The 52,562-nt window shown below is 33.4% G+C and overlaps 4 protein-coding genes and 1 non-coding gene across 5 annotated transcripts; 4 read left to right on the forward strand and 1 right to left on the reverse strand.

The window, feature by feature from the left end:
• Positions 1–416: 416 nt before the first annotated feature.
• LOC131848926 (uncharacterized) lies at positions 417–4,226 on the reverse strand. The gene is made up of 3 exons (XM_059198885.1): positions 4,108–4,226; positions 1,651–1,856; positions 417–1,304 (listed from the first exon to the last, which is right to left on the reverse strand). The coding sequence occupies exons 1-3, from the start codon at positions 4,160–4,162 to the stop codon at positions 1,167–1,169; spliced, it is 399 nt and encodes a 132-aa protein (XP_059054868.1). The 5' UTR covers positions 4,163–4,226; the 3' UTR covers positions 417–1,166.
• Positions 4,227–7,003: 2,777 nt separating this feature from the next.
• On the forward strand, positions 7,004–13,142 carry LOC131848931 (uncharacterized). The gene is made up of 5 exons (XM_059198891.1): positions 7,004–7,065; positions 7,560–7,729; positions 9,179–9,236; positions 11,225–11,406; positions 12,913–13,142. Exons 1-5 carry the CDS (start codon positions 7,004–7,006, stop codon positions 13,140–13,142), a joined length of 702 nt encoding a protein of 233 aa, XP_059054874.1.
• A 2,347-nt stretch (positions 13,143–15,489) lies between these two features.
• Positions 15,490–17,755, forward strand: LOC131848927 (uncharacterized). Its single transcript, XM_059198886.1, has 4 exons — positions 15,490–15,676; positions 16,002–16,022; positions 16,085–16,234; positions 17,537–17,755. Exons 1-4 carry the CDS (start codon positions 15,628–15,630, stop codon positions 17,740–17,742), a joined length of 426 nt encoding a protein of 141 aa, XP_059054869.1. The 5' UTR covers positions 15,490–15,627; the 3' UTR covers positions 17,743–17,755.
• Positions 17,756–19,194: 1,439 nt separating this feature from the next.
• On the forward strand, positions 19,195–19,278 carry Trnal-uaa (transfer RNA leucine (anticodon UAA)). The gene has a single exon. It is a non-coding gene; the product is annotated as a tRNA-Leu (tRNA).
• A 12,861-nt stretch (positions 19,279–32,139) lies between these two features.
• LOC131848937 (uncharacterized) lies at positions 32,140–38,480 on the forward strand. The gene is made up of 4 exons (XM_059198900.1): positions 32,140–32,719; positions 33,142–33,346; positions 34,757–34,910; positions 38,207–38,480. The coding sequence occupies exons 1-4, from the start codon at positions 32,350–32,352 to the stop codon at positions 38,378–38,380; spliced, it is 903 nt and encodes a 300-aa protein (XP_059054883.1). The 5' UTR covers positions 32,140–32,349; the 3' UTR covers positions 38,381–38,480.
• Positions 38,481–52,562: the final 14,082 nt, after the last annotated feature.

Consider the following 52,562-nt stretch of genomic DNA (forward strand, 5'->3'; position numbering starts at 1 on the left):
TCATTGTGTAGGCGTGTATACGTAGGAATATGTAGCGAGGTAACATATAATTGAAATTGAGAGAAGGTTATTAGAGCTAGTATAAAATGATTTAAATGTACTACTAAAGTTTTACAGCAAATGCCTACATGCATGAAGATTTTATTAGCATTTGTCATAACTCCTATATATTCGTAATAATGGTCTCCGAGAATGAGTATTAGAAACTGCATATCGCTTTGGATATCAGCAATTGTTGACTTAATAATAATAAGCATAAAATGTGACAAATAATGGGTATTGTATTGAATTTGTTTGAAGTTAATTGTATTATTTTAATCCAATAGGTATACGAACAAAAAAAAAAATATCGTCAAAATAAATGAAAGTCAAATTATTGGAAAACTTTTTAATAAATACATTCACAAATTGCAAACATAACAAGAAGCATAAAATCTTGGCATTACAGTGACACAAAATATACATATACATGTCATATAGACAACAAAAGTTATAATATCTTTTTTATCTTTGGCACGATAATAATTTTCTATATTAAAACAAAAAAATGATGTTATTTCACAAAAAATACTTGTTTCAGCTGACTATTTGGGTCATCTGAGCACAGTGATGACTGATATGTTAGCAGGTACAGATTTCAACAGCCTAATACTAATAACCGGGTGATTATATCTATTTACACACGACACTAACTACTTTACGTATTGTCACTAATGCGCTACACGTCACATAAAATTAACGAACACATTATATCATCCAAACAAGTTATACGTACAACTAACTATAATTCTATTCGCGAGAATCTTTATTTGGACTAAAATTTGCAATTGCTCAATGATTTACAACCCAAAGTACCATTGTTTCCTCCTTTTTCTTAAATTATTGAATGGAGACAGTATGCGAAAGCTCTACCGGGAGAAAACCGATAACTGATTATAATCATAAACATTGCTGTGGATGTCAAAGAACATTATTTATAGTCTATAATACACTTCAGGCATGCCACATCTGAGGACGAAGGTGTTATACTTGTATCAGAGGTAATCGGTTTTATGGGTGTTAAAAATGCTACTAGAATTTGATCAGGTGATTTTTGTAACACTATGGCAGCGCTACCAGGAGTTGGTGAGCGAACCATTTCAACATCTTATGATGAGGATTTACATTTAGAACCTGAGTAGTGCAAATGTGATGAGCATTAAGACAGTAGCGGCAACAGGGACCGACGCTGAGTTACACCCATCTTCCAGACATGAACATACTTCTTGTCTGCCTCCAAATCCTGATCTCTGGTAGCAACGACCCTGTGAAAAAGATTTAATACGTAACGAAATGTAATAAATAATTATCGATTGTATTCTAGTTAGATATTACTTAACTGTTTTACTAAATCTCTTATATGTAGCATCACAAAAGTAAGCTACTGCATATTATAATAACTTTGAGTTGAGAGAAAACATTCCCAATCACCACCGCAATGGACTGCCTGTATCCAACTGACTACGATGCAGTCCATTCTGGAATGTTCCTGTGCAGCCAAAAACCATACTTGATGAAGACAAATTGCGGGGAGCTCTATCATTAAAGAGGACAAATAAAAGCATTAGTTTTGTCTTTATATCATTAGTTAAAGCAATTTTTTAGACTTACCTTGTAGCTGCTTTCGTCCCATCCACATCCTCTGATCACTCTGCTGTCTGGTGGCATACCGTTCATCTCGAATTCCACCACCTGGGATATCTTCCTGCACATGGTGTCCTTGGGTCCACACGGTAACCGTAGCGAGTCGGGGAGTTTGTCCAAGAGGCATCTGGAGTCATTGTGGCTATTGCACTGATAGCAGGTGATTGCTAATCCTGAAGAAACAAAAATCGTTTAAGAGAAATTGAAGTTGTACATACAGGAATCTATATAGTAGTACATTTTATCCACACATGGAAAGCCGAAGGTACAATACCATATAGCCAAATACTATGACATATATAGGACCTCAATTAAATAAGTATACATTTCAAAAGGTTATTAAATGTGTGAATTAAAACAAACCTTAAGTGGACAAAAAACCAATCAAACTTAACATAGCCGTTTAGGACGGCCTTTTGTCTTTCGTAAAATGAAAATGAAAAGGTGATCTAAGATGTCATGTTTCAGTATTCCATAATATGACTGTGGTATCACAGCCATCAATTTTATTGGAAATTATTACTTTATTTACTTCACCAACTTAATGTTTAATATTTTGACTCTTATTTATTCGAGGTTTCGTACAATTTTACAGTGTTTGTACACTCATATTAAATTGTAAAGTTATAACATTTTTTTGGCAGAGCAAGTGATTTTCTTGTAAATCTATAAAATAAAACTATTATTTTGCTCAGCTATATAGCTTTCCAAATAAATGATTTTCCCATTTATTTGGAAAGCTGAAAGCTAGCTAAGCAAAATGAACTAAAATATGGCTATTAAAAGGTGGTTACATTTAACTTTATTTGAATAAAGAGTTTTTTATTGTATTCAGCAGCCGCGTAGGAATTTTCAACAGCAGCTTGATAGCTGGCAAATTTGTATGAAAATCACTGCTCAATTTTTTCTATTTCTATAATTATCCGCTTTTTGGTATTTTGTATTTAACAAAATAATAAACATCTCTTGTCTTCATATTATTTCTATTTTATTTTAATCAGGACAGATTACATATATTCTACTAAGCTGCGTCAAAAGTATAATAGATTATAAAAACAATATTTGAACCGCATAATATTATAGAACCAACATATATATAATCTTAACAAATACATATTTAAAAAGAGTGATTTGTTTAAATTTTGGTAATGGATTTTAAACATTCTTTGACCTACAGAGTAATCTGTGCTAAATGTGATAATGTAGCTGACATTATCACAGATTACTCTGTAAATTATACCTATTTGTTGACATAATAAAAATAGACACATCAACGTTAATAGTAACTCTTTGAAGCCATATATAAATAGCACTGTGTAAATATTTTCGAATACCGCGAAAGTAACTACAGATACGCGGGAGGATGTCTATAATAAAGGTTTTTTTTATGGGTGATAATGGAATGATGCACTCGCCTGCGCTAACGGTTTAAATATTTGTAGGCGTAGTAAATTGCCATTTTCGAGATCGAAAGTAACTACAGTTTCATCTTATCATCCTCCGCTGATGTCTTGTCAGGATGTCTATAATAAAATGATGCACTCGCCTTTTTTATGGATGATAAGATCATGGAATGATGCGGGATGTCTATAATAAAGGTTTTTTTATGGATGATAATGGAATGATGCACTCGCCTGCGCTAACGGTTTACGCTGGCGGAGCACCTGTGGAGGATGATAAGATAAGCATGAGGTCAAGTAAGTTGGCACATCATAACAAATTCACCAAGAATTTATCACGATGCTTTATAGGGGGATCCGCGTGGAGGTAAAACTGACATGGTACATTGCTACCAATAAGATTATCAGTTCACATTACAAACAATGCCTTTTCCGCCCCTATTATAAAGGTATTAGTTGTCGTTGTATAATAAAATCTTTGATTTCCCACACCTATTTTGCCGCCTATATGTTTCTGTGTGAAGGGTATGAAATTACTGAATACGGAGCCTCATGCCTAATATGACTAAGATATCATCACCATACTCAACAGAAACGGGAACAGAAAAGGTACCACGGGCGTCAAAAAGAATTTTGTGATGACTTTTATCATGCTATCCTATATAATGCTATTTATGTACATAGGCGATATTAAGCATCTATACCTGAGGTGTGCTATCTATTTTTTTTTTATTTATTTCGAAAACTTCTGGATAATATTATAAACGAAGTTTGTCAGTGGAAGTGTGTTTTTTACACTTTCACGTAAAAACTACTGAGTGAATTTTAATGAAACTTTACAATAATATAGTTTATACATCAGAATAACAGACTACAAATTTCGCGCAAGTGAAACGCCGTCATAGCTAGTATTACATAAAAAAACTGATCACGAATAAACCCTTCGATTATAATACCTATTCGACTCTCCAGAACCAGCATGTCAATGAAAACAAGCCCATCATTTTGTACAATAATCACAAACCTTCATGTAGTACACTGCATATTACCGCCAAAAACCAAATAAACGCAAGCGCCATTTTGAATATTTTGACAGGTAATCGCTGGATTTAACCGCCGAGCACCGCGCCCTGCCACACTCAACACAGCACTGAATGGGTGTGGGATTGAGGGATAGTCGTTAGGTACATATTCTTGTGATCTAATTCTAAGCCAGCACCGCCGTTTATTCAATTGTCGTAATTCTATGATAAATTGTCTGTGATACAGCACGTGAGTATCGGTTATGGGCAATTGGCGATTCGGTTATTTCAGTCTTACAATGCTACAAAGGTTTTCAGTTGTCGGAGTGTCAATTTATATTTCTGAATGAATCCGCTGAATGAAACAGTGATAAACCAAATTAATCCGAAAAAGGTAGCTATTTCTGATTCATTTATATTTAATGGTTGATAATGGAATGATGCACCCGTCTGCGCTAACGGTTTACTCTGACAAGACATCAGCGGAGGATGATAAGATGAAACTTGAGGTCAGGTTACTTAGGCCATCTCGCAAAATGGCAATTTACTGCGATAGTTTCCAGAAATGAGGTTATTAGTCCACATTCAAATTCACGTCCGAATTCACTACGAATGTATCATGAATACACTGGAAAACATTGGGTAACTGATCTGACCTCGTGTTCATCTTATCATCCTCCACTGATGCCCCGCCAGCGTAAACCGTTAGCGCAGACTTTCCATTATCATCCATTACAAATAAAGACTTATGAGGACCTACTGCACTATGCTAGCTGACATACCGAGATTTAATATTTAAGTTGCTATTATGTTGTTGATGAAAATTTACTGTAATGTTACAATTATGATATCCTACACAATTTGTATTGTTTTAAATTAAAAAAAAATATTTCAGCTGCCAAGCAGTTTGCTTTGTTCCGCTTGTAGAGTAAGATAAGACAGCAAAATTACAAGATTTAATAATGTCATTTAAATATCCTTGGACAATTCACGCAGCGCCGTCATATTCCAAGATAAGCAGAGCTTGTGTGGGTACTAGACAACTGCTATATATACTTAGATACACCCAGACTAATACAAACAATCATACTCACGAATACAAATGTTAGAAACATGTACATGTGCGAGGAAACGAACCCACGCCCATCAGACGTAAAATGGTGTGCTAAACCGCTAGACTACTGAGGCTGTCTACTGAAAATATACAGCATCTTAGTTCCCGGAATGGCAAAGCATGATCTGTATCACGGACGAAACATGATAACGTGACGTTCTTCTTTTTCGGACTACTCTAATACTGTTGGCCGCAGCTGGACTTTCAGCTTCACCGGACGATAGGGGGCGAGTGCAGGAGACACTCTAAACCTGGGGAAGGACTTATGGAGAGGCTGAAGGCCAACTCCCGCCTGACAGAAACGACTTTACTCTGAAGGTACCGTAGAAGAAGGTATTAAATTAGGTCTGCAATTACAACGGCCTACGTAATTTCGAACCCTATTTGGATTGAACGGCGATCGGAGAGTCCGTGTATGTTTAAGTGCTATCGACGGTTACCACTTACCATCAAATGGGTCGTCAGCTGATTTAATATATATAAAGTTATATAAATAAATATAAAATTATATTTAATATTTTTATAAATTACTAGCTGTGCCCTCGGTTTCACCCGCGTTAAATTTCAATAAAAAGTATAGCCTATGTGTTATTCTGATATCTTTTGATTGTCTTAGACCGTTTAAAGAGGAATAATTCTTTCATACAATTTTTTTGGGTTACTAGAACTGTTTTAGCAACGGAAGCCCTTAAATATGAATAATTTTCCCCGTTTCTCATTTTTTGACAACATTTTTCAATAATGCTCCGCTTCTATTGGTTTGAAGCGTATTTATCTTAAAGCCTTTCTCGACAAGTGAACTATCCAACACAAAAAGAATTTTCAATTCGAACTCAAACGTTCAAACAAACAAACTCTTTAGCTTTATAATATTATAAGTGTAGATTAAGATTAAGATATACAGTTTATAAATTATATACGTTTAATTTGTATAAATTATATAGAGTCTGTGTGTACAGTGAGTGAATGAGAGTTGTGTAAGTCGGTTGCCAGGTTGCGTGGTCGAGTTCCACCGCCCTCGCCTCAGCTGACGGTGATTTCCATTGAATATATCCTGCGTACACGCACACGACCTAATGCTGTTAGGACACATGTACACGCAGTCCAAAATATAGTTATAAATTAGTTGTAAAGTGAATAAATATTTTTATGGAGTTTTTTAAGAAACCCTTCTTAAAAATCCCCATTACATATTAAGATTTCTTAAAGGTTGGTAATAGATGATTCAGTTTATAGTCCAAGAACATTTTAATTTAAATCATCATGTGACCAGTTTTGGCGCAATATATAAGAATAAGTCAAGCAAATACGTGAATAATAATATTCATAAACAAATTTTAATTTAATTTGAAGGGAAAGAGAGGAAAATTTTAAAAATATGGCTGAAAAACCCTTTTCAAATAAAAGTTAACTGGAAATAAATGGACTGTTAGTGAAATAAAATAATTTAATCTAGTACCTAGTAGGATATATCAGAGACTGACCTTGTTGTATTGCTTGGATACCTATAATTCTTCTACAATAGATCGCATTTAGTCTTTTATCGCGTTTATTCAGCTATCCACTGTGTTTTGACCTCGTGTTCCAAAGAATATAACAATCTAGAGTTGGTTTTGTGATAGAATAAATTAAACACACATACTTACTTATTAAGTAAATTGTTATTGGTATTAATATTAATTTTTAATTTATATTTATTATTAATTTAAGTTTTATGTTTTCTATTTCAAATGAAGGCAATAAGATTTTTAGAAAAGGCATTTTTTTTAACGAATTATATTGGAATGTTGCACCCGTCTCCGTCCCCCACAAAAGAACAAGTAGATTCAATAGCTAAAAAGAACAGGTATATTCAATAGCTAATAATAATTTATATCCCTTCCGATCGAACCCCAGTCGTCTCCTCCGATAGATCCCCCGTCCAATTTCAACGGGGATATAAATTATGACGGCTTAAGCCGAGATTCGAACCCCTAGCTCTACCTTCAGACTAAAGTCGTATACGTCAGACACGAGTTAGCCTTCAGCCGCTCTATAAATGCCATCTGCACTACTGCTATCGTTCGCTAAAGGCCAGCTGCGGCCAACAGCTTTAGAAAAGTTCGAATAAAACTCTTTATATCATATTGCATTGTTTACAAACTAAATACTGTAAGGAAAATTGTAAATGTTTGGATAGACCAATTTAAAGGAATAATGATTCTACTGTGACATACCACGTAAAATAATAAAAAGAAATATAAACTTTAATAATTACAAAATGATAAATGTCCTTAACCTGATATCACCACTACCTTGCGGCTAAAATATAAATTAAAAAAATAATATAATCTGTGAAAGGCAAATTAATAAAACATTATCTGTATTGTCGCGGCCGTGTATGTCGTTCGTGTGTACAGTACGATTACAGCGACAATTGGTAGAATTGTCGGGCTGTAATCAACTCGGCACTTCCGGCCAATCTGCCGCACATACTGACAAACATGCACGTTTCCTGCACCGATCCCGCTGTGAGTAGATATCCTGCCGAAATCTACTCATCAAGGTTCATCACCTTTGATATACAAACATTGACATACTAGCGACCCGCCACGTATTCGCACGAGAGGTATTGTTCTATGCTAGCTATCTCTATAGTTCTGAAAATAAAATATACAGATTGATGATCTGATATATTATATCATATTTATTAACAAAAACCTATTTCTCGGGGAGAAGGGGATTAGTAATGTGGACTCGTGACCCCATTAGCAGCAATGTACCATGTCAGATTGACCTCCACGCGGTGCCCCCTGGAAACCATCGTGATAAATTCCTGGTGAATTTGTCATGTCTAACTCACCTGACCTCATGTTCATCTTATCATTCTCCACTGATGACCCGACAGCCTATACCGTTAGCGCAGGCGGGTGCACCATTCCATTATCATCCGTTAAAAAAGGCCTACTACTCACTACGCGATTACTTAAATGAGAAACGGGCATGGCAATAATTGTTCATGCAAGTGTTAATTTAATGTTAGACATATAAGTATACAATGAAAATAAACTGGCTCTTAAAAAGAAATTTAGTTACGTTTCTTGTCCGTTCTTCTCTATTGAATGTGTATATTAACAATGATCTTTACCCCCGCATTAAGTGGTCGGTACATTGTTAGCATTACTAACAGTCCCCCCCTACGGGGTAAGAATGTGTAAATTCACAAAATATATGTCTATACATATATCTAATAATTAATATACATATATATAAAATTCTTGAGTCACAATGTTAGCATTACCATACTAATCCGAAACAGCATGACAAAATTTTATATACATATTCAGTAGGTCTGAGAGTCATACTAATAATATTATTAGCTACTATCTATTTTTCATACCCCCAAGTGATAAGAGTTGTCCATCCCTAACAGTTTTTGTTATTTTTTGGACAAATTTTATTTTTTTATAACGTGGCATTAAAAATCCACTCAATCCTAAATTTTACCAACCCCTATTTTTTAATAGGGATTTTAATTTATATAGCAAAACGAAGTTTACGGGGTCAGCTAGTAATAGAATAAATATGTATATATAGGCGTGACGTCGACCCCTCCAGGGCAGCACATAGAAAAAAATATACTTTTACCGTGTCAAATCGCGGTCGAAGTATAAAACAATATACAACAATACAATGTGTTGTATTGTTGTATATTGTATAAGAAACACAACACACTAAATAAGATAATAATATAAAAAGAGCCACAAGGTCATGCACGCTCCCAACAATTAATCTAAAAAATAACGCACTCACTTCCTGTAAAGTTTATAATGACAAAGGCCAATAGTATAAAATGAGATAAAAGTAAGCCTTCTTGGGCTTACCCTTGCGGTAGATATGTTATTTGTAATGCAAACATTTCACCAATAACAACACAGGCGTTTACTTGTCAAATATTTGTCTCAAATAACCTCATCAAGATAGTGTAAGCACAGTCTTTGTATTTGCTATAGGTTTATGGATATATTCTACCTTTCTGTAAGTTATTATTATTTAATGTTATTATAAATAATATCCACTGTTACCAAGGAAAGGAAGAAAGATAATATTCATTATAAATGAGCAAACTTTGATAAAATAACAAAACAATTGTATTACTCTGAGTGTTTTTATGTACATTATGTATGTTTACCAAAAAACTTATTTATTAAATTCAATAATTTTATCAGTATAGTACCCATAACAGGAGCTCCACTTAGCTTAGGACTAGATGGCGCTGTGTGAGTTGTCAGGAGTAATCTTTATTTTTAACTATATTAGTAGTCATATTACTTTGAAAAGAGAAGTCAATAATGATTTACCTAGATTTAATATCGATATCGGTTCATTCAGGAATTTAGCACTACAAACTACTTATACCTCCTTGACATTTATTACGTATTATAACGGAGCAGGTATACATAAGTAAAAGAAATTAAACGATATTTATTTGCTTAAAGTTGTAAGCAGGTATATGTTACCTTTCATTATCAGCAATAAAGTAAAATCAATGCAAATGAAAGAAAAAAAAATTAAAATTGGACTGGCAACCAGACGCTCAGAAACAATGCATATCACATAAAAAAGAAAGAAAAAAAATATTTTTAAAATTCGAATGGCAAAATGGCAGACGGCTGACATGGTGGTAAATGATAACCGCCTATTTACACGAAGTTCACGTCGTCATGTATCCACGTACGTACGTCAAGGACTGAATTGTAATGGTTCCAGACTGTAATAACAGACGCTGTAATTTTATATCCTTCAACCAAAACATATTTACAAAGCAGGCTGAAACCATCGAAACCGAGGTCTACGAATACAACTTTATATGAATATACACTTTGTACAAAGTCGTTTGGTCAAAAACAAGGTAGAAATAAAAGTTTAATGTTAGGTAAAACTGAAAAAAAAATATATATATATTCGTAGTTATAAGATATGCCGTAATGATCAGTGAATAAATTTTGGTGTTTGTATTTTCCTTTTGTTGTTATAAATTATCTTGTATTGTATATTTGTTTTGTTCCTTAATTGTAACAACAACTGATTAAAAAATCTTTCATTCTACACCTACTTCTTTTATGGGAGAAAAGCTATGCCCAACAGTGGAATGTGATTATTCTATGTAGTGTAGTAAATAGCTTATATACTGTCAATTTAAATATTAATAATTTAAGATATCATATACTTACCTTTTTCTAGAGATTAAAACCGAATCTAACCAGATGCCACATGCTGTGTCGCAACGGGAACGGATGAACTTGTTAAATAACCAAGCAACATCGACAAACAGACAGTTTATAACTGACTTTAGATGAAGTGAAACGAATCCCTAAGCTTAGGTTGAAATTTAATTAAGTACTTGAGTTTTAGTTTAACTCATAAATTATTATATTAATTCAGCATGAACTCTACTATCTAACTCCTGTAATTAATTCGTTAGCAAAGTTTCAAATAAGAAATATTGCCAGACAATTTGTCGGGCGTTGAATTTATTTTTATCAATATTTCAATATAACTCGATGGCGGTTACAAATAAAATAATTTCATATATTTTAATATCAATACTCATTTCAAATAGTAAGTTTTAATATAAATTAATGTATTTTTTAATACTAAAATAAGTTACTACCTTAATTGTTCTTTTAGTGGGTAGAATCTATATAAAATCGTCTGATTGAGTACCTTTGTAATACCCATTTTCGCCGCCAAGCAGTTTCCTTTATAAGTTGTGATTATAACAGTGAAATTTCACGGTGAGAAGGCATTTTAGTCCTGAGGAATGACAACTAAACAATAGTCATCACATGGTAACGTGATCTCCATCCTTCATTACTATAGGCGATGTTTGTAATTTCTTGTGTGGATACTTTGCTTGCGGCTTGTTTGCCATTCCATATACTGACTTAACATTTTAAGTAACAAAATGTTAAATCTGTATATTCTATTTCAGTTTTAAGATAGTCTATCTCTTCCTTTTTTAGATGGATATATTGTGTTCTAGGTGAAGCAATCAAATGTTTCGATTGCAACAGCGCAAACAACTCCGCGTGTTTAGACATACATCTGCATAAGATGAAAGAGGTCATACCGATAGTGGACTGCGCGAAGTCACTCCCACACTTCATCAGCAAACAATTTTTCTGTAGAAAAATGACACAAACTCGTAAGTTTTTATACCATTTTTACAGCATGAATGCAAACGAAATTGCGGCTCACCTGATGGCAAGTGATTACCGTCGCCCATGAGTATGCATAACACCAGGGGAATAGTAAGTGCGGTGCTCGCCTTTTATGTAGGAACATGATCTTTTCTTGAGAGATTCAATATCGTATCGGTCTGGAAATACCATAGCTGAGTGATGTAATGTGGTTAATCCATGACAAGTTTCTGAAAAAATATATAATATGCTGAAAGTATTCCAGGTCAGTATAATTTAAATCTTAAGGCAGAGGCCAAACGTTCGCTATCTCTCGATTAATTTTAGTGTTTCCATCACTGAAAGTTCAGTGAAAAATATACATAATAAAAATTAGACATATGAAGTTTTTTTTTATGTTGGATAGATTTATCCAATTTTTTATTTTATAAATAAGATCATTTGTAATGTGTAGGTATTTTTTTTATTGGGGGGGTTTGGGCTATTGTCATTTGCTAAGACCTGTAACACTGCGACCTGTATATATCTATTGTGCCCGCCCTTATTCAAAGTTCGCTACCTAAACCCGTTACAGACAAGAATTGAAGGATATTCTTATTGGTGTGATGTGATGATTGGGATATTTTTGTTGATATTATTATTCTTATAGTGATTGGTATTTATCCTAATGATAGAAGGTATACTTTCCAAAGGATATATTTCATTTATGCATGAGAGGGCTACAACCACATAGGATGTGTTGGTAACTCGTTAATACCAGCACGAACTACTATACACCGGTGTACACAATACATGGGAGTGATTGTAGTCAGAGGATGTCATGATAGTACGTCGACAGTACAATAGCTCAATAATGCAGCATAATGCCAGAAAAAAGTAGTAACGCCAAAATTACCGGTGCGTGCACACTCTGATTCTGATTGGATCTGTTTTTTTTTAATAGAATTATTCATTCAAGTTTAATTTATTTTAAAATTATTGAATATTCTTTTATTATTTTGCCGCTACATTAAACAGAAAAGAATAGGCAACTAATATTGTACTCAATAAAATATCGAATATCGGACAGATCAAGTAGGGAATTATATTTGCCATAGTTATAATTTTATAATAATTAAATTTTCTCTTATTAGAGTTATCTTAATTATGATAATTTCTAAAGTGAAGTTTTGTTAGTCTTTAACAATTAAAAAAAATATATCCAATTGTCATGAAAGCCAATCTAATGATGCCAGATTAGGCAGGCTAATCTCCAGTGCAAGATAAAATGAGGATGAGATCACATGACTTTGCTGCAATGGTCTACGTCATGGGGATTTTCAGGAAGGGTATTTAAGGTTTCTTAAGCGTAGGCGTCACCTTTGGTGTTTCAAGCTTCCATAGGCTATGGTAACCGTTTCCCATGAGATGGTCCGTATGATTATTTGCCACTATCGTAGGATAAATAAATATATAACTTTCTCTTACTTATATAGTACAGGATAGGTAGTTCAATCAAGTTTCTTTTTCAGTTCTTCATCCAGATAAAACTCCCGAAGTCAGGGTGTACCGCAGCTGTGGATGGGTAAAGCATAAAAGAGAATGTTACACCAACGACAATAAAGACCATCTAGAAACAGTTTGTCAATGTTTCGGAGACATGTGCAATGCGGCAGCAACGTTACAAGTAAATAAAATGACAACTCTAATTGTGTCTGCCGCCATTTTGTATTTATTGCATAGTTGGCGGGAAAAAGTTTAAACATGTTAGTTTAAATAGATATTATGTAATATTTATTTGTTAAGGAACGAATAGCCAAAATATAAAATATTATAAATGCGAAAGTAACTCTTCTGTCTGTCTGTCTGTCTGTCTGTCTGTCTCGCTTTCACGCCAAAACTACTAACCGATTTAAATGAAATTTGGTACGCAGATAGCCTATACGCCGAGGAAGGACATAGGCTACTTTTTAATGCGAAAAAAGGGTTGTAAGGGGTTGAAAATGGAAATACAAGGTTATCTTTATGCGGTTTAATACACACATAGTATAATACTGGCTTAACTAAAAAATTAGAAATTTTGGAAAGTCTACTTTATAACTGTGGTATTAAGTCTAACTTTAAAAAAAATAAATTTCTGAATTACACCAATATTGTACTAGATATGCGACATAAATAAACATAAATGTCATTTGTATAAGCAGCGCGCATGCGAAGTTGCGCGAGCAACTGATTATTGTCAATCCGTTGTCTCCTTATAAATTTAAATGTATAATCGTTTGCTCCGCAATATTATTTTATAAATACATAAATATAATCCTGGTACGGGCTATAACTGATGACCCTGCTCTTGGACAAGATCGTAATCACATATTATTAATATTTTTGAAGATTAAAACAATATATAATATTAAGAATGAAGTTGTCTATACATATGAACAACATTTCCTTGGAAGAAACAACATCTACGTTCCATCCAGCTATTCAGGGTCGGAATGTTTCTCCCTTCTGCCAGTAGAGTCAAAGTATAGTTTGCGCAAGTAGAGGGATGTTTGCAATTCAGAATATCACATCTATTATTTTGATTTAACAAATTTTTATTATGTTATTGGCCAACTGGACCACCAATTTACAAAAGAAGTTAAAGAAATTTTTACACTATACATTAAATATAAATAAATATGACATTTAAATTTGTAAAAATGTCACCATTCAAGGGGTAAAGTAAAATAGCAGATAATAGTTTTTATGGAAATTCGTCATATTTGAAGCTAGAGCCATGAAACTTTTTTCATTCGCTTTTTTGTCAGTTGGTCAGTTTAATAAATACCTTACTAATATTACGACTCTCACTTAAATGCCAAAATTACTGTACTGATTTAAATTAAGTTTAAAATCTAGATCCTGAGAAAGGACATAGGTTACTTTTTAATCCGAAAAAGGGTTATAAGAGATTGAAAGAGGAGGTTATATAGAAGTATCGTCATTTTTAAAGGTTGAAGCTTGAATCTTATTTTTTGCGTATTGATTAAATATAATTAACGAAAATGGGTTGTAAGGGTCAAAAGGTGAAATATGGTATGCAAGTATTGACATTTTTAAAGCTAGAAGCTTGAAACTTATTTTTTAGGCTGTTGAGAAAATATTAGTACCTTCACAGGACTCAGCCATAAGTGAAAATTTCATTTTTGGAGCTAGAACGATGAAACTTTTTTATTGGGTTATATTATTAATACATATATTTTATTATTTGGTTAAGGTCACTATTTTACGCGGACGAAGTCGCGGGTACAGCTAGTATAAAATATTTTGTTCTAAACGGAATGGACTAACCATTTGTTTTATTTTCTTATTCCTATATTATATTAAAGTTTTGTATATAATCAGTTTTGATAAATTAGAGGTCAATCGTCGAATCCAACTCGGATGGGCAGCGTTTGGGAAGCTCCGATATATCTTTTCGTCCAAATCTCTGCAGTGTCTCAAGACGAGGGTTTACGACCAATGTGTGTTGCCAGTGATGACTTACGGCACAGAATGGTCGCTAACTATGGGCCTCATGAACAAACTCTGAGTCACTCAGAGGGCAATGGAGAGGGCTACGCTCGGAGTTTCTCTGCGTGATCGAATCAGAAATGTGCAGATCCGCAGAAGAACCAGGGTGACCGATCGTCGTGGAGATCTTTGGGGGAGGCCTATGTCCAGCAATGGACGTCTTCCGGGCTAAGATGATGATGATGATGATTAATAGAATGGGTGTAATATTTAAAAAATGGCGACACTCAGAGAAATAATAAAATAATAACTGTTCTCAAGGAGTACCAGAACACCACCTATTAGAATAACATGATCATTTATACTAAAGTCTCAAATATTGAAATTGAAATTTCACTTAATTGCCCTAATTATTGTGATTTTCGGAAAAGTTGTTCAATTTCATTCAATTATATCTACGGTTTCAGTTTATTAAAGCAATTTCATTTAATTCTCTCTTAAAAATGTCTTTATTACAAAGTTTAATTTTAGTATTAAACTAATTTATTCCAGAATAATACCACAAAATGTAGAACAGACAATGATGTATAGAATTAACTTAACCATCGCAGTGTCTCTACGTCAGTCGTGGTTACAACTCGTAAAGTGATTAAATAAATATCTATTCATTTATACTCGTAATTTACACAGTCCAACACAGAATTGTATAAATAACCTTTAACGATAATAAAACGTAATTAATAACAAAGATAATGAAATTAATAGGATCCGCAATTATATTTACGATCTGTTTGCGAATTGGTAAGTATAGTTTTAAATTTACTTTTAAAATTTTTAACGGCGCCGGCAGACAGCGATTTTGCACACTACCTCCGATGGTTTCATTCCTCGTACGGTACATACATTTGTGTTCACAAGTTTGTATCGGTCTGGTGTATCCCCCCCCCCCCCCTCTCTCCTTTCGAGCTCGGACGTCGACTACGATGGACTTCAGCATACAGATGTTTGCACGTTGCGAGGAATCGAACCCGCGACCATCGAAAGTAAGACGGTGTGCTAATCCGCTACACCATCAAGGCTGTCAAATTTATGGCGTGCTTGATATATTTTAAACTGCATGTTTCAGCGGCCAGCATCCGTTGCTATGTCATTTTTACAAAACACTTCCACCAACAATTCTAGATAGTGTCAGCTATAATACTGTTCGTTAATGCACCAGCTCTAACAATTCCATGTGCTTGGACCCTACGATATACGATAAGGAGACAGTCAAAAACTTCCTGAGGTCCACGGACTGCGAGCAAGGTGTCTTCTCAGCACGGCATAAGGATTTCTTTTGCAGGAAAATTGTACAGACCAGTGAGTACGATGTTTTGTGTAAAGTCGACGAAAGCGCACTTGAAATTGGGTGTTTATGGCCGGTGGTAATCGCTTACAATCTGGTGAGCCGCAAGCTCATTTGTCGCCTATGCCGTACATATTTATACAGTAATACCCAAAAGTTATTGTATCCAAATATTTATTCAAAACATTTCACACTCAACACTGATATTTTATTTGATGATTCATCTCTTTCTCTAAATACTCTCTTTAAAAATGAATCCCCATTTCCCTTGATCACGCCATAACTTAACCGATTTTATTAATCTTTTTAACAAAACAATAAAATTATTGACTTAAAATATTTTGTAAATGTTCTAAAAACAATAAATAGATAAAAATGGAGTACCCATAACACAAGCTTAGCTTAGATATGGCGTTATGTGCATTCTCTAGGGTTACTATCTAAGTTACGGCGGACAATACCGCGTGGCACAGCTAGTAGATAATAAGCTGTTCACTTTATTAAGAATATGCATTCATTGGACATCGTTTGTAAATATAATGTATGTTAGACGAGATAAGAAGTTCAAAGAGTCAATGTCGGTAGAAATAGCTTCTCCAGTTTGTAAACAATAGGCTATGCACTTTATAATAGTTATATATTTATAGTAACAGTCTCAATTGCAACTTAATTTTGATTAGTAAACATTTTTTTAAAAGAAGTAAAGATATAGCACACGTTAAAAACACTCGTTTTGAGACGAATAAATTGTTTATTCATTAAAAACATTGTAAATAACAATTTCTTTCTATTTCTAAATTAATTCTAAACTATTTTTATATTTTATTATTATTTATATAAAATTATATTTTATTTTAATATGTAAACTTAAAAAGTTAGGATTTTGCAATGGTACAGACCTTATTACTTGCAGGTATCTGCATTATATTTTCAAAAAATGAGATATTCCTACAATAAATGCGCTGGTGCGATTACGGGACGGATGTCTAGTAATCAGAATTAATAACAATATTAAAATAGGAAAATAAAAAAAGTGTAAAATAAGTTGTAAAAAGTGAGAATTAAAAAAAATTTATTTACATATAATATATAGTCTGCGTTAGACACCATTAGCAGCCAGTATGTAAGCGACTCCACTTTTTTAAAAAAAAACTAATTATAAATTCAAACTCATTACAGACTTTTATGATATGTCAAATCTACCGCCAGTTCGGAATGCTTTCGAGATGAGATGAACCGACAAGAAATTCAGCTCGTATTCGTTTCAAATAAATCTATTAAATGTTTACAATAAATAAATTCGTTCATTATTACAGTTCTACATAAAAACCACGACTCTGAGGTACGCGTAACCAGGGGCTGCGGTTGGGTGCGTCATCACCGCGACTGTTATAAAGCGGACAACGAGGACCACCTCGAGACCGTCTGCCAGTGCTTCAACGATGACTGCAACCGCGGCGGCACCCTCGACAGCCTATCACCCATGCTTATACCGTTCAGCATCCTAGTTTTGAGATTTTAATTAATAAATATTTATGCATTATGTTGTTGTTTCCTTTGTTAGTAATGTGGAGGCAAGATCACATTGCTAGCGATGTACCATGTCAAGTTGACCTCCATGCGGTTTTCCCTGGAATCCCTTACGATAAATACGTGGTGAATTTGTCACAATGGGCTAACTAACCTGACCTCATGTTCATCTTATCCTTCACTTTTGCCCCGCCAGCGTAAACTGTTAGCGCAGGCGGATGCAGTATTCCATTATTATCCGCTAAAAAAATATATTCGCGTGTTATAATTTCTCGGTCATTTTTACAAAACACTTCCACCAACAATTCTAGATAGTGTCAGCTATAATCGACCACTGTTCGTTACAATGAAATATTGTTTGCCATACGGACGCTGATTCAGCATTTTATATTTTCACCATGAGACCAAGGATTAAGCTAAAAAGAAGTGGCACACTTCGGTACCAACACCGACCGGAGAGAGTATCACGGTTATTTGTCCTTTGCCCAATTTGGATTTGTCTTAGAAAATAAAATCGTTTAATTTACGTGCATATTTATTGTTCTTAATAAATGAAACTATATAAAATTCTAAATTAAACTTGTACAAGAAACATGCTTTGTTACATTATTCCGTTTACGCCGACACCAATCATTGATCACATTCTTGTAATAATATAAGACTTACACATTTTAAAATATCTAAGCTAACAGACGAAAATCGGATTTTTTTTGTAAATAGCAATTAAATTCAAATATCTCGAAAACGGTTAGATTTAGGATAGGGTGTCTCTGTAGTGTGAAATGATGTAAAATATACGCCCTTAACGAGAATAGGGCGACTTAACCAGTAATCCGTATAATATTTTAAATTACAAGAGTGCAATAAAAATGGTTGGTCTCTGTTCAAGATAAATTAAGCGAGATTCATACTTGTATGTAGTATTGAAATTTAACAATTATATATTCTGTATTTTATTGTAATCGTACATGAATTATTCGTAAATTTGGTTTCGTACTTTCGTTTCCAACGCCATCTGTTGACACCGTTAGGAACTAATGATCACATGAAACTACAACAACTTATGACAGATGGCAGCACTGTGCTTGTATCTGCGCTATAGTATTGCAACTTTGTTGTTTTCTGCAATTCAACATAAGTAATAAATATAGTTATGATTATCTTGACGAATTATAATTAACAGTCGATATTATAAAGACAATTGAAATTGAACCATGAAAATACATAAAATAAATGTCTTCTGTCTACTTCTACTATATTTGAGAAAACTAGTAAATCTTTGTTTTATATGTTATTATTCAACTATTATGTAGTTAGTATATATAATACTATTATTATGTTCATTAAAATTGACTGTACAGTCTCATAGTATTAATTAATTGTCATATTTAGCAGTTCAACAATCAATGTAGATTACACTGTTAATTTCAACGACAACTGTCAAGTCAGGTTGGCCGAGTGGTCTAAGGCGCCAGATTTAAGCTCTGGTTCCCGAGAGGGAGCGTGGGTTCGAACCCCACACCTGACAGACAGTCGATAATTTTTTTGTTGCGTAATTTATTTTGTTATTAAGATATAAGAACTATATAATGATTAAAAGATAATCTAAATATGACTATCCCATTTCGTCAAAATAATTAAACACGGATTTTTTTTAAGATATGACGAAGAATCCGAGATGTAAATTTGATTTAAATACCTATTATCAATTATTCAAATAATTGATAATATTCAAATAATTCCAAATACTAAACACAATACGTACCTTGAGTTTTTTAACCCTCAAGGTCTGCGTGTAATGCTGTATTTCTCGTTGAATTATGTGTGAAATACATACTAATAGCAAAAACATCAGATTCAACAGTCATCACCAACAAATTACCGTGGATTACCCAACAATTAATAGGTATATAGGTTCTTTGCCATTTCATTTTAAAATTTCCTTCTGGCGCAGTCAGCTCTGTATAAATTTAATTAATAATTAAATTTAAAACAAAGCGAAACAAAATATATTTTGACTTATTGACAACCAAATTGATACTTATTACCGGCAAGCAAGGTTTATATTCGTTTGGATGACAGCGTACCCGGTATTCACTCCCCCAGTCTAGACTTCTGGGGTAGGTAATATCCTGGGACCCTAACTTTGTTAATGTAGGTGCTTAATATGCAAACTAAAGTCTTGCGGTTTCATTAGTAGAGCCAGACTACTTTTATCTTCTTATATATGAAATTCTCGTGTCACAATGTTAGTCCCATACTCCTCCGAAATGGCTTGACCGAGTGTTATGATATTTTATATGCATAGGTCTGAGAACCAGTTAATATATATTTTTAATGTCCCTAAGTGATAAGGGTTGTCCACACGTAACATTTATTTTTACCTTTTGGACATTTTTTTTATAGTGAGGTATAAAAAATGCATACAATCCAAACCCTACAATCTTTATTTCAGACTAGCTGTACCCGCTACTTCGTCCGCGTGGAATTGAACTTTATTTTTCTTAAATAAAGTATTTTTTCTAAAATAAAAGTAGCCTAAGTTACTCTTTGTTACATATGCTACTAAGTGCCACTCACTCTTTGCGAGTGAATGGCACAAAGACTGAATAGCAACGGAAAAGCGCTGTTTTTAGACCTATTCTAATGTTATTTCCCGCAGCTGTCGTTTACAGCTTCACCGTACGATAGGGGGCGAGTGTAGATGGCACTCCAAATCTGCGGAAGGACTTATGGAGTGGTTGAAGCCCAACTCCCGCCAGTCGGATACGACTTTACTCTGAAAGCGGTTTGGTTTGCCAATAGATACAAGCTAAAATCGATATTCTTGGGTTTTTGTATGAATCAAACGGTGTATTGGTCCAATGACCTAAAATCACATGCATATAGCTAGTCGATGACATATGATAGAATAACATTGTGTTTATTTCTAAAATATAAATGTTGTAACTGGCTAATGAAGAAATGTTTTATATTCTAAATTTGTATTTAAAATTTATAGTTCCTTATGTAGATTCTTGTTTTGTTACTTCAAATTTCTTCTTTCTATTCTGTTATGTCAGTAGTCTATATTAATTTATATTTTTCTCCCTTTACCTAGTCTTTTTTATTATTACATGAATAAACTACAACAATAAAACCGTTATTTGTGTTCCTTTATGATTTCCGGAAATGTTTAGTTTCCTTTATCAACTGTAATTATTTCCGATGTATCGCATCATATATATTAATTTTCCACCGACGTTGTCAATATTAATTATCTATAATAATATACAGTTTACAAGGTTGTCTGTTTAAACGCTCTAACCTCTAGGACTGGGAGGAAAGTGATTGCTAGTAACGTGAACTAATTACTCCATAGCAATACACCGAGTCAGGTTGACCTATACGCGGTTCCTCTTAAAAACATCGTGAATTCCAGGTGAATTTGTCACAATGAGCCAACTAACCTGACCTCATTCTCATCTTATCGTCCTCCACTGGTGCCCCACACAGTTAACGCAGGTGGGTGCATCATTCCATAATCAACAATAATTGGGGTGAAAGGGGATTGTTTGTAATGGGAATTGATTATCTTATTGCTAACAATGTACCTTGTCAGATTGACTTCCACGCGGTTCCTCCTGGAAACCATCGTGATAAATTATTGATGATAAATCATTGTCACGATGGGCTAACTGACCTGGCCTCATGCTCATTTTATCATCCTCCACTAGTGTCTCGTCAGCGTAAACCATTAGCGCAGGCGGGTGCACCATTTCATTATCATCCATAAAAAAATCATCAATATTTTTTTTACTGATTACTGGAACTATGAAGATTTAAAATGACCTTTTTTCATTTGATGATGAAAATTATGTCTAAAAATAATGATAAATTACCCTATGGTCCTCGTAGTTTTTTACTAAACCTCTCAGCGTGTAGTAAAAAGAAAAAAAAAGTGGAAGTTGGCACTTAGTTAATAATAGCAATAGTGGGTAATGCAATATTTACCTCTAAAGATGAAGTTGTATGCGATATTCTTTAAAAAACGGGACGTAAACCCGCGGCTCGCACTTAGTATGGCCATGGCCACTAACTCAAAACACACTCACACACGAGCCGGCGTCCTTTAGGTGTGAATGTGTTATACAACTATTGTATAATGTAATTTAAACTCTATTCCTTTCTGTTACGGTTGATAATAAAGAATACCTCGTAATCGGACACCCCGAGATAAGTCCGCAGAATCACAGACACCGTAGTAATTTTCCTTGCTTTGTTTACACGGCAACGCATTATAGTTATTGCGCAGTTGATATTTTCAGTTTGGTATTGAATGTTTTTCTCACAAATACACAAATAAGCCAATGTTGATCTTGATTGATGATCATATTGATCATTCATACTTAGTTACCTTGAGATAACATCGGAAATGGTCTACATTGTAGTCTCATTTCTTGATTATGATGAAATGCATATATATTATGACATTTTTCTATATCTCTATCTATATCTATACATCTATACATATAAATAAAGATATAGTGTCTGTTTGTAATATTGAAATAACCGTTTTTTATTACATGCATATGAATATTTATATTCATATGCAACATATACGAAAATAACATTTTTTACAATTTTTGTCTGTATGTCTGTCTGTTTGTTCCGGCTAATCTCTGAAATGGCTAGACCAATTTTGACAGGACTTTTATTGGCAGGTAGCTCATGTAATAACTTATTAACTTGGCTACTTTTAGAAATATTCTCTAATTAACTTTTTTGTTAAATTCCACCTAGACGAAGTCGCAGGTACAGCTAGTTAGAAATATAGCTGAATCGACATATTTTTAGACCAATATTTATTTATACAAGATAAAAAATATTGTTATTCTATGTATGACCAAGTTAAGAAGAATAAGTGAAATTTCATAAAACAAAAAAACAGTATAACCAACTATTAATCAACCTGAAACTGTTTACCCTACATCGTATACAGTCTTTACCAACAGATTAAAAATTTGCACAGACAATGTTTTATAAATTAATTAATTAATTCTATTACATATTATATGTAATATACATATATTTACATACTACGTATTCAAGATTGGTTATTAAACGACTTCACTAGATAAAAAAATGTACTAAATAGGTACAAATGTTTTCATATTATGCAATATTATGGAGTTATTAACACCTGCGATTTCCAGTTATGTAAATATTGCTCATATGAGGAGGAAATACTCATGACTCATCCTCCATCTATGTACCTACTTAACACCAGTGTCAGATCAGACTAGTAGAAAGAATAATAAATGTTAGGAACCCCGCGTAATAAGGTTCTCTCACTGTTGTAGGATTACAACAACATCATCATTACATAGTATAAAATAAAGTCGCTGTCACTGTCTGTCCCTATGTATGCTAAAATCTTTAGAACTACGCAACGGATTTGAAGTGATTTTTTAAATAGATAGAGTGATTCTAGAGGAAGGTTTATATATATAATACATCTACACCCGTGCGAAGCCGGGGCTAGTAGCTAGTATTACATTAAAAAAAGACTTTTTTATTTAATTACTTTTTATTTGTTAGAAGCCCTACAGAATCACTCTACTCCTAAGCATATTAAAACAAAAAAAGTTTAGCATTTTTTTAATCATAATGCTTTTTTTTCTCGTGTGTAACAAAGTCTAAACAGAGATATAATATATTTTTTTTAATAACCCAAGACAGTTTACATAACATCAAGCTAAGCAAAACTTGTGTTATAGGTAGTAAACAACTGATATAAAAACTTTTTTGTCAATACATATATACATAACTGCACCAATGTTCTACTGTGTGAGGCAATCGAACCCGCAACCATCAGAATCAAGACGGTATGATAAACTTTTAAGCCACCGAGAGTGACAGAGACCATCAGCAGTTTCTTATTTTTAAGTGTTATTTTTAAAACCAATTTTATGGTCGAAACCAAACAATGGGCCTCTTGTAAAAATTAGCTACAAACTTCTCGCTGCCTGAATCCGGCACTGTTTGGAACCTCTTTGATCTACATACCATTACATCATGATGACGACATGTTGACGACGAATACTAACGGCAAAATGACGTTTCGCACGGAACGTATTTTTTGTACCCACTAGTCATAACGCATATTGTTGTTCGGGTTGTCAGACCAGAATATTATGAACTTGACTAATATGGGGAATTCATGTAAACGTTAATTATTTAATTACCTGCATGTGCTTAGGAACTATGTAGTTAGTAACAAATCTAATAAGCAATACGTATCTAACGTGGCAGGGGCGAGCCTACCGCCGTTTCTCGGCTTATTTTTGTTTGACATAGGTGTGTCCATCACCATGTAGAATATAAGACTGAGACACAAAATTATTTCTTTGGTGCCGACCAGATTCGTACTCACCATTTATTCTGCATAATCATGGTTTCGTAGCAAATCCCTAGATCATGATGCTCCAATCCAGGGATCTTTAAACAAACCTTAGGTGTTATAATGATTTTACCAGTATGTTCCAAGAGCCAACATAGAATAGAATAGAAAATCATTTATTCAAATAAACTTACATTGAAGCACTTTTGAATAGTCATAACATTTTTTTTTTTTTAATCTACCGCTCATTCGGAATGCTGTCTCATCACAAGAAGAACAAGCAAGAAACTTGTGTGTTGCTCTTTTAAATAATTTATTCTTACTTACAATTTAAGTTTAAGTGTGTGAATACAAACCACCGATTAGCACTAATTCAATTAAATACTCAAAAAGAAAAAAAAATATTGAATACATAACCAACTGGTTAAACAATTAATAAGAGGAAATCAGTCATAGTGATTAGAGCAGACCAGTCCCTACAAGCAGCACCCGTTCACGAGTATGACGGATGAGCCAGCCATCACTGCGCTCGACCATATTTTGGTCCATGGACCAATTGGACATTTTGACATGACTAGTTTGACATAGTTTGAATATCTGCCCTTAATTATATTCCTGGAGAGCCCTTAATTATAATCACAAAGTGCGCAACCTAAGCTGAGTCTAGTTTTATGGCTGGATTGATGTCACTGGTGAGCTGGTTTTGGTCCATGGACCAATTATGACGAATATCGTATAATTTTTATACTTTCCAGATGAAATTCTCGAAATATTGGTAAAACCGTATTAAAATGCGGTGCTGGGTTTGGTTAGACTACTATCCAAACAAAAAAAAGAGCTGCTACGCCTTACACTATTTAGATTTTTATCTTATTAGCTATTATATATATCACTATTAACAGATATATAGAAGTCCATTTACTAACTCTAATCTAGGAATAGGAAGGAAGGGTAAGTATTAGTTAGCCTACATTTCCAAATTTTATATTCCTCATTGTTATTACAGATTTTATTGGGAAACAAAATAAGAGTTGATTTGTATTATCAATTATATTTTCGGATGCCCCATTTGTTTTTTTGTTATCGATGACCTACTCTGTGGCAGCACTACTCTGCAAAATTATTGATCGGTGCCTATTTTTAGGTTTACGAGGTGACTAGCCCACTATTTGCCTAGTCATTTGTTAAAAAGAGCTACGACTATAGGTACGCTTTACCTACGAAATAGTTCACTAAAAGAAATTGGTATGTACCACGGCATCTGATCGTGTATCATATTTATTACTAGCAATTTTTTTATTTGCATTGTATAGTACAAGATAAGATTAATATAACATACGATGGGACTGGCAGTAGCATATTATGATAAAGGTCCCTAAATAAATCTCAGATTAAAAAAACACACTTCTTGGATGGTCCCTAAATTGAAGTCATGCTTGAGTTTGCACAAAATCCTTAGCATGGGTACCATTGTTTCACCTATTTCAGCCACCAAGCTAGATGTTGAGATAAGGCAGTGAAATTACAGAGTAAGAAGGCATCTTAGACCACTGGAGTGGTTGCGGACGTCACATGATAATGTGTCAGTGGTGTATATGTAAATATATATGCGACGGTTACCACTTACCATCAAGGTAGGCAGTCAGTCAGCTTGATTGATATTTCATTTGTATAAATTCGGATATACTGTCTTTACATTTGATGTATGTTTGATCAAAATATACTTCACATCGACTTTAAATATGATTGACTTTAAATGGCGGAAAGAAACTCTTAAAACAAATTTGAATTTGCTCTTTCAACTGCCTTAAAAAGGAGGAGATCCTCAGAATTTTTTACTGCGTAAAGTAATTAGATCAATTAATAAAGTAAATAAATCAGATCAAGATCTGGCTAGTATTTATTGAGTTATCCTTAAAATGGCATTGATGTAGCTTTTTTCGAGAACACGTATCATTTTCTTTTTCAGAAATGTTCGTTTTTACAGTAGAGTAGTCCCCTCCGATCGATCCCCCGTGCAATTCAAAAAGGCATCGAAATTACAACGCCCCGAGCCGAGGTTCTGAGGGCGCCTCTAGTGGTGCCGTCAGACTAAAGTCGTATCCATCAGGCGGGAGTTGGATTTCAGCCGCTCCATAAGTTCTTTCGCAGGTTTGGAGTGCGATCTGCTCTATCGTCCGGTGAAACTGTAAAGGCCAACAGCATTAGATGTCCCTGGCGGAAAACAGTAAAAGTATCATTATTATTACTTATTATTATATAATTAACATAACTATTGTCTAATTATAATAGCTGCAAATTAAAATAATTATGTGACATCTCATTATCATTACAGCTTTGCGTGTAATAGTAATATGGATACCTTCATACATCTGTGTACCTACTATAAATTTATGATAAACATTTATATTAAAAATTATACGCAAATACTATACTAAAATAACTTATTAATGTAGCTAACAACACTGTAGCACAGATGGTAGTGCTTCAAGTTTTATAAATCCTATTTTAAACGCGAAAGTTCGTGAGGAAAGATGAATGGATGTTTGTTTCTTTCACGCAAAAAGTACAAAATTTCAATATGTGAAATAAATTTCATAATGCGTAAAATTCAGTAATTGAATTAAAACACGAGGTACATAAATATATAGATTTAATTGTACCATTACTGTTTTATACTATAAACTAGTTTTGTGACAAATATAGACTTTACGAAAGATTTTAGATGCATTTTGGAGTACAATTTATGATTCGTGGTGTAGATTAAAAAAAAACAGCCATAGATTATAACTAAGGTAATTTTAACACAGAATCGACCAAGTTCTAAAGAAATTAAAAGTAACATTTTCCATTGCATATAAGAAAAACAGAAAATGTTATTTTTCCAGTTCAAATATTATTGTAAGAAGAAATGGATATGATTTTACTGATATTAATAAGCCCTATCCATTAGCATACCTACATATTTAAACGCTATTAAAAAATACAATGTCCCTTATTTTCATTCGAACCAGTGTGGCGTAAATTCGAATAATTTAATAGGCACCCCGTTTGCACGCCGTACATTATCAGTTATTTATTTTCAATCACATATTCCCAATTATATCAGAACACTAGTTGCTAAAATAAACTATAAGACGGACAATTCTGTCTCAAAAACTAGCATTTATTCACGTATGATACTCTAGACTTAATCTATAAACTGTATCACACGTTGAAGAGGGTGGGGGTTGAGAAAATGTGACGTTGTGTGTCAAGATGGAATGGGACCTAATGTGACATTAAATTTCAATATCTACTATGGTGTCACTGTATTAAGACACGAATATTGAACTAATAAAATATTTTAACTTCATCTGTATTAAAAGAGTTTTAATGGATTTCAAGTATATTGCATAATATGACTCACACTAGGGAGGGAGGATCCTAAATGTGACCAAATGTTATCACATTGGCTGCCCTTTTATGCACGTTACTTTATATACTCTTTTAGTGTCCAATTAAGATGAAAAAATGGCAAAATACATAAAATATTTATTAATTAAGTAACTATCACGTTTATGTATTAAGTTAAATAAATACTCATATTATACCTACTTGTACTGACAAATCATTAATTAGGTAATTTGTAACTATATACCTTACTAGCTTTTACCCGCTACTTTGTTAGCTGTTTATACCAACTTTTACCTGTCCCTACTTTCAGATATTTTCATGTAAAATTACATTAAATTTCACCGTTTAGTTAAAAAGCAACAAACACGCAGTCAGACAGACCGACTTTCACATTTATAATATTAGTATAAAGTAATTGATTATCTCTTTCTGTCACGTGACATAGCACGTGCTCTATTGCTAGTTATTGATCCCTTGAACAATGACCTTCGGTTCACGTGGTTACTCTATAATGTTTCTATCGTCCTACATTGTTTATCTGTATACACAAAAATACAGACATTCCACACATATATAGACATATAAATACTCGGAAGTGTATCAATGTGTGCGTGATGTTTTGACGCATTACTCACACACAAACACCAGTGTACAATGCAGTATGACGCAGCAAAAACACGCACACACACGCAGCACACTTTTAAACATTGAGGAAGTGGGGGGATGGGAGGACATCACGGAATGGACGTATTATATAGGACGCGCGGACGCAGATCAAACCAGTTACGTTCTAGAAGTAAACAAAGAAGCAACTCCTTAGAGTACAGAGTAATATCAGCTCCGGCTAAGGCCAAAAAATGGGTACGTTAACCTTTTATTAACTAAATAATCCATTAAAATTTACAACTTTTTTTGGCGGTATAAACTATTTTCTTGAGCCGCTTTTTATTTTTTAAATATTTTTTTTATTGTTTATAATATCACGTTCAAGTCAATTGGTCTCGTGCAAACAACATAATCTCATGACCTATAAACTCATTCGTTATTTACTTTATGGTCATTGTCGAGTATACCGACGTTGTGTTAATTAATGATAATTAATTATAACCAATAATTAAGAATAACTAAATTATTTTCTGAAGGTTTCTCTCATATTTTGTGTCATTTGTACGAAATCTATGTGGCTTCATGTTTTCAGAGATCTTTGGAATTATCGACAACTGATTTTCGCCGTGCATTCTATCATAAATTATAATTAAATATAAAAATATACTTCTTCAAATTGTGTATCATTTGTGTGGATGTAAACTGACCTAACACAATGAATAAATACATAATATTAACTTTGTATATACTTATTGGTCACATAGATTATGCAAATTGCATTACGAAGTACTAATAGAAATATTTTTGACTCAAATCTGATCCAAATCGGAACAGAGTCAAAATTGGGTAGAGTATATCTCTTTTATTCGATATTTTCGGGGTTATGTACATTTCAGTATTTATCGTTAGAATTTCGATTTCATTTTGATTCGTTGCAATATCAAACTTCTAAAGGTAACAAAATGTAGAGCAATTAAAAAGGGGAATAAATTAGACAACTTCTAAAACGTTTAAAAATTATTGCATTACACTGGAAATCGAAATTCCGACTAAGACCAACGCTCAAACCCCTAGCGATGCCCTTAGACTAAAGTCGTATCGATGCAGGAGTTGCTCTCTCCATAAGTCCTTCCGCGGGTTTGGAGTGCCATCTGCACTCACCCTCAATCGTTTGGTGAAGCTGCTTTACAGCTTACCTTTACAGCTTTAATAGTTAAAAAAAAAACAGTTTAGAAGGCACACAGTTTATTGCCAACAAGCTTTTGCACGGTTTAGCATTTTTAATAAACATTATCTTATTTGCTATCAGTTTATGAACAGTTGTTGACACACTTTTAATATCAGTGAACAAAATGAATATTACATCCACTTAACACTTAAAAATCAAGTAATAATAATCATAGGCATTTCGTTCTATCATATTTAGTTTGACATCGAAAGATCTATATTGCGATTTCGTGATCCGATTGGTATAATATGTAGGTTACCACTTAACATCAGGTGGGCCCCTCATCTTGTTTTCAGTTATAAAAAATCAATGATATACCATACCTTGGCAATGATATTGACGTTGATTCTCCAGTCATTTGGAGGACAAGACTAAAATAACCTCTTGGAAGTTAGATGTGCTCAATAATGAGACTATATTTCACGCCGGCCTGGCACTTATAATATTGAAAGACGTAAATTCGTTGGCACATTGACTACTGGTCTAATCTGTGGACTGGACGACCACAATATTGGCTTCCTACATTTAACCTATTTAGTACCAAGATTGAATCATCGATAAAGATTTATTAGAGTACCCATAAGCATTGCTGAGTGACGTTGCATCTGTGTCTATTTTCCATAGCATATATCATAACAGAAAAATGGTTGAATCTACCACAAATTACAATACAATCCTGAACTGTGGTAGTCTTTAACAGTGCAATTTTCTATAAACTTTTTGCCGTTATACTACATTGTGCTTCCTCCAAGATAGATTTTTTTCTAGCACGAAATCGATACAATGTTCAAATATATAACTCTAAAACAGAACTTTCTAAAAAGGCGGCAATCACCATCAATTCCTCTGGTGTTAGGGGTGTTTAAAAACATTTACCACAAGCGAGTGTGAGAGGTTGCATTTGTTCGCATCACCTTTTTCTTCTACAATGGCTCTAACAGTCAATACAGTTTATCTCCGATGCAATTTTCAGTACTTTTGAGTCGTATGTACATTTTAGGACAGAAAAAAAGTTATTTGTACTCGTTTCTAAGAAAGTAATACTTAAATAGTGTATCAACAGCTTGACAAATTAATATTTAGTTATGATCATGCAATTGATAAGGTATTAAAACATAATATAATTTTGTTTATCTAGCCTAGCTATCACAATATCTTCATAGGCAGCTATGAATAGAGAGAGACGCAGGCAGATCTCATAGATAGATACCGAAGGATAGGACAATTTTGTATTGCATAGTAATAGGTCATTTGTCTAGAAATATTTGCTCCAAATTAAATCTAATAGCTTTTCAGTATTGAAAATGCAAGAATTGTTGGTTTTATAAAAAATCTAGCCTCATAGAACAAATACAATTGATACCGGCTACTAAATAACTTTACCTTTACCCAAGACTTTTATTTCGATCGTTTGGATGAACAGTGTTCTACTATCTTTATTTCTAGAAACTACTGCCACGCGAACCCTAGCATTATTTTCTAGACAATTCCAACACTAAAGCAATACGATACTGAAATCTTTGAAAGGAGAACAATTCACTTGAGGCTCTGACGTAGTGTTAGAAATTATAAAATAGGCATATTACCTGAAATAATAAAGTAGTATATAATTTTAAAGGGGATTTTCAATTAAAAAAAACATTTTACATGTTCGGAAATGACGATGTGCGATTTCGACTGCCAATTTATTCGTTTATATTTAATGTAGAGTTAGTTCCTAGAATAGTTTATGAATTTCTATGAATAACCGTAATGTTGACAGGCTATATAGATATAAGTATGTTTTCCGACGCAGCACGGTCGCACGTTTGCGTCATCGTACCACGGCGATCGCGTGACCCGTTTCTGATAATCAAATTAATGAACACTTCTTTTGTATACCAATGTCATTGTACCACTCTGTAAGAAAGAAATAAATGGTCTAGAATTATCTGTCATTTAGTAAATGCAAATATTGTAACAAATACACAAAGTTTAATGGCTTACAAAATGAGACAAATTTTGAACCGACTCTTGCTTTATCTAAGTTTAACGACCTCATATAGCACAGAACAATGAAAAGAAAAAGAACGTTTGTGCTATTAAACGAGTGTTCTTTTTTCAAAATGCTAATTGTTCCCGCCAATTTGTTATGAACTAGGCGGTCTGGCATTTTGTTCTTTGCTCGTATCGTAATATTTATTTATTACATATATACATAGTGTTTTGTTAAATGTAGTATATATATATTTATACAGTGGATAGTAAACTCGACACATTCACTTATCGGGAAAGTTTATTGTATGTTATCTCATTTTAAATACCTACATGAGTTCACATTGTGGTGAAAAAGGAATTAAAATATAATAATATGTAGAAATATGGCAATGGAAATATTTTTACCTAATTAATTATAATAGAGATGTAGGTTAATGCCTATATAAGAAACCTTCAGAAACTAACCGTAACATGTGATTGCATGGAAAATATTAAATATAGTATATTTACGAGTATTCCTACGTCATTTACAAGTACTGCCAATAATTAAACCTTGACCTTACAACTAATTAAGAGTATATTGATTTTAATTAATTATTCTTCGATTCCTTTCAGAAACGTTAAATATAAAACCGTTAAGTGAGGAACAGTGGTCTCCAGATTCGCCGAAGGGCGTGGAGGCCACTGGGCTCGTAGGACCTGACGTCCAGGAGCCCGCCGCAATGGCTTCGACATCGAGCGAGGAGCGCGCCATACGCCGCGTTATGGGCCGCTGGGGAGCCGAGTGGTTGAGCTGACTCGGCTCAGGAGCCCCGAAGCCCGTCGTGCCGGCGTGGCCGGCCGACCACCCCCTCCCACCCCCGCGGTGGGGGGCCCCTCGCCCGGCTTTGCACCTCTCCCTGCAGCAGTACGAGGACCTGGTTGCAAAAGCCGAGGCGCTCCTGAGCCGTCTCGTCGTCTCAGAGAATTATGACTCCATTAATAACTTCTTGACTCTCTACGACTCCTACATGTCAGCCCCGGATGAGAAGCTGGAGACATTCTTCCCAAAATATATTCCACCGATCAGACCGCGGAAGAACACGTGTGTCGGTTTGGGAATGGAGGTGATGAAGAAGTTAAGGGTTTTGGAGAAAGATTTCCCTGGTATCACCAAATCGATGATGCTCGTGTCTTGCGATGAGAACATACAAGATCTGGCGGACTATGCGACCTCGAGTCCTGGACCGCAAGGATTCTTGATCGAGACGGAGAAGGACCACGTGATGGTCGCTATCCACGTGAAGATCGGGGGAAGACATGGTGTATTTTTATCAGATCTGGGTTACCACATCTCCCGGGTCGTCACCGTGATGGATGACCGCTGCTACCCTCATACCGGTAAGTTATAGATCCTAAGACTTTGAACCACCTATATACTGCGTTCGCACAAATTCATCATTGCAAAAATCTATATATTTTTCTAGAAATCCTTGATCTTCTCTCCATTGTGTAGCGGTTTAGCACGCTACTTTATAACGAATGGTTGTGCGTTCGATTCGAGTATGATTGTTTGCATTGATCTGGGACCCAAGAAACACTCAGACTCTGGATCTAGGTCTAGATGTTTTCTATGTGTAATAATAATAATAAACCTGTATATTATGTATGTATTTACAAAAAAATATATGTAAGTATATCTACTATAGTTGTGTAATTTGTATAAGACCCATAACACAAGCTCTGCTTACTGGGACTAGATCGCGCTGTGGTAATTGTAATATTATTATTAACTTATTTTAAATTAGCCTATTTTCCACCAGGCTGGTTCACTCAGACCGACCAGCCCCATTGCCGCAAGGAGTACAACTACAAGCTAAACCTACAGAACTCCAACTACATAGAGTGGCACGAAAGGGAAACCAGGGGGTCCAATGTGAAGGAACGCCTGTCACTGATATATGTTGCCAAGGCTTATCTGACAGCTGTTTCCGTTACAGAGAAGAGAAATCTTGTGTGGGATTTGAGGTAAGTGTCATTAATAGAAATCAAAACGCTTTTATTTATTTATACATTTTTTTGCACACAATTGTATATATGGCAGAATATGACATTTTGAACCAGTCAAGCTTTGCATTGATCAGAGACAATAGGACGGAGCAATTTAAGATATGTGATATGTAAGATATAAAAACAGTATAAATAAATATAAATAAGTATATAAAATGTGGCACTAAGATATATATATTTTTCATATTATATGTATATATTTCAGTTCCACATTTTTATATACATTACAATTGCAAAGAAGGTAACAGCCCTAATATGGTGGTACGTGGTAACTGTAGCTTATTTACATGAACAGCGTCACGGGCATTACATAATTTTGACAGCGTATCTTTATCAGTTGTCTAGTACATGTAAGACAAGCTCTGCTTACCTTGAGACTGGATGACGTTGTGTGATTGGTATCACATATTAATAACACGCCCCTATGATTCATGACTTCATAACTTCAGGAGAATCATTAACTACAGTACATATTTACCACGATGAATATATTATATCACTGGTGCTCTATGACTCACCTAATGATTCAAATATCCATTATGGTAATTGCTACCATAATGCAGATCACACAATTGTCATAAATGCTAATACTGGGACTTTCTAATCACCCATGGGAAATGCCCTGAATAAGGGGTGTACCGCAAACTTATCATAATTATATCGACTATCGGAGTGAGGCTATTCTTTGTTTAATCATTCGGTATTCGAAGAATTCCCTCGAAAGATATGCTCGACATTATGGTTTTATGCATTATTTTCACTAAAGTATTCCCTTATCTACATAGATCCTTTGTATATTTTATACTACGATGGTGGCAAACAAGCATACTGCCTCTCTGATGGTAAATGGTTACCGTAGTATATATAGCAGCCGCCTGTAACACCAGGAGTATAACATGCGTTTTGTCGACCCTTTAGAAACCATAATATACCCTTCTTGCAAGAAGGGTATCTTCTTAAAAAGCAGCATGCTGTCATCTGTAGATTGTAGATTGCAGATTTTGCCAACTTGAAGAATTAACGCTTACACGTCCTCTTTGTTTGTAGCCCACTCATGCATAAACGAAATATCTCCTTTGGAAAGTATACGCTCTATCCTGAGGAGATATAAAATCGTGTATCCTAAGAATATCCTTCAATTCTTGTCCCTGACGGGTCTAAGTAGCGAACTTTGAAAAACAGCGAGCACAATAGATCTATGTAGTCGGAAAGCTACAGGTCTAAAGAACCTGAAAAAATCCCAAACCGCTCAATAAAAAAATATGTCAACTAGTTAGCAATTCCAGTTACTATTATGACACTTATTATTATAATGCATTAGAGTTTTATATAATCTGACAGTAAAAATGGTATTCATTATTCTTCCAGGAGTTTGCTGGCTAGAGATCCGAAGGGCAACCTGACCGCCGGCATCTACTTCCCGCTGAAGCCCAAAACCCAAGAGTTCACCATGTTCTTCGATAGTAACAGCGGCAAACAGAGGAAGAAATTGAAATTCGAGACGTTCTTGGAACTACAAAAGGTATGTATTTGCCATTCTTTACTTCTTTAATTGAAATGGCAAACAAGCTAACGACCTACCTTTGTACATTGTAATTTTACTGCCTTATATAACTCTTTAAACGAACTTTTTACAAAGTCTACCTTGGTAGATTATAGCTTGGTATTTTAATTTTCTACAATATATATTACCTACCAAAAATGGGTCTCAGGCAAGTCGTACAACTCTAAATTCTGAATCCAAATGACAAACATAAAAAACTATCTGGTGCGGCAAACGTAGATATGTTCAGTATATTTATTCATCAAAATTATTTATATATATTTTTATTGCACTTTTAAATACATTTCTAAATTTAAATATATACAGAGTGAGCAAAGGTTGACTTATCTCTAAAAGAGATTTACATAAATAAGTTTAATGAAATTACACACGGTGAGACAAATGTCATAAAATTAGATAGGTTTATGTAGGAAAATATTCGAAGAAAAATAATTGAAAAGTAAAAAAGAAATTAGGATGATTATTAACGAATTAGGCACTAAGTACGATAATAATATTTTGTGGCAATATGCTTAAAGGCTACGTTAATTATTAATCTTAAAAATCCACCTACATATGGAATAGTTATTTATGCATACCGTTGCAAACAGTTTCAGACCTACATCATAATTATTTACATTACATACCATTCCGTTATTTTTATCAAACAGGCATTCCGGCCCGACGTCACTCTGTTGGCATTTCTCCAAAGCCATTACCGCTTTTTTTCCATATTCATGTGTAGAGGTTATCTATCTGTTCTCAGTAGGTGCTATGTAATCTAAAACATGCACAACATTTGAGCTAAGATCTACCAAATACAATTCTACTCCATGTGTTTGTTACCTAATTACTCCCAAAATTGTCTTGCCAGATTTGCAGAAAATTTTACGTATGTCTATCAAAAGATTCCTAAATCATTTAAACATAAATGTTCCCTGGTGTTTATCGTCTACTGTACTAGACCCTCGTCCAATTCAAACGGGAATCGAAATTGCGAAATCCGAGCCGAAATCAAACCCCTAGCGATACCCTCAGACTAAAGTCGTCTCCGTCAGACAGGAATTGGCTTTCAACCGCTACATAAGTCCTTAAGGTTTGGAATGCTATCTGTACTCGCCCACTATCACTGTGTTAAACTGTAGATGCCAATTGCGGCCAACAGCTGTACAATAATCTTAAATAATATTATAAAAATAAATATATAAAATGATGCAACCATAATTCAGTATTGAGTTTATACTTCGGTAAGACGGCATCGCTTTTAGGTGTCTTATCAATAAAAAAACAAAATAACTTAGTTATTTATACCTACTACAACGATAGTTATTTACAATTACCACTCACATTAATGATGACCTTTAGTTCCGGTCATAGGAATTCGTCTAACTTAAATTCTATTTACAAGGTCTTTTCTTATAAAATTAGTATAAAATAACAAGTACTATAAAAGAAAATAATATTCCTTTGAACATTTGTTAAACAATTTTTTAGATAACTGGAATGGATAATAAGATCCATGATTGTATTACTGAAACAAAATACATATCTATGGCCATTAATTAGTTTATTAAAAAAACTCCTTAATAACTAATATACTACTGAATTAATAGTTATAGTAACCAACACATATAATAAAGGATAATTATCTCTGAAGAGATAGTCTCTTTGTTCACTCATCCCAAAAGGGCCGGAACACAGAACTTCTCTTCTTAATGATGCTTGCAAAATGGCAGCTAGTTAAATATCACGAAATATAATTATGAAATTCTAGTTGAAAAGCATTTACGATGACACAGGAACTTTCAGGAATTACGTTAAGAGCAAATGGATCTCGAAAGATTTCAGGCATTTTAAACTAATCTATACTGATTAATAAAGCTGAAAACTTTGTTTGGACGCGTCCAAGTTTCTAGAATTTGAAAGAACCTTTTCGTAGCCGAATTCTCGAGGAAGTTTGTACGTTATTAAATATCCACAATATGAAAAGAAAAAAAAGCAAAATGAAAAATATTTGAATGAATGCTAATTGAAAAAGAAACATTGTAAATCCCCTATTTACAATGTTTCCTTTTCAATTAGCATACGATGCAATGCAAGGCTGAGGGACGAGTGCAGCCGCTATTTTAATTTGCTTTATAATTATTTCTTTTTTAAATAAATTCTTTATAAAAATATGGAATGTATAAGTCGATTTACTACTCTATAAGTTAATCATAAAGTATCTGCACAAAATAGGCATCCCACGAAAAAAACTGTATACATTTTCAAGCGACCGCTCGCTCTACATTCGTCAGTCTATTGAAACGCTCCAGACGCCATTTTTCAACAAAAAGCCATCGTAAATCTACCTACAGCTACGGTTACTGATATATTCACTCGTTCGAAGTCTAATTTCCGTAATAGATTTTTTTTTGACCTCGTAACCAGGGTATATTAATGTTCAGAAAATATACATTATTTGATTTTTGTTTGCGTTTGAGTTTTTTAGGAGATTCGGATGGTAAACTATCTGACGGCCCACGAAATAGTTGTTTATGGTCACCGAAGTGTGTATAGTCTAGATGAACATCACGTTATCCTCTCATGAGTTAGCATTCGTTGAAAAATAGGGTGTCATGCCTCTTGTCCTGTAATTTTACTGCCTAATCGCACCCTACAAACCGGTACCCTCGGTCGGCCCTCCGATCGATCCTCTGTCCAATCCAAATGGTTTTCAAATTGGCTGAGACGAGATTTGAACCCAGCTGCACTCAGAATAAAGTCGTATCCATCAGGCTGAAATTGGCCTTCAACTGCTCCATAAGTCGTTTCACGAGTTAGGAGAGCATTTGCACTCTATCTTTCGAAGAAGCTGTAAAATCCAGGTACAGACAACAGCATTAGAATAGTTCGAATGAAAAACTTACAACCGAATCACAGCTTACAAAGGAAGCTGCTTGGCGGGGGAGAGACTGAGTTACCCAATCAGACTACTTTCTATCCTTATTTCTCACCTTTGGTGGAAAAATTCAATAGTATTTACATTTACCTTTATGCTTTAATTATTAAAGAAATTTATACTATACTAGCTATCCCCGCGGTTTCATCCGCGTTAAAATTCAATAAGAAATATAGCCTATGTGTTATTCTAATGCATAAGCTATATTACTGTAAAGTTTCATCAAAATCCGTTCAGTAGTTTTTTTGCGTGAAAGAGTAACAAACATCCATACTTACATACTTTCGCGTTTATAATATTAGATATTAAGAGATATTTATTTATGTTTTTGCAGATACCAGACGAATTCGTTGACGAAGTGGAGCAGTGTAACGACCAGCTTCATCTGAGAGATGGGGAACTGCTGTCCATCCTTCAACGTCTCGCTACAATCATAGCTGACGAGGAGTACATGACAGAACTGCTAGATATTAACAACAAAATCGTCCAACTGTCAGCCGGTACATAAACTAAATTGGACTTAAAATCGTTGTAAACAAGATTTAAATTGCATTATCTTAACGCATCTCATCCTACTTTATATTCAAATATTTTCATCGAAATGTCAAGTTGACAATGACACTTATTTCGCCATTAGGGGTCATAAGGATATTTTTAATAAATCATGGATAATAAGCAATTACGTACTGCATACGATCGTAGTTATAAAACCAATTTATAATTTGAATTATATTTTTCTTTTTAACTATAATTTTATTACAGATACAATAACAATTAAATTTAAATGTTTACCAATATGAATTTTACAAACTATTTAAATTCCGTATATATGTATTTATATACAAAAGTGTTTCAATTTAAGTTTATTTAAATAAAGAATTCTCTATTACATATATGTATATCATAAAAAAAACAGATTTATAACTATTTATTTGCTATAAATAAAAATATTTATAGGATACGGTTCTTAAAGTACAATTAAATAAAGATCAGATTGCTATTGAAAGCGAAAAGCTATATTTATCTCCGAAGCTGAGGCTGTTACCGATTGTTCGGTCGGATATTAATTATACATATATATATATATATATTTATGGATGATAATGGTATGGTGCACCCGTCTGCGCTAACGGTATACGCTGGCGGAGCACCAGTGGAGGATGATAAGATGAGAATGAGGTCAGGTCAGTTAGCCCATCGTGACAAATTCACCAGGAATTTATCACGATGGTTTCCAGGGGAACCGCGTGGAGGTCAACCTGACATGGTCATGAGTTCAGATTACTAACAATCTCGTTTTATTATATAACTATGTTATTAACTAAATAACGCATATACCTAAACTTGAAACTAGTAATATTGTTTTTACCATCTGGTTTAGTAGTTATTTTAGTTTTTTTTATTATTTTCATTTGTTTTTTAATTGTCTTCGGGTTTATTATTTAGTTAATGATGTTTCTTTACATGTAGTGAAATTCATAGCTATATAGCTGTAATGTATTTCATTAGTTTCATTTACAATACGTTATATTACTGTTCATATAGTGATCCATTATTAATTAAGTGGTTTTCATAGTTAAATAACTATCTGAGTATCTGAGACATGACGAGACGACAGTTCTATTGGGGAAATAAACATTTAGAAAGAATTTACTGTTTTATTTCATTTAAGAGTTGTGTGTTCATGTAATACAATTACGATATAGGTATTCTGCAGTATTCGAACCTCAATTCAAAGACCTTTTGTATCCCCTAACCCAAGCGTGATAGCAATAGTTTCAATCGAAACTTTGCTGTAAGTATTTATCGACTTATCACAATGACTACTACTCTACTCGACTTATCACAATGAAAATAAAGGTTCTTGTTTCGTTATTTCACAATAACGTTCATTATAATTCCAATGTCGTGAACACAAAATTTTATAGAGTTAAAGTTATTTTAGAAAAATTTCACGCATTCAGCACGCTTTGTATGGCGAAGAGCCGAAGACATGCAGTCTTAATTTATAACGATTTTAGTATGCGATGTCCATGATATTCATATGATGTCTGTGATAGATCTATCACGGATATCATATGACAGCATAATGTCCGTAGTGGTGTTCATGTCAGTCATCATATCTGTAAGTAAGTTATACTTTGCAAGTAAATAATTCCCAATAATTATTCTGTCTTATTTTTCAATTAATAACAGCAATTATAATAATAATAAGATAAGCTGTCGCGAGCCGCATTGTTAGCGTGTGCGAGCCGCATTTGTCCTGCGGGCCGTAGATTGGAGACCCCTGATTTAAATATAGATTAACTACGATGGTTTCCACGGGCGACCGTGTGCATATATACATAAGTACATATACCCACCACCATTCTATAGTAAACCATTAACCCACTACGTGACATCCCCTGCTGAATAATTTTAACGTATTCTGAAATAATTATTAATTTATTTTTATTTGCTTCATAAGTAAAATTGGTACAAAAGGTGGACTTGATGCTATAGTATTCTCTCACAATCAACCTTTGGGATATGTGCAAAGTTACGTCGGTTTCGATCGGGCCGGAATCGATTGCCGCTAAAAGAATGAATAATAATAATATAGACATAAATACATACGCACATTATTTATACTATTACTATTTTATACATTAATTATATATACGTAAATATTATATAACAATATAATAAACATCTCTATATACATACCAGTACCTGATACCATGCTACTATTTACCAGTTTTATTAAGGCTGGAGGGTTAAAAGATGAGCATAAACACTATTTAAACTTTTTATTAGTAATTTTAGCATTTATTGGTAAGTGTTCGAATACATTCAGAGAGTGAGTTCCATAGCTTTAAAATATTATATTTCTCTTTGTTATAATAATCGATAGCCTAACTATAGGACGTCACTAGTTGTAAAAGAACGTGGACACAACACTAGTCGTATAAGACGCAATAGATAGATTCACATTTAACCACGTCATTGTACTGTAAGAACTTATTAATATATCGTATCAAACATACCAATCTATTTGGCCAAACCAATACACTCTTTTTAATTTAAAAAGGACGTCCTGCGGTACAGCATTTTGTTTTATTCTCAAAGTGGGCATAATATTGGAATCATTCACACGTCAGAAACCAATGTAACACTTGCACAAATAATTTCGTCATATGCAACGTCCGTGGTATTACGTTTGAATTCCGTAGAACTAAGATGTCATGCGTCAATGCCCCTAATTTCCCCCTCCGATCAATCTTCCGCCCAATTCAAACGGATCGAAATAACGACGGCCTGAGCCGATGTTCGAACCCCTAGCAGTGCCCTCAGACTTAAGTCGTATCCGTCAGGCGGGAGTTAACCATCAGTCGCTCCATAAGTAATCTTATATATAAAATTCTCGTGTCACAGTTTTTGCATACTCCTCCGAAACGGCTTGACCGATTCTCATGAAATTTTGTGAGCGCATTGAGTAGGTCTGAGAATCGGCTAAAATCTATATTTCATCCCCCTAAATCTTAGGGGTAGTCCACCCCAAAATTTTTTTTTTATTTTAAGGCAAAACAACGTTTGCCGGGACAGCTAGTATATATATATTGCATCTATTATAGTAAGTATTAAATAATGTATATATCATTGCATATTAGTATTGCCACACTGGTAAGTGTGGTAAGTTAGGTAAATACCAATAGTATTTACTTAACTTAGGTAAATGTGGTAATGTGTAGAGAGGGTAGAGTGCCTTTTCCCGTTACTGCCCTTCAGCCGCTTTCTGTTTTTATCCAATGATTCGCTGGAAGAGAATGCCACATACATTAGGCTCGTCAATTGTACATATATTTTAAATAGTGCAATAAAGAATAAATCTATACATATATATAAAATTTTTACTACATGCATATGAATATAAATATGCATATCGGTATATACACCAAAATAACATTTTTAAAATTTTTTGTGTGTCTGTCTGTTTGTTCCCGCTAATCTCTGAAATGACTGGACCGATGTTCACGGGACTTTTATTGGCAGGTAGCTGATGTGATAAGGAGTAATCAATAAATCATTCCACTCGGACGTAGTCGAGGGTACAGCTAGTAAATAATAAATTAGGGAGAACGTAATGACTATACATATGATTATTCTATATTAACAAACAAGCTGCTACACGGCTGAAATAGGTGAGACAGACCTACGCAGTTGACTTTGTACAAAGTCAAAATGTACGTTTGAGTACACAATAATATCATATCATCATTTACTATCATTATACGAGTAGTAAAACATATTTAATGATTATTTAATGTTGTATTACGTTATCTGGAGTTTGGACTTCGATTATTATTTTATTTGTTGTATCATTAAATTGATTGATTATTATTAATAAACGGATTTTTAATGACACCGAATGCGACGTTGCTCAAACAGTAATCTAATTGTTAATGATTATTTATACTACCCTTAAATAAATTCAAAACATCTGTTAAATCATATTTACTGAGCAAAGGCTCACTCACTAAACCATCACTACAATAGAATCACGAGCGTGCATGCCAATAGTTTAATGTTATACATAGACACCTATATTAATATTCATTGTAATTAAACGGGCTTTTAAAAAAAATTGTAATTCAATTGAGTTTATTGCCCGTTTTTCTAAATTGGGTCTATATACTGAACTGGACGGTAGGAAAAAAATTATAACATAAAAAATGTTACGTTCATAAGCAGCTAAAATGTCCTACATGAATAAATATTACTTTAATTTGAATTTGAATTTATTCTGTTTATTCATCTGGCGTTATGGGCGTGAAGATATTTTAGGTAAAAATCAGGAGTACCTACATCTTCTGCACACTGTCTCGTGTCTGGTGGCTCAGATCAGCGCTGTCGTATAACTTGGTTATGCTACAGTATAAATACTCAATCACATATTTACTATAATAAAAAAATAATACAAAATTAGAAAAGTCGAATGTTGGTGATTATTCATGATATTGTACAAACTTCCTCAATAGTGAAACTATGTAATATTATATTATCTGTGGTGAAACTTATTTATATTAAAATATTTTTTAAATAGGTATTACGCGTAAACAGCGCGATCACGTGATCTTTGTTTCTTCTTTTTTTATTTACGAGTAGACGACCGACCCTGTATAAAATAAAAAAAAATGACATCGCTATAGGTACCTACTAATCAAGATTGGCATCTATTATCGTATTTTCAGTCGGTCCTTGTGTAGGGTAAACGTGGGCAGTGAGGGGGCGGAAGTAATTACTTGTGGGGGTAGACTGCAAACAATAAAATAACCACTGCCCTTTTAGAGGGCTTGAAAAATTTATTGCCATCGTAATGTTACTTCCTTAATATATCACAAGCTATGTTACTTACGGATAATATATATATGTAAAATGAAACTTTTTAAAATCGGCCTTGTATTTGAGTATATCGATTATAAACATATACCAGCAAAGCAATGATCTTTCCAAACGACACTGAAATCTTCAGGAAAAGAACTTATTCCTTCTTAAAAGGCTGGCAAAGCACTTGCAATAGCTGTTGCGGGTGCTGGGCTATGGTAATTACTTACCATCAGACGGAAGGGGCAATGTGAACAATAACCCCATTACTAACAATGTACCATGTTAGGTTGACCCCCATGTGGTTCCCTCTAGACATCATTGTGATAAATTCATGGTGAATTTACCACGATGGGCTAACTGACCTGACCTCATGTTCATTTTGTCATCCTCCACAGGTGCTCCGCCAGCGTAAACCGTTAGCGAGTCGAGTGCATCATTCCATTATCATCCATAAGGAAAAAGCTAACTTTTGTCCCATGTACTATTAAAAAAGACATCTAATGTTTCTTCTTTACAATATTAGTATAAATGTGGTAATTTGCCAAGATATATGATAATGAATAGAAATTAAAGAGAAATTATTATATGCGTAAATAATAAATTAACATATTTTTATTGAAATATACCACTACATTGTAGAACAAAATTTATAATACAAAGTAACTATAGTTATATTAATAAAAATGTAAACTTAATAAATAACTATAACTACAGTTTTATAAGGAATTGTATATTTTGTAATAGATAGTTATAAATTAATCATTATTTACCTACGAGGAAACATTAACTCGTAGTTATATTTTAATTTAAGAACTATTATTATATACCTAACGGGTTTTTAATCACTTCTTATTAAAAAAACATTGAATTAATTAAAAAAACATTATTTTGTTATTTGTTACTCAAGTAACTTTTCATTCATTTATATCAACTTTGCTATTTGGCAGTTTATATTTACATAAAATCCTTAAAAATGTTATTCTGAACAACATTTATATAAAAGATTAACACAAATTTCTAGTTCGTTCTTCTTGTGATGAGTCTGCGTTCCGATTAAGTGGTAGAATAAAAAAAATAAGACTATTCAAAAATGCTTATATATTTTTTAAAAACTTATTTATATTATAATATATTCCTATTTAGTTATTCACGGAACTTACATAACTAAAATATTTGTCCTAAAATTTGAATTTTTTGCATTAATGCAGTTTAGTATGAAGATTGCATAACAGCATAGAAAATATAGATATTATGTGTGATGATATAATTTTCACGAGGCTTTATAAAAACGTTATCTGGTAGCATTGTGGGTAGGGTCATAAGGCTCTCAAAATATGGTTGGCTGATTCACCCGTTACTTGTGAACGGATGCTGCTTAGAGGGACTGCTCTGATAACTGTTGACTAATTTATTTTGTTATTCAAGTAGCTATTATATTTATTTGCTTTGTCTCTATCTTGCTATTTCTCAGTTTATAGTTACAGAAAATACTTAATATGTATCTCTTGCGCATTCTTTTTGTGATAAGATTGCTTTCCGAATGAGCGGTTGTATAAAAAACTATTCAAAAGTACTTATATTAAGTTTATTTAAATAAAGATTATTTATATTTCTGTATAAGTAGATACTCCTCGTCTCCCTGTTTCCTCTATTTCATTCGCGTCCCGTCGATTAAAGGATGAGATAAGGAAGTGTCAGTGGCAGTCAAAATCAGTGTTACCAGTAGGTTTAAAGTTTGAAAATGTCAAACTGTCTGTCTGTCGCGTTTTCAGTCAAAACTAATGATGAATGATACGATTTAAATAAAAATCGGTACACAGATCAGACCTAGACTAGACCCGAAGAAAGGACATAGGCATTAACACTAAGTACTTTTTTAGAGTTGTAAGAGGTTGAAAGGGGACATGAATTGTTGTGTGGCAGTATCGTCATTTAAAACTAGAAGCTCAAAACTATTTTTTAGGCTGTTGCTGAAATATAAAGCAATATGACATTCCAAGTTTGTTAAAAATTTACCCTTAAGGAGGTAAAATATAATGGGGTATGAAAGTATGTATGAGTATTCGTCATTATTGAATGGTGAAACTGTTTTCTTTGGCATATTTGGGTTAGATTATTATATTTTTTCTTTATTCGGTCATGGTCCCTATTCCAGGCATACGAAGTCACGGGCACTGCTAGTATATATTTTTTTAAACCCTACTAATAATCATAAACTAACTAATGTTTTTGTTGTTATTATTATTAAATTACAGAATATGGAGGCATGGCATCTTAGCCGAATGTTATAGCAACACAATATTGATCACGGCCGTAACAAAATAACATAAAATCCGTAGTGGTCCATGCATATGGTGGGCGGATCCTACTTAACAACAGGTGGTCTTTTAGCCTGTTTGATATTCCATGTACATACATACACAATTATAATAACTAGTGTTCGCGAGTCTTCGAAAAAAGTATAAAAAAAAATAAAAAATGTCTTTGAATTTATTTTAACAATAAAGAAAAGAGTATATATATATATATATGCGTGTGTGGTAAATACATGCTAATGGGTGTAATGTTTTTTTTTATCTATAGTTGTATTACATTATTAGCATTTTGCATTCTTTCTCTATCTATATATCTAAGTGTCGATTTACTGCATGTTGTATGCAAAATATTACAAAAATATTAGCGGTTTGCATTCCTTCTTTGTATAAACTATAAGAATGCGAAATTTCACACACCTCCGTCCGCGCCATTTTCGGAAAAAGGGTACAGAGTTTTTGCTTCACGTATTAATTTAATGACGTAGTGACTATGTATTGGACATACTTCCTACATAGTCACACGCAAATCACAACAAACGAAAAATCACTAACTTAATTAGTAACATTGTAACTAAAATACTAGTCACGTTGTCAAAACACGTGGTCGTAGCGACATTATGTACATACTCTTAATCGAAACGTCACGTATAAACTTACATAAAAATAATTGAATTATTGGGTTTAATTCGATACGGAATGGCGTCATGTTGTGCTTATTTTTTTATTAAGTCGCCCCACGCAGTCAAGTTCGACAGTCAGCTGTCGATAGGGATGTGAGAAAATAATCGATTATGGATGAAAACGAATATTTTTATACAAATAATCGATTTTTCAGTGATGTTGGTTTTATCAAGTTTAGGATTAGGTTTAGACCTAAAACACATGCTAAAGTGTCTTAAATGGGCTTTGAGAAAATAATCGATTAAGAAAAAAAATATAATTATTTAATTAATAACCGATTATTACGCGGTATAAATAATCGAATAGTTATTAATCGATTTTTTACGCAGAATATAACATCCCTAGCGTAGTAAGCAGGGTGTTTAGTTAGTTGACATGCGCAGTCGTCATGACGCCACGTTAACACGTGCAATGCGACGCAGTCAAGATGCGCAGTAACACAAAATAACAAGTATTTTAAGCAGCTAAGTCGCAGTAGGTGCCAACGGATAACAGTTTCATATCGTTCGTTACTTTCAATTGTATTAAAAAAAGTTTATCAATAATTTGTATGCTTTTTATTTATTTAAACCAAAAACACTGTATCTGATAATAGAACTCAGTTCAACCAGATCCTACATTTAAATATTTTATTTAACCGCAGATTATTATATATTGCATTACCAGTTGGTGTTATGTAGGATTCAGATGAGAACCAGAATCCAGATCTATGTGATATATTTCGCATAACTAAACACTGAAATTCGAATAATATTAGTCGTCTGATAAAAAAGGTCAAAAGTTGTTATCATTCTTTATCATAATCTTAAGATAGCTTTTGAACGGTCTCTGCTAGCCAACTTTCATCTATGTCCAACCATCCATCCATCGTGGTATTCTTTTTATTACGATAAAAACGGTGCAAATACGTATATGAATAATTCTGAATGTTATCAATTGCGAATTTATATCAAGCTTTTAATGTCTTTTTATTCAAAATTATTATTGATATAATATTTTTAAGTAGTCATAGGTTCTATTTCGTCATGTTTGTAATGGAGAGGGAAAAGTGGTAGTCTCCACCTGATCTGCTCATATCAGGGATAAGTATTTACCTCTTTCAACAGTTTCGACTAGGTTGCATTTGCCTAGGCAGTTTGTTCAACTACCGTCACTAGATTGTCTGAAGAAATATCGCGATAATACAAATGTTCTATTCAGAATAAATTTAAGTTTTTATCATGACTCTTCAGGAAACTTCAATTATAAATAAACATACATATAAAAAAAATTATATTTTGCACCCAAGTATGAAAACCATAATTCCTAAAAAATATTTCATCTATAACAAATTTGAAATGAAAAAATAAACACTATAAAAAACCACGATGTTGTATTTTATTTTAACCATAACTGCGGTTACGCACAATCCAATAACACTTGTTAAACGAAAAACGCTTCGCTAAACGTTAAGTAACTGTTACAGTATACACATGCACTAGTCTCTACAACGCGAATATAATAGCGCGCACACAACTGTATACAACGATCAGTTTGTCTGGTGTTTTCGAAGGGGATAAGCGTCTGGATAGAGCGCGCCCAAAGGCAGCGATCTTTTCTTTTTTTTATTTGGCTTCTAGCCGTTGTATGGGTGAGTTTTTAATTAATAGTTTTGTCAATATAACATAGTAGAGACTTTCTTGTGTGATGTTTTAAAAAAATTGTTTTCAATATAAAATGTGTGCGTGCGTACATAGTGAATGAAAGCTTGTTGCTATACGTAGGAATACTACAGGTGTGTTTTGTTACAAACATAAACAAAGAATGCCACTTGAATTCAAATGACGGAGGACATTCTAAAGTTTCTAGTTTGAACTGGCATACTGTATAATTGCGTCGTTTTCCTCTGTTCTGTGATGTTCCTCATAGCATTTCTTTGTTATTGTTTATGGCCGAAACATGAATAATGGCTAGTGTTGTGAATACTTTTATAAAAATAAGAAGTAAAAACGTTACTCGTTAAATTGATTATTCAAAAGAAACGATAAATTAAATGAAAAGCACTAAATGCGTCAAATTATTATTTTGTGTACGTAACCTATATTTCATTAACATGTAAGTCAATGGAGTGAAGTTAGCAATGGTAGTAAAAACTTTCACTATTATAGGTTACGTCAGGAGTGAAACCAATTGAATTGATTGTCACTTACGTAGATTAATATTTATGTCTAGCTATGTAGCTAGGTATGTATTTAGGTAAAATACGCACGTGTTATATATTATTATTTGTTATTGTTGAATATTACATGAGTATCTATGTATTCTTTATTGGTATAGTTGCATCTGTGATGAAAACAGATGGTGTGAATATATAACTAGCTGTGACCGCGACTTCATCCGCGTAAAATGACGATACTTCCATATAACCTTTCATCTCCCCTTTCAACACCTTGCAACTCTTTTTTCTCATTAAATAATAGCCTATGTCCTTTGTCAGGGTCTAGAATATTTGTGTACAAATTTCATTTAAATCGGTTCAGTGGTTTCGGTTTGAAAGCGAGACAGACAGACAGACAGAGTTACTTTCGCATTTATAATATGAATAAGGAAGTAAGGATTAAAATAACAAAAAATATCTCAATTTCTTTTCGTGAGAATTGACCAAAGAGTAAAGACTTCATTTTCTTCATGAATCTTTCCGGTTATCAGTCCAGAATTAATATAGAGAATAAAATACTTTTAACCAATACCTATCTACTAATCGATGACAGTTTAGTAGTTAAATTTGTATTTAGTTTTTTAATTTTAATTATTATAGTACAGACTGCAATGTTGTACCATTTCGCATGGATATCGATTTCCGCAATGCAGTACCATAAAATATGTCTGGCATTAAACCGAAGTGATTTGAAAAATAATAAAACTCATTATCTGAATTTGATAATTCTATTTTCCTCTGACATTATCTCAGTAACGAGTACTATAGTATTAATCTAATCTTTTACCCTGTATCTTAACTGAAAACTTAACTAACATACTATTGCACAACATTTATTAAAAATATGTATGGTTAGTACAAATCAATATTATGACATCCTTAAAGTGTTTTTTTTAATAATAAAAAAAAAATATTAGTCATATATATAATATTAATTTAATACATGGTAACCCAGTTACGGTAAACGTATGTTATTTATAACTATAATAATATAGTATGTCATCGTCCGCTTTAAATATGCAAAGTACAACTTAGTAGGTCAATCTTATATGATATCATCGTCAACGAATAAGAAGTTTAGAACAAAGAATCAGTTGTTTCAAATATTAGTTCCCATATCTAAACTACCTTTTATATAGCCGCCCTGGCTTCGCACGTGTGTAGGTACATGTATTGTACATATAAATCAAATCAAAAATCATTCATGTAGCATTTTAGCCGCTTATGAATGTCAATTTTTTTGTGTTATAAATTTTACGGTAGGGATACCGTATCGTAGTATCCCTCTTGTAACACTATATATTTCTGAAAATTGCATTAAAATCCGTTGCGTAGTTTAAATGATTTAAGAGAACAGTCATCGGAAGCGACAGATTTTATATTATTTAAAGATAGTTCTAGAATTCTTTGTAACTAATTAAATTATCTACCTATGTTTAAAGTATTGATAGTAAGTTTATTAATTTGTTCAGATTAGGTTTCAAAATGCAATAACATTGACTTTCAAGCAGTTTTAATGACGTAGTAGACCTTTATACGAATTAGGAGAGTGGGCGATACTTGTTGGACCAAAGGTCATTATGTAGGACTTATTCGCAGATTTATCTGAATACAGACCTTCAAAAATTTTAATAGACTATTTGATGTCTGTCGACGAAATATAACATTAAACAGTAACATATTTAGTTCTTTAATAAAATGTCAAAACACATTTGAGCACTTCAATTTTAATAAAACAGTATGCTAACGTTTTTATAGAAATATTCTTTATTCAAACGGAATAATATCTTTAAGCACTTTCGAGCTCTTTTGTAAATTCAGCTAAGATGAAAAAAAACTTTTAGTTTTCTAGTTCATAAGACAGGAAACAGAAACTTTACAACCATACAAGTAATACATAATACAATAACTACCTACGTAGATAAATTACTAATCAATTCACACTTGTTTTATCGATTCTGACTTTGAACGGTCAGTCAACTGTAGACACAGATTCTGTCATCTGTCCTTTGGCAGTCTCGCTAACCTTATTCTATTTAACGACCTTAGGTAGACAGCAATATAGTGGTAATATAGTATGGACATCAAATCTACAATATCTACATATATAGTATCAAATATAATTAATCAAAATCATATTCATTAAATTATTAAAAAAAAAGATATATTTCCAAGTTTTTTTTTTTCAAAATACAAAAATAGTATTTTTGTATTGCTAATTTCTACATTTTTAGTCTAAACATCAACTAGTACAGAGTCATTAATTCCTTTTTTTTTTTCAAAAAAGTTTTGTTCTACGTGCAACTAGTGTATACTAATTTATATCTGCAAAGGATGTCGTTTATCGTCACAGTTTAGAAATTACGATTTAGAAAGCGCTGTTGAATGTGCTATAATTACATATCCAGTATAGACTGCAAACGTTTCATTGAATTAATTGCCGTTGTAAATTACTGTCATTCTATAATAGCTTAGGTGTAAGTTGATACCATAAAAAAAATCTTTATTGAAGTGTATATTCTAATTAAAGTAAATAGTAGTTAATCCTAAATAGCAAGTTAAAATTCAACATTTATAAATAGCAGATGCTGTTGTTATTTTTAATTTCATAAAATATTTCGTTTATTTAACTATACCCGGGTCACAAGTCCCAGGAACTGCTCGAAGTTTCTCTCTCTGCCACACGATAGACCCGGCACCCACACGGTGGAATGCTAAGTTCGTATCACATATATATTTTGACTTGGCAACAGCATTATATATAGACAACTCTAATGTCAATGCCACTAAATCTGAATAGCTAGTCATAAACAGTTTCAAAAGCAATACCTACGCATTTAGTCACCCATTATTTCTTTGTATTACCAAGTTGTATGTAAGCGATAAGACCGTCCTTCTTAAGCACATTTATGGCGTATTCTTTTGCTTTATCAGTAAGCAATAGTTTTTGTAGCATTCTTTTTTTATGCAACCTATCCAAGTAAACAGAATACGAGTATATACATTAATCTTACTTGAAGAAAACCCTCATAGAGCCCTCCTCGGGGGAGGCGAGCGGGTTCTAAAAGACTCACTAAAAACTTCAAAATGTCCCTCGTCCAACGCCATTTACCGCCACGAGTATGTAACCAAAGTAACTAGTATGCGGCTTGTGAGTTCGCCAACACAATGCCCCAGATTTCAATCACGTGCTGGTACGTTACCAAACCAGTACAAACTGACCTCGACAGCTTCCTTCTACCGAGACGCATACATTTTTATAGTGAATGCAAATTTTGGCATACTTCAAAGGTCAAAATGATTTTAAAACCTAATTAGTTGTCAAAGTGTAATTGTTTTGTTTATGCTAAAATGAATTTCTTTATGCAATTGGAATGGCTGGCAAGTTGAACGAACTGATGGTACATGGTAACCGTCTCCTATATACATAAACAGCATGACGAACAACACGTTATCATGATACCGATCCTGCGTTGCTAATCCAGAGGATGCCTCATGTCCTGTAATTTCAGTGTGATTTTATCAAATTTCTCCGTTTAATAACAATAATAATCGATTAAAAATGCTAAATTTGAGAAATTTAAATGTAAAACGCATAGTTGATTAATTATTACATAAATATGTATTTTATAGTTGACCATAAATGATAGGCAATTTAAATTAATAAAAAAAAATACAAAATGGCGGTAATGACGCCCTGCTAAAAATAAATCTTACAATACGTATCTAGAATAACTCAAAACAGATAACAGTAACAAGCACAGTAACTACTATAATTAGCTTTTTCATGTTAACGAATTGTATACTATAAGTATACAATATATATATATGTTATTAACGTAACACATCCCTAATGACACTACGGTTGTATGATACAGATTATAAAAAGCGCGTAATTAGACATAATAATTTCTATTCCTTTATGATTAATGTACTTAATATTTTTCATACAGGAATATGACAGAAGGTTTATTTTTGTGTATTAAGTTTATTTTCTATTCACTTTTTGCCAATCACCAATGCCTAATAGATAAAAAAAGTATTAATAGTTTTAATAACAATACACGTGTTAAAATGATCTTTATGTTCTGAGCAGTAAAAGCTATTACTTTGCTAAATAATTGCGGAAA

Source organism: Achroia grisella, unplaced genomic scaffold, assembly GCF_030625045.1.
Source record: "Achroia grisella isolate CSIRO2021 unplaced genomic scaffold, CSIRO_AGI_Agris_v1 utg6026, whole genome shotgun sequence".
Taxonomy (NCBI): Eukaryota; Metazoa; Arthropoda; class Insecta; order Lepidoptera; family Pyralidae; genus Achroia; species Achroia grisella.

Excerpts from the sequence above, each read along its gene's own strand:
- LOC131848926 (XM_059198885.1), bottom strand. The coding sequence starts at position 4,162 with ATGGCGCTTGCGTTTATTTGGTTTTTGGCGGTAATATGCAGTGTACTA. Across the intron at positions 1,857-4,107 it reads ATGCAGTGTACTACATGAAG|GATTAGCAATCACCTGCTAT; the intron begins GTTTGTGATTAT and ends TTGTTTCTTCAG. Across the intron at positions 1,305-1,650 it reads GGGACGAAAGCAGCTACAAG|GGTCGTTGCTACCAGAGATC; the intron begins GTAAGTCTAAAA and ends TCTTTTTCACAG.
- LOC131848931 (XM_059198891.1), top strand. The coding sequence starts at position 7,004 with ATGTTGCACCCGTCTCCGTCCCCCACAAAAGAACAAGTAGATTCAATA. Across the intron at positions 7,066-7,559 it reads TCAATAGCTAAAAAGAACAG|GCAAATTAATAAAACATTAT; the intron begins GTATATTCAATA and ends AATCTGTGAAAG. Across the intron at positions 7,730-9,178 it reads TTTCCTGCACCGATCCCGCT|ATAGTGTAAGCACAGTCTTT; the intron begins GTGAGTAGATAT and ends AACCTCATCAAG.
- LOC131848927 (XM_059198886.1), top strand. The coding sequence starts at position 15,628 with ATGAAATTAATAGGATCCGCAATTATATTTACGATCTGTTTGCGAATT. Across the intron at positions 15,677-16,001 it reads TACGATCTGTTTGCGAATTG|CGGCCAGCATCCGTTGCTAT; the intron begins GTAAGTATAGTT and ends TGCATGTTTCAG. Across the intron at positions 16,235-17,536 it reads CAGGAAAATTGTACAGACCA|TTCTACATAAAAACCACGAC; the intron begins GTGAGTACGATG and ends TCATTATTACAG.
- LOC131848937 (XM_059198900.1), top strand. The coding sequence starts at position 32,350 with ATGTCAGCCCCGGATGAGAAGCTGGAGACATTCTTCCCAAAATATATT. Across the intron at positions 32,720-33,141 it reads CCGCTGCTACCCTCATACCG|GCTGGTTCACTCAGACCGAC; the intron begins GTAAGTTATAGA and ends ATTTTCCACCAG. Across the intron at positions 34,911-38,206 it reads CGTTCTTGGAACTACAAAAG|ATACCAGACGAATTCGTTGA; the intron begins GTATGTATTTGC and ends ATGTTTTTGCAG.